The 71779-nt window shown below is 46.7% G+C and overlaps 2 protein-coding genes across 4 annotated transcripts; both read left to right on the top strand.

Moving 5' to 3' along the window:
• The first annotated feature begins 18873 nt into the window (after positions 1–18873).
• On the top strand, positions 18874–33316 carry LOC103651650 (E3 SUMO-protein ligase SIZ2). 3 transcript variants are annotated; one of them, XM_023302072.2, is made up of 17 exons: positions 18874–19211; positions 19637–19717; positions 19964–20012; positions 20100–20163; positions 20283–20436; positions 20780–20919; positions 21230–21298; positions 22037–22124; positions 22383–22458; positions 22982–23055; positions 23202–23309; positions 23904–24065; positions 31137–31241; positions 31353–31433; positions 31532–32624; positions 32713–32777; positions 32889–33316. In XM_023302072.2, exons 1-17 carry the CDS (start codon positions 19173–19175, stop codon positions 32955–32957), a joined length of 2517 nt encoding a protein of 838 aa, XP_023157840.1. In that variant the 5' UTR covers positions 18874–19172; the 3' UTR covers positions 32958–33316. The 3 variants fall into 3 exon arrangements, with proteins under 3 accessions (XP_023157840.1, XP_008675555.1, NP_001348379.1); XM_008677333.4 differs by having other exon boundaries at positions 32713–32796; NM_001361450.1 differs by lacking the exon at positions 32713–32777 and having other exon boundaries at positions 19083–19211; positions 32889–32986.
• A 3190-nt stretch (positions 33317–36506) lies between these two features.
• On the top strand, positions 36507–43336 carry LOC100381606 (mitochondrial substrate carrier family protein). Its single transcript, XM_008674847.4, has 7 exons — positions 36507–38252; positions 38851–39268; positions 39415–39559; positions 39852–39967; positions 40039–40117; positions 40294–40527; positions 42581–43336. Exons 1-7 carry the CDS (start codon positions 37412–37414, stop codon positions 42926–42928), a joined length of 2181 nt encoding a protein of 726 aa, XP_008673069.1. The 5' UTR covers positions 36507–37411; the 3' UTR covers positions 42929–43336.
• The last annotated feature ends 28443 nt before the right edge of the window (positions 43337–71779 follow it).

The following is a 71779-nucleotide window of genomic DNA, read 5'->3' as shown; positions in this document are numbered from 1 at the left end:
GAACTTCGTCGCAGTAGGCCTCCATCTTCCGGTCGCGGCAGTGGGATTTCTTCATGACTTGGTCATGACAAGCTGCGAGTCGCCACGAGCATCGAGGCGCCGAACCCCTAGCTCAATGGCGATGCGCAACCCATTAACCAGAGCCTCGTACTCGGCCACGTTGTTTGACACCAGGAAATGGAGGCGCAACACGTAGCGGAGATGTTTCCCGAGGGGTGAGATGAAGAGCAGGCCAGCACCTGCTCCTATTTTCATCAGCGACCCATCGAAGTACATGGTCTAGAGTTCCGGTTGGATCGAAGCTGTTGGCAATTGGGTGTCGACCCATTCAGCCACGAAGTCCGCCAAGACTTGGGACTTGATGGCCTTCCGAGGAGCGAACGAGATTGTCTCGCCCATGAGCTCCACTGCCCACTTTGCTATCCTACCCGAGGCCTCTCAGCACTAGATGATCTCCCCCAGGGGGAAGGATGACACCACAGTCACCAGATGAGACTCGAAGTAGTGTCGCAACTTTCACCGTGTCAGAATTACTGCATACAGTAGCTTCTGAATTTGCGGGTAGCGGATCTTGGTCTTGGATAGTACTTCACTAATGAAGTAGACCGGCCTCTGGACGAGCAGTGTATGCCCTTCTTCTTGTCTCTCGACTACGATCGCGGCGCTGACCCCCTGAGTGGTTGCGGCTACGTAGATCAAGAGGGCTTCTCCCGCAGCGGGGGGCACCAAGATGGGCGCATTTGTAAGGAGCGCCTTTAAGTTTCTGAGGGCTTCCTCGACCCCGGGGGTCCAAGTGCAGCGCTCGGTCTTCCTTAAGAGGCGGTACAAGGGTAGGCCTTTTTCGCCGAGGCGCGAGATGAAGCGGCTCAGAGCCGCAAGGCATCCCATGACCCTTTGTACTCCTTTCAAATCTTTGATAGGCCCCATGTTGGTGATGGCCGCGATTTTCTCCGGGTTGGCCTCGATGCCTCGCTCGGAGACGATGAACCCCAGGAGCATGCCTCGGGGGACTCCGAAGACACACTTCTCGGGATTGAGCTTCACGCCCTTCGCTCTCAGACACTTGAATGTCGTTTCAAGGTCAGAGAGGAGGTCAGAAGCTTTCCTCGTCTTGACAACGATGTCTTCAACGTAAGCCTTGACCGTTCGGCCGATGTGCTCTCCGAACACGTGGTTCATGCACCTTTGGTATGTTGCACCTGCATTCCTCAAGCCAAATGACATAGTAGTATAGCAGTACATGCCAAAAGGTGTGATGAAAGAAGTCGCGAGCTGGTCGGACTCTTTCATCTTGATTTGGTGATAACCTGAATAGGCGTCGAGAAATGACAGGGTTTCGCACCCCCGCAGTGGAGTTGATCGATGCGGGGCAGAGGGTAGGGAACCTTCAGACATGCTTTGTTTAGACCAGTGTACTCTACGCACATCCTCCACTTCCCACCTTTCTTTTTCACAAGCACAGGGTTAGCTAGCCATTCTGGATGGAATACCTCTTTGATGAACCCTGCGACCATCAGCTTGTGGATCTCCTCGCCTATGGCCCTGCGCTTTTCTTCGTCAAAGCGGCGCAGGTGCTGCTTCACGGGTCGGGCTCCAGCTCGGATATCCAGCGAGTGCTCGGTGACATCCCTCGGTATGCCCAGCATGTCCGAGGGACTCCACGCAAAAACTTCGGCGTTTGCACGGAGAAAGTCGACGAGCACTGCTTCCTATTTGGGGTCGAGCTCGGAGCCGATCCGGACTTGCTTGCAGGCGTCGTTGCTGGGGTCGATAGCGACGGACTTAACCGCCTCAGTTGGTTCGAAGTTGTCGGCGTGGCGCTTCGCATCAGGCACCTCCTTGGAGAGGCACTCCAGGTCGGCAATGAGTGCCTCGGACTCGGCGAGGGCCTCAGCGTACTCCACGCACTCCACGCCGCATTCGTACGCGTGTCGGTACGTGAATCCGACGGTGATGACCCCGTTGGGCCCGACATCTTGAGCTTGAGGTACGTATAGTTGGGGACGGCCATGAACTTGGCGTAGCACGGTCTCCCCAACACCGCGTGGTAGGTTCCTCGGAACCCAACCACCTCGAACGTGAGGGTTTCCTTTCGGAAGTTAGAGGGAGTTCCGAAGCAGACGGGCAAATCGAGTTGCCTAAGGGGTAGGACGCGCTTCCCGGGGATGATCCCGTGAAAGGGCACCGCACCAGCCCGGATCGTGGATAGATCGATTTTCAAGAGCCCGAGGGTCTCGGCGTAGATGATGTTGAGGCTGCTGCCCCCGTCCATGAGGACCTTGGTGAGCCTGGCGTTGCCGATGACGGGGTCGACAACGAGCGAGTACTTTCCTGGGCTCGGCACGCAGTCGGGGTGGTCGCCTTAGTCGAAGGTGATGGGCTTATCGAACCAGTCTAGGTAGACTGGTGCCGCCACCTTTACCGAGCATACCTCCCGGCGCTCCTACTTGCGGTGCCGAGCCAAGGCGTTCGCCACTTGCCCACCGTAGATCATGAAACAGCCGTGGACCTCGGGGAACTCCTCTTCCTTGTCGCCCTCCTTCTTGTCGTTGTCTCGGCCTTTGCCACCTTCCGCCGGGGGCCCAGCCTTATGGAAGTAGCGCCGAAGCATGACGCATTCCTCAAGGGTGTGCTTGATGGGACCCTGGTGATAGGGGCACGACTCCTTGAGCATCTTGTCGAACAGGTTGGCCCCTCCGAGAGGCTTCCGAGGGTTCATGTGCTCGGCGGCGGCGACAAGATCCGCGTCGGCGGCGTCGCGCTTCGCTTGCGACTTCTTTTTCGCCTTCTTCGCGCCACACTGGGCAGATGCCTCGGGGACGTCTTCCTGCTGGCGTCCCTGAGGCTGCTTGTCCTTTCGGAAGATGGCTTCGACCGCCTCCCGACCAGAGGCGAACTTGGTGGCGATGTCCATCACTTCGCTCGCCTTGGTGGGAGTCTTGCGACCCAGTTTGCTCACCAGGTCACGGCAAGTGGTGCCGGCAAGGAACACCCCAATGACATCCGAGTCGGTGATGTTGGGCAGCTCGGTGCGCTGCTTCGAAAACCGCCGAATGTACTCTCACAGGGATTCCCCTGGCTGCTGGCGGCAGCTTCAGAGATCCCAAGAGTTCCCAGGGCGCACGTACGTGCCCTAGAAGTTTCCAGTGAAAGCCTTGACCAGGTCGTCCCAGTTGGAGATCTGCGCAGGAGGCAGGTGCTCCAGCCAGGATCGGGCGGCGTCGGAGATGAACAGGGGGAGGTTGCGGATGATGAGGTTGTCGTCATCCGTTCCACCCAGCTGGCAGGCCAGCCGGTAGGGATGAAAACGGTCGGAAACAGTCGGTAAACACTAAAACCGTTTTCGTTTTCATATTTTTATCGAAAATGGAATCGGAAACGGTTAAACCGGAAATGGAAACGATATCGATATTTCGGAAACATCGGAAACGAAAGTTTAATACGAAAAATACATCGGTAATGGTCGGAATCTAAAATACGATCGGTAAACATATGAATATAACAAGTTCACAATACAACAAAGATCACAAGCCAACAATTCACAATATAACAAGTTCACAATATAAGAAGTTCATAAATATCACATGTTTATAGACTCAAAGTTCAACATGTTCTTACTCTAACTATGTATATATTTATTCATCCATATCACATAGTAGAGTACTCTCTCCGTCTACATGAATTTGTCTTTCTAGAATTATCTTAGGTCAAACTATTTAAACTTGGATATTCAATACAAATTATATATATATAGACGCACACAAGAGGACCAATATAAACATGGCCAGGAGCTCACCGCCCATTTGCCCACGACGCGGATTCATCAGACATGCAGCCCACCTGGAGCTCACCGCCCAGTCGCCCACGAAGCGGATTCATCAGACATGCAGCCCACCTACGGACCCACTTCTCCCAGCAGCTTTTAGCGAAGCCGGATAGATGCAGTGCACAACATTATTTAGTCCCACCTCGCCCACCTAAATGTCATCGAGGAAGAGTCTCATCTATATAACAGCCCGAGCCAGATGAAACGGTGGGCACTTGGGCGTGAGCGTCCATTATTGAGTGTGGGTCTTTAATTAGCCTACTTAATTTTTTGTTTTCGGAAAAATTCCGATACCTAAATTCGGTAAATTCCGATTGAAAACGGGAACCGATTAAAACGGTCAGAAAAATCTTATATTGTTTTCGATACCGATTTCGAAACAAAATGATGATAACCGATGTCGGTTCCGAAAAATACCGGTACCGTTGGTTTCGGTCGAAAAAAATCGAAAATAATTTTTGAAAAACCGAAAAAACCGAAATTGTTTTTATCCCTACCAGCCGGTAGTCCGCAAGCCATAACTCCAGCCTTGTTTCCCCCGAGTACTTGGTGATGGTAGTCGGGGCTCGGAACCGGGTTGGGAACGACGCCCGTCGTATGGCCCGGCTGAAGGCTTGCGGACCTGGTGGTTCGGGCGAGGGGCTCCGATCCTCCTCACTGTCATAGCGTCCCCCACGCCTGGGGTGGTAGCCTTGGCGCACCTTCTCGTCGAGGCGGGCTCGACGGTCACGGCGGTGGTGGTCGTTGCCGAGGTGACCCGGGGCTGCAGGCGTCGCGTCCCGCGTGCGCCCGGTGTGGACCGAGGCCTCCTGCACGAGTCGGGAAGTTGCTGCGCGATGCTCCGGGGGGTACCCTTGCCTTCGAGAGGCAGATCTTTTGGCCCATCGGACCGCGGCATCCTCCAGGAGATTCTTGAGTTCTCCCTGGATACGCCGCCCCTCGGTGGTGGATGGCTCCGGCATTGCTCGAAGCAGTATCGTCGCGGCAGCCAGATTCTGGCCGACCTCGCTGGAGGCCGGGGGCAGCCTTGCCCTGGCATCGTCAGCGATACGGTGCTGGACGTCCCGGGCCTGATGACGGGCTTCTCCGGCGAGTGCTCGGCCTGCCCACTCCTGCTCGATGTTTTGCCGGAGCTGCACAAGTTGCCCTGCTTCCTCGTCGAGCTTGGCCTGCATCTCGCGGATTTGCTCGAGCTGTGTGTCCTGACCCCCTGCAGGGACTAGGACCACATCTAGCTCCCGCAGGATGTCAACGCGAGGCGCATGCCCAGAGGGATCGCCATCCTCCGGCATACCAAAGTGGTTGCCTTCGTCGTGACCCCCTAGATCGACGTGGAAACATTCACGACTTGGGCCACAACCCTCGTCGTCAAGGCTGTGGCCATCATCGGAGCAATTGGAGAGGCAGTAGTCACATGCGGTCATGAAGTCTCGCATGGCACTGGGATTACCGAGCCCGGAGAAATCCCAACCAGAGTCGGGCTTGTCTTCTTCCTCGGAACCTGGGGGCCCGTAGGTTGAGACGACCGTCAGTCGGTCCCAGGTCGACCACATACGGTACCCCGGAAGGTTAGGATACACCTTTATGAAAGCGCTCACCTAAGCGGGGTCGCTTGGTGGATCGAAGCTGAATCTAAAAGGCACAGGGTGGAAAACGGACGGTACCTCTCGATCGATGGACGGTGACGAGGTCGCATCGGGGACGGACTGCACTGTTATCTCAGGTACGAGGCTAACGCCCAGCAAGTCCTCCGCGAGAGTGCTGGTGTCATCTGTCCGCTTGGGGTTGGCATGTTGCGGGGAAACGACACTCGTCGTTGTCTCAGGCACGAGGACAACGCCCGACATGTCCCCCGCTGGGGTGGCGGCGTCGTCGACTCGCTCGACAGCCGACGAGGTGCCGCCTCCTGCCTGGCCACGGTTGCCCCGCCTCCTCCTTCTGTGGCGAGGAAGGTGGCGAGACAAACCCAGATGCTGCTCTTCCGCCACGGGGGGAAGACGTTGTCAAGTTCGCCGCCGCCGGGCGAGCTGATGGCCGTCGTTGTCGCTATCGCGCTGCGGGGGGAGGAGTACTGAAGCGTCCCGATCCTTTGGGACTCAGATGTGATACAAATACTAGTCCCAGGAGGCTAGTAAACACATTTCTTACTTCAAATAGTATAGAGTTTATATAAAGGTTATTACAATACCGGGGTACAAGCTCGAGAGAGCCAAAATAAGAAGCGCAGTAGGAAAATATACTAGCCCAAGCCACAGGCAGAACTGGGTGCAGACGCAGCCCCCTCAATCAAGCATAGCAGAAAAGAAGTCTTCGGCTGCTGAAAAACATAAATAAATCTGGGTGAATACACTAGGTATTCCGCAAGCCCACCCCGCTCCCGTAGAGAGAAAGAGACCTATAATATACATGCTTTATTTGGTGGAGTTGAAGTCACTCATCATTTTCTCAGAGAAAGGCAATTACTAGAAGGTTTCTCCCAAAGACTTAAAAGCAGCAAAATACTCAACCACCACTGAGCTTCCCGCTCCCGTGGCCCTGTTCTCTTTTTCAGTACTCATTTACCCACACACATCCCTGTTCATGGAACTCAAGGAAAAATCTCTAATTGCCAAACCATACCAGACTCGTCCATACCAGTGGACACGGACTATTCGAATAGGTTTCAACTCTGCGCAGAGGGGTACACTTTACCCACTAGCCCGGTTTCTGCGATCTCACCGTCGCGAGACCCGAATGCCGGATCTCTTTCCTTACCCGTACGTCCTAACCTTAACGGTTATCCGGAAGGAGTCAGGCCACCACCATGTCCAAACCGGACAAAACTTTCCCCCTCCTTATCCTCCCGGTGCTCCTCAGCCTTCTTAACCCTGGGGTTGGACCGCACGAGTTCGGATTGAGTGACTGCCCACACAGTCTCGAGTGGTTGTACGATAAAGGAGTACAAGTAGTGAAAATGACAAGCCGGTCCTTATATGAGGGGACAATCCTTCTTCTCACACCTAAACTAGCTGAGCCAACACCTTAGGCCCTCCCCTAAGCCAGGGAATCCTTGATCATCCCACTCCCAAGGTGATGAGGGTGAGTACCCTTCATCGCATAACTTTTCAAAAAGAAGTTTTCTTTGGAGAAGCACATTGCCCTTCTTTCCAATTCACATTTCGTATCAGAATGTATATGTTAATGCGGGCCATCTCTCACTCACAATGCAATATTCCCCCATAATTCCCGACCTAGGCAATGGTAGAGAGAGTAGGTAATTTATGCATCAAGGGAAGGATGGACTTGCCTTCGTCGAAGCTTTCCTGGCACAGATGATCTACTTCCGGAAGTTTGGGCTCTGGTCCCTCTTCCGGGGCTACGGGTTCCGGATCAACGGTCCCCGCTTCTTCTAGTAAAACAGGCAATAAAACAATACATCAACAGGGATTCACAAATTATAGTGTGTCATTTTCTAACATCATTATTGCATGTGACCTTAGAAATTATTTTTGATAATTTTTGGTGCATAAAATATTGAGGAGACTAATTAAAGGAGGAAAATGCTGAAAAGGAAAAAGAAAAAAGGTTTCAGCTCTGGTGGGCCGGGGGAAAGGAATCTGGCCCAGCCAGGCGCAGCGCGCGCGCGCGAGGGCACCGGCCTAGCTGCGGCCCAGTGCGATTGATGGCGCGGGCGCGCGAGGGGACGACGCCGTTGCCGTGGGCCCACATGCCAGCGAGAGCGGAGGGGGGGGGGAACGGCGTCACGGTTGACGGTGGTGCGAACCGGTCGCCCGCGGGGAGGGAACCTGGCCGCCGGTGGCCCGGTTCTTGGACAATGCGTAGGTGCCTTAGCACGGGGAGGGGCTGGCGAGCCTAGAGGTGGGCTCGATTTGGCTAGAGGGGGTCGGGAGGGGGCTGTCCGCGGGGAGGCGGCGGAGCTTCGCGGCGGGGTTGCCGTCGGTGAGCTCTGGCGAGCAATCGGGGTGGGGGAGTGGTGTACTGCGTTCGTGGCAGTGTGGCGAAGCTAGGGGGCCAAGCAATCACTTGATGGACCAACAGAGGGGCAGGGAGAAGAGAGGGATGACTCACCGGGGAGGAAGACGATGGCGGCGGCCTTTCCACGAATTGAGCTCGGACGAGGGAGGAGAGGAATGGCCGAGGCCGGTGCGGGGAAGGAGGGGCTCGGTGCGTCCCTTTTATAGGCGCGCGAGGGAAGGGGAGCGGTGGAGCCTCACGGCGCCGGTGAGCTTGCACAGCGCCGCCGATGAGACGCCACGGCGGGGCGGTACCGGCGAGGACGCTGGTCAAGGGGGGGAGGACGGAGCGGTGCCAAACTTCCCTGTGCGGCGAGAAGACGGAGGAGGGGACGGAGGCGATGGCCAGAGGTGACCGCGATGAAGGGACGACGGGGAAGACGACGAAGCGACTGACAAGCGGGGCCATACTGCCAGTGGGAGTGATCGCGAGCGAGGCGAGGGATGGGGCGGCTAACGGGTGGGGACGGCTCGTCAGCGAGAGAGAGAGAGAGCGCAGGGCGGGCTGGCGCACGTGCGCGAAAGCGGGCCGGAAATGGGCCGGGGGAGGGAGTTGCGGGCGCGAGGGGGGGGAGAGCGGCCGCGGCATGGGCTGGATTCAGCCCAGCAGAGGGGGGGAGGGCTTTTCTCTTTTTTATTTTCTAATTCCTTTATCCATTTTTTTATATCTTTTTCCTTTGAACAATTAATAGATAATCTTAGGTGCTGAAAAATAAAATCTAAGTGAGGTGCTTGTGATCAAACAAGGTGTATGCATATGATGAAAGAAGATTTAAGGGAGTTCTTGGAATTTAGAGGATGAAAAAGGGAGAGGGGTAGCTTAGGGTTTCGAACCTAGGTTAGGATTTTTGGGATGTTACAAACCTACCCCACTTAAAGGAATCTCGCCCTCGAGATTAAAACGGGGCTCGAGAAAAGGTAAGGGTATTCCTTCCTCAGAGAGTCCTCACTTTCCCAGGTGGCTTCCTCTTCTCCATCTCTGCTCCACTGAACCTTACAGAGTTTTACTTCTGAGTTGCGGGTCCTTCTGACTGCTGAGTCGAGAATCTTCATTGGCTTTTCTCGGTACTGTAGATCCTTTTGAATCTGAATTGCATATGCCTCGATGTGGGTTTCTGGTACCTTTAGGCATTTGCGGAGTTGAGACACATGGAACGCATTGTGAATATCTGACATGGATTCTGGTAGCTCAAGACGGTATGCTGCGGGTCCTATTCGGGAAATGACGGGATAGGGACCGACGAAACGTGGTGCCAGTTTTCCTTTCATTTGGAACCATTTGACACCCCGCATCGGGGAGACCTTGAGATAAACGAAATCTCCTTCCTCAAATCTAAGTTCCCTTCGTCTATTGTCTGCGTAACTCTTCTGTCGACTCTGACCTTCAAGTAACCTCCTGCGGATCAAAGCGACTTTCTCTTCGGCTTCTTTAACAAAGTCGGGTCCTTCTAGTGTCCTTTCCCCTACATTGGACCACATTAGGGGAGTCTGGCATTTTCTTCCATACAGTGCTTCGAATGGTGACATTTTGATGCTGGCCTGATGGCTGTTGTTGTACGAGAATTCGGCGTACGGCAAACTGGACTCCCAATCCCTGTCGGATGTTAGCACACAGGCTCTTAGCAAATCTTCGAGGGTCTTGTTGACCCTTTCCGTTTGACCATCTGACTGGGGGTGGTAAGCGGTGCTGAAATCTAGCTTGGTGCCCATTGCTTGCTGGAGGCCTTTCCAAAATTTTGAAGTGAACTGCGTTCCTCTATCTGATACTATCTTCCGCGGAATGCCATGGAGCATGACTATCTCTTTTAGGTATACTCGGGCAAGGGCGGCTCCTCCAAAAGTGGTCTTTACTGGAACGAAGTGGGCCACCTTGGTGAGACGATCGATTATTACCCATATGGAATCATTTCCTTTCTGAGTTCGGGGCAGTCCGGTCACGAAATCCATGCCTATTTCTTCCCACTTCCATTCGGGTACTGGGAGGGGTTGAAGTAGGCCTGCAGGCTTCTGATGTTCGGCCTTTGTTCGCTGACAGGTGTCACACCGGGCCACATACTGTGCTATTTCCTTCTTCATCCCTTTCCACCAGTATCCGGCTTTGAGGTCTAGGTACATCTTGGTGGTTCCTGGGTGGATGGAGTAAGCTGAGTTGTGGGCTTCATTGAGCAGGGTTTCCCGTGCCTCTCCCACTGGTACACACAAACGGTTCTTGAACCAGAGGACTCCTTGCTCATCTGTCCTAAGGTCCGGAAGTTGCTCCTTGCGAGCTCTTTCCATAAGTCTAGCTGTCTCTGCGTCCAGACGTTGAGCCTTGCATATGAGATCTTCTAGATTTGGCTTGACTTCCAGGCTACCGTTGTCTCCCAGACATGCATTTAGCTGAGCTGATTCTTTCTTCCAATCTTCCAGAAAGTTGGTTTCTTTAATTCCGAAAGGTTTTCGGCTGAGGGCGTCTGCTACCACGTTGGCCTTCCCGGGGTGGTAGTGGATTTCGAGGTCATAATCTTTGATTAATTCAAGCCATCTTCTTTGATGGAGGTTGAGGTCCGGTTGCGTGAAGATGTACTTCAGACTCTTGTGATCAGTGAAGATGTGGCATTTGTTCCCGATCAGATAATGCCTCCATATTTTTAGGGCGGGCACTATGGCTGCCAATTCCAGATCGTGGGTAGGGTAGTTCTGCTCGTGTGGCTTGAGTAGGCGGGATGCATAAGCAATAACTTTCTCATTTTGCATCAAGACACACCCTAAGCCTTGTTTGGAAGCATCACAGAAGATGACAAAATCCTGGTGTATATCTGGCAGTGTCAAAACTGGTGCGGTTGTAAGCTTTTCCTTGATGATCTGGAAACTTTCCTCACATTTTGGGGTCCACACAAACTTATTGTCTTTTTTGAGAAGTTCGGTCATTGGTTTTGCTATGCTGGAGAATCCCTTGATGAAACGGCGGTAATACCCTGCCATTCCCAGAAAGCTTCGTACTTCACTGACGTTGGATGGTTGTCTCCAATTTGAAACGGCTTCTACCTTGGATGGGTCTACTTCTATCCCTTCTTCAGTCAAGATATGCCCCAGGAAAGCTATCTTCTCTAACCAGAACTCACACTTGCTGAGTTTAGCATAGAGTTGATGTGCTCTGAGTCTTCCGAGGACGATTCAGAGGTGACGCTCATGGTCCTTACGATTCTTGGAATAAATAAGGATGTCGTCTATGAAGACTACGACAAACTTGTCCAATTCTTCCATAAATACCTTATTCATGAGGTTCATGAAAAAGGCGGGTGCGTTTGTTAGCCCAAACGACATCACTATGAATTCATATTGCCCGTATCTGGTGACGAATGCAGTCTTCTGAATATCTGCTTCCTTGATTCTCAGTTGGTGATACCCTGATCTGAGGTCTATCTTGGAGAAGTATTTGGCTCCCTGCAGTTGGTCGAAGAGGTCATCGATTCGAGGGAGAGGGTACTTATTCTTGATCGTAACTTCATTTAAGGATCGATAATCAATACACATTCTCATACTTCCATCCTTTTTAGTAACGAAAAGAACGGGTGCTCCTCAGGGAGATGAACTGGGACGAATGTACCCTTTTTGTTGCAGCTCTGCAATTTGGAGTTTTAATTCTGCTAATTCTATGGGAGCCATGCGGTATGGTCTCTTTGCGATGGGCGCAGTGCCAGGAAGGAGATCTATATAGAACTCTACTCCTCTTTCTGGTGGCATCCCGGGCAACTCTTCTGGAAATACATCCTCAAACTCTTCGATTACAGACATGTTTTCTGTTGCCAGATTGAACATCATCGGATCGTTTACTGGCGGCTGGGCTTGACAGGAAACTGCCTTTCCTTGGTGATCTGTGAGAAGAACAGTTTTGTTTGCGCAGCTGATGATACCTTTGTGCTTAGCTAGCCAATCCATTCCTAGTATCACATCAATCCCTTAGGACGGCAAGATGGTTAAGTCTGCCAGGAACACTACCCCACTTAGAAGAATTCTGACTTGAGAGCACCTGAGTTTGCACAGGAGGTCTGATCCTGGGGTTCGGGTGACCAAGGGGACAGCTAGGGGTGTATAGGGAATGCCATGTTTTTCCACAAACTTAGCGGCTATAAAAGAATGGGATGCTCCCAAATCAAAAAGCACAGTAGCGGGAGTAAATTCAACAAGGAACTCGCCGAGCACTACTCCCGGGGCTTGCTGGGCTTCTTAAGCGTCAACGTGGTTGACTCGGGCCCTGCCCTGGTACTGAGTCCTGCTCTGCTGGCTGTTGGAAGGAGGTGCCTTGGAGGTAGGTGTCGAGGGAATCCTGGGGCCATTCACCGAGTTGGAGTAGGTCGGTCCGGGTGCCTTCAACTAAGGGCAGTTGTTCTTGAAGTGACTGGGGTCTCTGCAGTGCCAACAGGCGTTTGCTGGCGGTTGGTTGCTTGCAACAGAGGGTGCCTGAAGGGAGCTCTGACTCTGCTGACTGTAGCGCGATGGGGTGGGTCCAGATGGTTTATTGAAGCTTGGTCCCCTGGGTGGAAGCCCAAAGGGTCGAGCTCTCTGGTGACGTTCTTGCTGCTGAGCTCGGAGAACATGGAATTTCCTCTTGAGGTGCCCTTTTTCTTCCTCTTTTGCCCTTTCCACTTGGATAGCTTTGTTGGAGAGGTGCGAGAAGCTGTGGAAGTCTTGGCTGGCGAGGATGGTCTTAAGCTCGGGTCTTAATCCTCTCAGGAAACGGGCCATCTTTCTGGACTCGGTGCTGACATCCTCAGGCGCGTAGCGGGCCAGCTCTGTGAACTTGTGCACATACTCACTGACTGTTCTCCCGCCTTGAGTTAGCTCCCGGAATTCATCCTCCTTGAGTTGAACTATCCCCTGGGGTACGTGGTGCTCACGGAAGGCTGCTTCGAATTCTGCCCAGGTAGCATCTCTGACGGCTTCACTGAAAGTGTCCCACCATGCTAAAGCCATTCCTGAAAGCTGATGAGCTGCCAGTTGAACACGCTGATTTTCGGGGCATCCGATGGCTTCCAACTTTCTCTTGATCGTGCGAAGCCAGTCATCTGCATCGAGGGGATTGCTGGACCCCGCGAACGTGGGAGGCTTGAGTCTTAAAAATTCTCCCATCCTGTCCTGTGGCCTTCCACCACCTGGGCGCTGGTTTTCCAGACTTCGAGTGAGGACTTCAATGAGTCGGGTTTGATTGGCTAGAACTTGGGCTAAGTCTAGTGGTAGTTCCGGAGGTGCGGGGAGGTGGGTCTCACCCCTTCTCCGCCAGCCTCTCCTTCAGCTCCTAGAGGAAGTCTTGCTCCAATCCCGGAGGCGGTAGGCGTGGTTTTATCCGAAGCCATCTGCCATGGGAAAAGAGTCACTATCATGCACATGCCATTTTTTTAGTTACTTTATTCATTACATCCAGCCATTACAACACAGCACACTGCTACCATACGTTCATCACACACGAGTCCTATCTAGGGTACTCCTGAACTCCTTCTCTAAAGTGTCCCCAAATTCCTTGAGAAGGTCATCAAGGCTGGCCAGGGACATCTCCTCGGTGTCGGATGAGTCCCTTAACCCGACAGGGAGTAGGGTTGGAGGGTTTCCTTCCTTCTGCTCAGTCTGACATCCTTGGCTTTTGGTCTTCTTGCGGATTTTTCTTGCGGGGGCGAGCTTCTTCAGTTTCTTGTCATAGTCCATCTTTAGGGTGCGGTAAGCTTCACGGGTATTGGTCTCCTCGCCTTCAGCTATTGAGAGGCTCTCTTGAAGGGACGCCTTTTCCCCTGAAAGTTCCCTGACTTTTTCTTCCAGGCTTTCCACCCGGGAGGTTAGGGAGGTGCAGTGGAGGGCGAGGTCATCATATTGGTTATCAAGGGTGTGAAGGTATCCGGCCATGTAGACAATGGTGGGATCATTCTCAATAGGATCTCCTCCTGATAGGGCCTGAAGTCTTTTCCTTTAGGTGGGGGTATTCTTGTTGCTGGGTGGAAAGTAGCGAAGGGGGGTTTCAAAGATCACTTTGTTGTAGTTCTGGCACAGTTGTCGGAGGGCTGTTCGGGCAACATTCTGGCAAGTATCTGGGAAACGGTATCCGGTAAAAGTGACTTGGAAGGAAGAATGGTTTGGATAGTTTCGGCTTTCTCCCAGGTAGACTGCCATAGAGCATTTCTCCATTCCGCCCTCGATATACTCTGTCCAGATGTACTCCGGCTTCTTGCGGATTCCCATGCGAAGCGCACAACTTCGCAAGAGATGTGGGAACCCTTCCACCTCTGAGCAGTAGGATGTCCTAATGGCCAGAGAGTCTTCCACCTGGAATAGGAAAAGAAGGGTCTTGTTAAAATCGGGGGAGAGGAGAGAAAACTTTTCTTGGGGTAAGAGGTATTTTCTTTTTAGGGCAAGTTTTAAGGTCAGGGCTGCGTCCTACGACCAGTCCTATGGCTCTGATACCACCTGAAGCGTCCCGATCCTTTGGGACTCAAATGTGATACAAATACTAGTCCCAGAAGGCTAGTAAACACATTTCTTACTTCAAATAGTACATAATTTATATAAAGGTTATTACAATACCGGGGTACAAGCTCGAGAGAGCCAAAATAAGAAGCGCAGTAGGAAAATATACTAGCCCAAGCCACAGGCAGAACTGGGTGCAGACACAGCCCCCTCAATCAAGCATAGCAGAAAAGAAGTCTTCGGCTGCTGAAAACATAAATAAATCTGGGTGAATACACTAGGTATTCCGCAAGCCCACCCCGCTCCCGTAGAGAGAAAGAGACATATAATATACATGCTTTATTTGGTGGAGTTGAAGTCACTCATCATTTTCTTAGAGAAAGGCAATTACTGGAAGGTTTCTCCCAAAGACTTAAAAGCAGCAAAATACTCAACCACCACTGAGCTTCCCGCTCCCGTGGCCCTGTTCTCTTTTTCAGTACCCATTTACCCACACACATCCCTGTTCATGGAACTCAAGGAAAAATCTCTAATTGCCAAACCATACCAGACTCGTTCATACCAGTGGACACGGACTATTCGAATAGGTTTCAACTCTGCGCAGAGGGGTACACTTTACCCACTAGCCCGGTTTCTGCGATCTCACCGTCGCGAGACCCGAATGCTGGATCTCTTTCCTTACCCGTACGTCCTAACCTTAACGGTTATCCGGAAGGAGTCAGGCCACCACCATGTCCAAACCGGACAAAACTTTCCCCCTCCTTATCCTCCCGGTGCTCCCCAGCCTTCTTAACCCTGGGGTTGGACCGCACGAGTTCGGATTGAGTGACTGCCCACACAGTCTCGAGTGGTTGTACGATAAAGGAGTACAGGTAGTGAAAATTGCAAGCCGGTCCTTATATGAGGGGACAATCCTTCTTCTCACGCCTAAACCAGCTGAGCCAACACCTTATGCCCTCCCCTAAACCAGGGAGTCCTTGATCATCCCACTCCCAAGGTGATGAGGGTGAGTACCCTTCATCGCATAACTTTTCAAAAAGAGGTTTTCTTTGGAGAAGCACATTGCCCTTCTTTCCAATTCACATTTCGTATCAGAATGTATATGTTAATGCGGGCCATCTCTCACTCACAATGTAATATTCCCCCATAATTCCCGGCCTAGGCAATGGTAGAGAGAGTAGGTAATTTATGCATCAAGGGAAGGATGGACTTGCCTTCGTCGAAGCTTTCCTGGCACAGAAGATCTACTTCCGGAAGTTCGGGCTCTGGTCCCTCTTCCGGGGCTACGGGTTCCGGATCAATGGTCCCCGCTTCTTCTAGGAAAACAGGCAATAAAACAATACATCAACAGGGATTCACAAATTATAGTGTGTCATTTTCTAACATCATTATTGCATGTGACCTTAGAAATTATTTTTGATGATTTTTGGTGCATAAAATATTAAGGAGACTAATTAAAGGACGAAAATGCTAAAAAAGGAAAAAGAAAAAAGGTTTCAGCTCTGGTGGGCCGGGGGAAAGGAATCTGGCCCAGCCAGGCGCAGCGCGCGCGCGCGAGGGCTCCGGCCCAGCTGCGGCCTAGTGCGGGTGACGGCGCGGGCGCGCGAGGGGACGACGCCGTTGCCGTGGGCCCACATGCCAGCGAGAGCGGAGGGGGGGGGGGGGGAAACGACATCACAGTTGACGGTGGTGCGAACCGGTCGCCCGCGGGGAGGGAACCCGGCCGCCGGTGGCCCGGTTCTTGGACAATGCGTAGGTGCCTTAGCACGGGGAGGGGCTGGCGAGCCTAGAGGTGGGCTCGATTTGGCTAGAGGGGGCCGGGAGGGGGCTGTCCGCGGGGAGGCGGCGGAGCTTCGCGGCAGGGTTGCCGTCGGTGAGCTCTAGGCGAGCAATCGGGGTGGGGGAGTGGTGTACTGCGTTCGTGGCGGTGTGGCGAAGCTAGGGGGCCAAGCAATCGCTTGATGGACCAACAGAGGGGCAGGGAGAAGAGAGGGACGGCTCACCGAGGAGGAAGACGATGGCGGCGGCCTTTCCACGAATTGAGCTCGGACGAGGGAGGAGAGGAATGGCCGAGGTCGGTGTGGGGAAGGAGGGGCTCGGTGCGTCCCTTTTATAGGCGCGCGAGGGAAGGGGAGCGGTGGAGCCTCACGGCGCTGGTGAGCTTGCACAGCGCCGCCGATGAGACGCCACGGCGGGGCGGTACCGGCGAGGACGCTGGTCAAGGGGGGGGGAGGACGGAGCGGTGCCAAACTTCCCTGTGCGGCGAGAAGATGGAGGAGGGGACGAAGGCGATGGCCGGAGGTGACCATGATGAAGGGACGGCGGGGAAGACGATGAAGCGATTGACAAGCGGGGCCACACTGCCAGTGGGAGTGATCGCGAGCGAGGCGAGGGATGGGGCGGCTGACGGGTGGGGACGGCTCGTCAGCGAGAGAGAGAGAGCGCAGGGCGGGCTGGCGCGCGTGCGCGAGAGCGGGCCGGGGGAGGGAGTTGCGGGCGCGAGGGGGGGGGGGAGAGAGCGGCCGCGGCATGGGCTGGATTCAGCCCAGCAGAGGGGGAGGGCTTTTCTCTTTTTTATTTTCTAATTCCTTTATCCATTTTTTATATCTTTTTCCTTTGAACAATTAATAGATAATCTTAGGTGCTGAAAAATAAAATCTAAGTGAGGTGCTTGTGATCAAACAAGGTGTATGCATATGATGAAAGAAGATTTAAGGGAGTTCTTGGAATTTAGAGGATGAAAAGGGGAGAGGGGTAGCTTAGGGTTTCGAACCTAGGTTAGGATTTTTGGGATGTTACAAGTACCATGTCATAGCTGCCGTCGAGGGACATGAACTCAAGACTCCCGAAGCGGAGCAGCGTCTCGGGCTGAAGAGGTTGCTGGAGACTACCCATCTGGAACTCAACGAGAAGTTATTCGTTAACACGCAGCAGGCCCCTACCTGGCGCGCCAACTGTCGGCGTTTCGACCCGGGGGGTCCCTGGACCGATGAGTAAATTTGTCGCTGCGCGTCCCAGCCCAGATGGGTTGGCGCGAGATGGAACACAAGGAGGAAAAACACGGCTCGTGTTACCCCGCGCCAGGGGGTGTGTGCTTGCAGTAGGGGTTACAAGCGTTCGCGCGCGAGAGAGTGAGCCTGTTCGTCAGCTCGTTCTCCCGCGCGACCCTCTCGCATGAAGGCCCTGGACCTCCCTTTTATAGATGCAAGGAGAGGGTCCAGGTGTACAATGGGGGTGTAGCTATGCGCTAACGTGTCCGGTAGAGAGGTGCCTGAGCCCTGTGTGGCTGTGTACATGCCAACGTGGCTGTTGGAGAGGTGTTATAGCCCTGTGTACGCGGTATCGTGGCCGTCGGAGGAGCGCTTGAGCCCTGTAGAAGCACAACTGTCGGTGCTGCTGGGATCTTGCTGACGTCTCCTTGATTCCGTAGGGGGCCGAGAACCACCGTCGTCATGGACGCACACGGGGAGCCATCATTACTTGTTACCGGGGCGAGCCAGATGGGACGCCAGTCTTGTTCCCCCGTAACCTGAGCTAGCTAGGGGTAGGGTAATGATGTATCCCCGTGGCGCGGTCGGTCCGAGCCCAAGGTTGAGCGAGGCGGAGACTTCTCCTGAGGCCGAGGCCGGGGTCGGGCGAGGACGCGATTCCTCCCGAGGCCGAGGTTGAGGCCGAGCCCTGGGGTCGGGCGAGCGGAGATCTCCTTCCGAGGCTGAGGCCTAAGGTCGGGCGAGGCAGAGCTTCATGTTGCGCCTGAGGCTGAACTTGGCTGTTGTCAGCCTCACCCTGGCGGGTGGCACAACAGTCGGAGCGGGGCGAGCGACGGTGTTTTCCCGTCAGGTCGGTCAGTGAAAGGGCGAAGTGACTGCGGTCACTTCGACCTTGCCGACTGAGGCACGTGTGTCAGGATAAGGTGTCGGGCGATCTTCGCATTGAATGTGCCTGCGATACGGTCGGTTGGTGAGGCGATTTGGCCAAGGTTGCTTCACAACGAAGCCTGCCCGTGCTGGGCTTCGGGCGAGTCGAGGGTGCGCCCGTTGCTTGAGGAGGCCCTCAGGCGAGGCGTGAATTCGTCCAGGACTACTGTTCCCGCCCGAGGCCGGGCTTGGGCGAGGCGAGATCGCGTCTCTTGGTAGACGAGGCCTTGACCTGAACCGCGCCCATCAGTCTTTGCTGTTTGTGCTGATGGTGGTTATCAACCGTGTTTAGGAGTGTTAGGGGTACCCCTAATTACGGTACCCGATAGATTTGTTGGTTCGACAGTATATTGACAAAGACCACAAATCATAATGACAAAATTGCCAATGGCTCAATGGTATAAATATTTAAGTTTTAAAATTATATATATAATCTTAAAGATCATTTGTATTTTTTGAGAGCTTTTAAAACAAAATAGTGCATGTATAATATCAGCCCGGCACAATTAGACACTATAGTATAGTGCCGGGGCCGTTGGTTAAACACTAATACCCACGGTTACTAATAGCGCTAAATAGTACCGCGTCTAACAGTGCTAGTGCCGTGTCGGGCGGCCCGTTTGGCCATCTACAGGGCTATCACCAGCAGGCCCAAAGGCCGGCTAGGCGGTTGAGATAATTTGGGCCGCAGCTAGGCGGACCAAGAACGCGTACCGTTCCACCTGTTGGCTTGGCTAGCGCTTTCGTCTTCCTCCGCTCCACTCGATGCACGCACGTGGAGAAGAACACCGCCGCCGCCGCCAGCGCTACCGGGTTTTCGCAGCAAAAAAATAAAAAAAGGAAAAGGAGAGGGTGGGGTGTAGGCAGGGGGGGGGGGGGGGGGGGGGGGGGCGCCACTGCTTCTCTTCAAGACCCGATTCCACTCGCGTGTCTGCCCGCCGGCCAGACCTCGAGGAAACAAGGCCTTACTTCCTTGATTACATGGCGTCGCCGGACGACCCCGTGCTCTCCGCTTGCAAGGTACGGACTCCCTTCCATCTTCTTTCTCTCTTGTTAAGCTACCTAGAGCCCTCTGCCGACTCGATTCATTCCCTCCCATACCCTAGTGCCACTCGTATGCTTTTTCACGTACCACTCCCAAATTCAGTTGCCTCACTCTTTTGCCTATCATTCTTTTGCACATAATCTTGTAGTGTACTAGCTCTTAGTGTCCCCGCAAAGCCGTGCCTTCGTCCTCTCTCCTTCTGTCCTTTGCACCGACTTCATTTACAGCTGCCGTCTTACGTTTTTTTTTTGTTCTAAACAACTGCTGGGATTCTAGCTACCTCGAAATTGATTTCTGGTCGGATAGGATTTGGTTGATTCCAATACATCGCTCTTTCTTGACCCTGTGGTAACATGGTACATGGCCCACTAACATTTGCTCTACTAACGCTTCATTGTAGAAAAACTTGAGCCACTTCAGAATAAAAGAGCTCAAGGATGTTCTACACCAACTTGGACTTTCAAAGCAAGGAAAGAAGCAGGTTTGCGCACTGCAACCTCCTCTACCTACTCTATTCACAATGAACACCCATTGCCCAAGTGCTCTATGTTATTGTGTTAAAGACGTCGGGATAGCCTCGATCTTTAATAGCTTAAGCATATGCTAAAATTCACCCAACACAATCATCTATGTGCCTTTTAATATTCCTTCTTGGGGGATTTGGAAGTTATTACCCATTATGAATTTATAGCCAAGTTGGTCTTGGTGTTTTTGTTTTGGTTTGCAGGACCTAGTGGACAGAGTTATGGCAGTGTTGTTGAGCCAGCAAGATCAAGGTACATTCCATTCTTTATCTCCAAAATGTATTGTTTTGTGTTACTATTTTTCAAGCATGAGAAATAATTTCAGCTTTATTCTTGTAGCCTTTGAAACGAATGGCTTACCAAAGGCAAAATCAGCGGTGAAAATAGTGGAGGACACATTTAGGTGAGTCCATAATATTTTTTGTTCACAACTTCACATTGACTTGTCTGTACGGCTGTAAATTTCCTGATAGGCATTAATGAAATCTTGGCAAACTATCGCTTGTTGCTTCCTGTTTCAAGAAAAATGCAAGACCCTACAAATACTGTTGCAGTCTCAAGGAGCCACGAATTAGGAGACAGTGTTACGTGTAAAAAGAAACCGGATGATTCTGCTCAGGCAGTTAAGGTTCGTTGCCCTTGTGGTGACTCCAAGCCAAATGATTCCATGATTAAGGTAAAATTCTCATGATAAATATGCCTTTCTAACTCTCCGACAGTATTTTATGTCCTGCAGCCAAACCATAAAGGTTTCAGATATTTGTTCTTGGTCTAGGCCACTCGTATTCAGAATTACCAAGCATCTCACTCTTTATATCCTGAAACTTCAAAGCAGTTTGATGGTCTAGGTCACTCTTAGTCTTTCTGTTTTATACTGGAAGCCTGTAGCCTTTGTTATGAAATATACCATTACTTGCTTTGTTCGGAAACTTTTGTAATTTGTACCTTTATTCCTTTTTGTTCTTGATGAGACATGCTATGTATTTCTGTTTCATCGATCATTTGCTTGCTCCTTGTAGTGTATTGATCCACAATGCAACATATGGCAACATGTTGGCTGCGTCGTCATACCCGATACTGAGAAATCCGCGGACAATATTTCTCCTGAATTACCTTCCTGCTTTTATTGTGAAGTGTGCCGACTTAGCAGGGCTGATCCGTAAGTTGTTTTAAACTTCAAAATTGCCCTGAACCCAAAGAGACCAATTCACACACATATCATGTGATTAACTTCTTTTAGTTTACGACCTGATGCCATTTGCCTGTGCTGGTTGTTATGTGACATCAATCACTAACGAAAATCTCGCCTAGAATTTAAAATATGATCAATCTGTATCCTTTGTAATGTTCTTCTTCCACCTTTTTGTGTGCTCCCTTGTTCTACTTGTTTAGGTAACAAGCATTATTTTCTTAATCCTAATATTACATGGCCTATTATTTCTGACATAGTTTCCTACTGTAACCTGCAGTTTTTGGGTCACTGTGAACCATCTGTTACTCCCTATCTTAATAGGACCCTCTACTGTAGCAGCAGACGGGTGAGCTATCCATTCTTGCATCACAAAGCACACTTATTGCTGTTTTTGGATGGTACAAATGAGTTCTGTCTTGTGCCTTCTGAATTATCTGTTGAAACTTTTTTTATCGTTAACCTCTCTGCTAGATCACCATGCTGCCTAATTTTCTAATTAGTGAAATAGATTCATTTGATAAATTTACTTTGATACAGCATGAAAAAAAGATATTGCGTCATGATTGGCCATTTTTGCTATAATTGCAACTTAATTCTTCTAAGGATTTTAGAAATGGTATCCATATTCTAGTCAGGATGGCAATGCTAAGAAAATCATTGAATATTTTTAGAAAACATTTTTTATCGAGTCATCATCAGATCTTATTTGTTAATCATTTGTTTTATCTTTTTGTTTGTGTGATTACAATATTTTTTGCTCGGAGTACTCTTTCCCCAACAAGCCGGACCTAAATGCTTGAATACATGTGAATGATGTGAGCTTTACTTTTGTTTGCTGGATGACATAGAATGAACACCCTCCTCTATTGTGTGTTGCTGACTTGCTGCTGTAGCTTACATGATTTCTGCAGTCATCTTTACTCCTTATGTTATTTATAGGAAGAAACATGGGATAAGTGTACTTTGGGTAACAATGTTGATGTATGAGTCCTGAGCAACAAAATGGTTGAACAAATTGCTTCATTTTGCTATAAAATTTAAGTAGGAATATGCATAGCCTTTTGTGATTTTTGCTTATGTCCAGGTCATACACTGTACAGTATACCGCAAAAAGCTTTCAGCTTTCAAGAGCTAATAGAGAAATTCTGCAGCAAGCTGAATGCAATATTCAGGTTAATTCCTTTTTTTTTTCATTCTCCTTGAACCATTAGGTTTGTTTAGGATCATCATTGAACAATCAACACATTCTCCTTTTTATTTACTATTGTACTACCTGTGTGTATTGATTTCCTACCTTGGGTTTCATTTGCAGCCACTATGTTCAACGTGTATTGATTTCCTATCTTGGGTTTCATTTGCAGCCACTATGTTCAACCTATACATATCCGTTATTTACTTAGAGTTCGTGATCGTTTTTTTTCCTTATGCAGGTTTGGTGTATCCTTCTCAGTGACAAAGTACCTTTTAGGATGCACTGGCCTTTACACTCTGACATGCAAGTTAATGGTATATGCAGTGGCTTATTATGTATAGTGAGTCATATTTTCTGATAGGATTTTGGTACATGTTTATTGAGTTAAAAACTTGGATACTTGTATAACATCTGGTTGGTTTTATTATGTTGCCACTACTTGGATGCTTGAACCTGAACATACGATTCTGGCAGCTGTGTTGCTTTGTTGGATGCCAAGGGCTATTTTTTCTATAACAAAAGGAAAAGACAGAACTGAACACCCCGGTCTGAATCAGATTAAATCCAAATAACAGCAGATTCATCTTTTGTTGCACAGTCAGTGTCTCAATGATGCTTTTCTGCTTTTCTTTTGGGGAGGGGGGTTATTATGGGTTGATTTGTGTATGCACCTCAGTCTATGCTTTATGACTTGTGCTTGTACTTGTATTTATACCTGCAGTCTATCATTCTAGGCTTCTAGCTGTAGTTATGATATAGGCTCTGGCAGCTATTCTGGCAGCAAGTTTAATTGTACTATATCTGAACTATTCATGTTGGTAATTCTTACTTTTTCAGGTATTTATGTTAGGGTGGTTAACAGGCAACCCACACAAAAGTTAGGGGCCAATGGTAGAGACGATGGTCCACTAGTAAGTATTTTTTGTTTTGAAGCTTGCTATTCTGTTCATTTTTTTGCTAAGGCACTGGCCGTTTTTTTACATCATCTTCCTGCATTCTTCAGCTACAATTTTCAATTTTATATCTCCTTTGACCCTAAACATTTCTATGTTCCCAGTTAACAGATTACCTGAAGGAGGGACCTAACAAGATTTCTCTATCAAGAAATGACACTCGTACTTTCTGTTTGGGTATCAGAATTGCCAAGAGGAGATCTCTAGAACAGGTGAGATTTTAAGTATATAGTCCATTATTAAGCACTACACTCAAGATTCAAAACACACATATTTTACTGGGCAAGGATATGTGAATCAGGAATCAGCCATGCTTCATATGCACCTCTTAAGAATGTGGATAGGCATCGGCAAACACTTTAAGATGCTTTTCAATATATTATAAGTTTTCCCTCCTCTATCTACCACAAATATTGAGATGCTTTTCTTTCTGTTCTTTTTTTATTCTTACCATGTTTTGAGTCTTAGACTTTTGATTATCTTCCAAATTCCATTGTAAAGCCTTGCCACCTTGGGAGGATAGCTATTTTATATTCCCAGAAAGGTTCTATTTGGAACTTACACTTGGTGTTATAGAAAAATTCCAGTTCCATGTTAGTCTTTGCTAGGATCTGTGTTTACTGTTTGTAGTGAAAAAACTAATCATAGAATGATCACCCATCCACACACCAAAAAAGCAGGAAAGAAGTATAAACTGGCTGGTTGTATTACTACAAGCTGGTAGCTACAAAATGCCGAACACCTGAATCTTGAATTCTGTTTCATTTTTTTTTGTTTCTAGTTTTTGAAACTTTGGTAGTGGGCAGGTCCTAAATTTGGTGCCAAAGGAACAAGATGGTGAAAACTTCGATGACGCCCTTGCACGTGTGCGTCGCTGTGTTGGTGGTGGAGCTGAGGCAAATAATGCAGACAGTGATAGTGATATCGAAGTTGTGGCTGATTTTGTCTCTGTGAATCTTCGGTGCCCTGTAAGCAATCTGGTTATTACTGTGGATGCTTTAGATCCTCAATGAACTGCTTATAAAATGGGCAATTGCTCTGATATATGTCTATTAAACCCGACAAAAATGAATGCGAGATTGATGAATTAGTAGGTATAGGAGAACATGATACATGTTTTGGTTTTCAGATCGTCCGACTAATCGCGATTAGTCGGGCTGATCATTTCTCTGTGCTCGATTAGGGTGTTCGACTCGATTAGTGTTACTGATCGTCCATATCGTCCGATTAGTCTGCGATATGGAACGATTAATCGCCTAGGAGCCGATCCATCGCGATTAATAGAGGTAGTCCAACAGTCTAGACTGGCCCCAACCATGGTTTAAAAGGCGGCTAGGCGGAACTAGGCGCCCAGCCACCGCCTGACCGCCTAGGCGACTTAGGCGGGCGCCTAGGCGACGCCTTAGTAGCTGTTACAAACAGCTGTTACAAAATACCAAGCAACCAAACCAGGGAAAGCAGGGGAAGATGAACATCATTTTTGGGTGTTGACACCTGAGAGAAAGCAGGGGAGGACCTACCAGTGAGGGGCGCCAGGGAAGGGGAGCAGCCGGCCAGCCGCGCGCCCAGCGAGCAGCAGCCGCGAGCGGCGAGAAGCAGCCGCGAGCAGGCGAGGAGCAGCCGCGAGCAGGCGAGGAGCAGCCGCGAGCGGCGAGCAGCTTTGGCGTGCCGCGAGCAGCAGCCGCGTGCAGGGTGCGCGCAGGGAGGAAGAGTCGTGCGCACAGGAAGAAAGGGGAGAGAATAGCCGCGCGCACAGGAACAGCCGCTAGCCGCCAGCCGCGCGCAAAGGAGAACGCGCGCCAATTTACAGGCGGGCGCCAAAATCCAGCGCCAAAAAAAACCCTAGGTTAGGCGTCGCCCAGGGGGAGAAAGGCGTCGCCCAGACGCCTACCGCGCCTAGGCGGACGCCTACCGCGCCTAGGCGGACGCCATACTCGATCTTCCCTAGGCGGCGCGGACGCCTAGCAACAATTGACGCCTGGACGCCTAGGCGTCGCCTAGGCGACGCCTAGGCGACGCCTTTTAAACAATGGCCCCAACAGTCCAGTCTGTGCTCGGGTAGTCCAACAGTCTGTTTGACTGGACTGGCCCATGATTAATAGAGGTAGCCCCCCCCCCCCCCCCCCCCCCCCCCAGCTCTACCTGTCTTTTCAGCTTCCCTGACGGCCTGGAGAAAATCAGAGAACACCCTTCTCTCTAACCAGCTCCCTTCCCTCTCCCTTCTTCACCCTTCTCTCTCCCTCCAAGGCTCCAACACGGCAACACCTTTCTCTCTACATCGGCTGGGAGAAAAAAGAACACAGGGACTGGAGATGAGCTCCTTATCTGAAGCCTTCTTGGTCATGGTCTACTGGTCTAGTAAGTTGTAGACTTGCAGTTTCATATAAACTTGTTATTGCTGTGCTGTTATGAACTATTCAAGTACTGAATAAACTTGTTGCTGCTGTGCTGTTATGAACTATTCAAGTATTGAATATTGGACTATTTATACTGCTGCAAGTCTCTATAGTCTATACTATATAAGTACATATCTATATATAGTGTTATATATATATGTATATATGTATATATATGTCCTGGAATACATAGGACGACTGGGGGGACGATTAGGGGTGACTAATCGCCCAGTGGGATCGATCAGGTGATTAGGCGATCTGAAAACTATGCATGTTTATATAGGCAATGATAATAGGGTTGGCTTATATAGAATCTGAACCAATCACCAATATCATTGCCTATTTTGACTCAACCTATAGTTGCGCGCTGGACTCAGGGTCCAAGGCAACAAAAGCCCGTGTATACTAGGTTCTAGGCGACTAGGCCCATCTGCCTGTCTAACACATTGTAATACTGTTGAAGCCAAAAGTTTGTTCAATTATTAGTGTTTGCACCAGAAGTTATTCTCTATGCTGCAGATGTGAGCTGATGACTCTTTAGGCTTAGAGTTACTTGTCCTAAGATCATAGTTGTCAAGGTGTCGCCTTAGCGTCGCCTAAGCGCTGAGGCGAGGTCCAGGGCCAAGGCGTCGCGGTAGCCTTAATTTTTTTGACTAAGGCGTCGCCTTAGGGTGTTAGGGCGTCGCCCTAGCGCCTTATAGGAAGCTAAGGCGTCGCATTACAGGCGCCTTAGGGTTTACTGCTTTTCTTATCCCTGCTCTGTGCCATACAGTCGCCATACTAGAGAAGGGTTCGCGCGGCTTCAGCTCACTTCATCGGCCGCCGCTCTTAGCTCACTTCACCGGCGGCGGCGGCCCCCTTCCCCTGCCTCCTGGTGAGGCTCCGCCTCTCTCCCCCTCGGCGGCGAGCTCCCCCTCACCCCGTCGGCGGCGAGCTCGCCCTCCCCCCCTCGACGGCGATCTCCCCCTCCCCTTTTGCGGCCAGCTCCCCCTCCCCTCCCCCTCGGTTGATCTGCTGTCTGCTGTGAATCTGTGATCTGCTAGTCTGCCGTGAATCGTCAATTGTGATCTGCTCTGCCTCTGTACTCCCACGCTCTCTGCTGTGACATGCACTGTTTTACCTTTGTTGGTCACTGATGGAGAGCCAATAGCGGACCCAGCTGTTACGTTTATAGGATGTTTGGTTTGAGGAATGAGTTATTCCATCATCTTCTCACTCCTCACAGATTTTGTTTGGTTTGTGGAATAGAATGAGTTGATCCATCATCGCCTCATTCCTCATAGTTAGTTAGTTAGTACTAATATGAGGAATGAACTTATCCCACAAAATTTGAGGAATGAACCCATGATGCACCACCTCAATTTGGATGGAGTGATTCCTCAAACCAAACACCTTCTTAGAGTGTGCCAGGAAAAATATCAAAAAAAGAAACAAAAAACAGAGATCAACAAGACTCGAACCTTGACTGCCAAGTTCAAAAGATAGTACCTACACCACTATGCTAACTAACCTTATATGATTTTAGGGTGTGCCGTGGCCCATATGGAGCACCCACTGGGTCCGCCCCTGTGGAGAGCGCAGGCTCTCCCGGCCTTTGACCCTATGGTAGATCCAAAGCGCAGAGCAAAGTCTAATGATCCTGGATGGAACTATGGATTTTGGACAGAGATTGGGAATCGAGATAAGGTCACATGTAACCTTTGCAAGACCGTGACAATGGGAGGAATCAAGAGGTTAAAAGAACATCTTGCCGGTGGTTATTGAGACACATTAATGTGTTCTAAGACTACAACCGAGATTAGAAAAGAAATGAAGGCATATTTGGACAAGAACAAGAGGTCTAGGCCTATTTTCCTTGGTGATGATGATCATGATGGTTAGGGGCAGCAAGGCGAAGAGGATTCCGCCACATCTATGCAACAACCTAGCTCGGGGACAACTGCCAAAAGGAAGAGAGCTGCATTTCAGTTTAGAACAGCTGCATGGCCACATACATCAAACAAGGAAAAAGAAAAAGGGAAAACTGCAACCATGCCTCGAAGAACTCCTGAACAAGTTGTGGATGAGAGGCTCTCCTCAGGGTCACACCAACAAACCACCATGGAAGCATGCACTAAGTCTAAGGCTGACAGAGATTATGTCAACAAGCAATGGGCTATGTGGTTCTATGAGTGTGGTGTACCTTTTAACGCCATTAATTCTAGACAATTTCACATTGCTTGTGAGGCCACTGCTTAATATGGTACTGGATATGTTCCTCTTAGTATTCATGAGGTTAAAGAGCCTTTACTTGCTAAATGTGTCAAAGATGTGACTAACTTGAGAGCTCATCATGAGTTAGCTTGGAAGACTTATGGTTGCACACTTATGTCAGATGGATGGACTGGTAGGAGGGGACATCAGTTGATCAACTTTCTTGTGAACAGTCCTGAGGGGACTTCTTAGAGTCTATTGATGCTTCAAGTGAAGCACATAGTGCCACTATGCTTGCTGATTTGCTTGAGAAGAGGATTTTTTTCTTTTTCTTTTTCGAAAGCGCAGGAGAACTGCACATAATTTAATTAGAGAAGAAAAAGGTCCAAAATGGACCAAGGTACAAAGCCCTGAACAGGCCCAACAAAACACCCACTCACACACTACATCCTCCCCCAACAAATTAGGCCCTGTGAAGGTTATGCGTGATCTCAATGCTTGAGAAGAGGATTGATAATATTGGCAGAGACAAAATGGTTCAAGTAGTGACAGATAATGGCGCCAATTATAAGGCTGCAGGCAAGATTCTCATGGATCAAATTCCAACATTGTTTTGGAGTCCTGGTGCAGCTCATTGCTTGGATCTAATGCTAGAAGATATTGGAAAGTTGAACTATTTCAAGAAAACAATTGCTCAAGCCAAAAGAGTCACCACTTTTATTTATAGGCATGAAAGGATCCTTAGTGCAATGAGGGAGCAAAGAGGTGGCATGGACCTAGTTAGACCTGGAGCCACTAGGTTTGCCACTTGCTTCCTTACTTTGAAGAGCCTACACAAGCATAGATATCCTTTGAAGGGTCTATTTTTGAGTGATGCATGGAAGTCAAACAAGTTGTCAAAAACAGAGGCTGGGAAGGGAGTTTATGACATTGTTCTATCCTCAACGTTTTGGAGCACCGTTGAAGTTTGCCTTAGAGCTTCAGCACCACTTATTGCCCTTAGGGTGGCCGATGGTGATGAGAAGCCTGCCATGGCAGAAATTGCAGCACTAATGGATAGGGCCAAAGAGAGGATAAAGCTTAGCTTTACATCACAAAACAAGCAAGTTTTGCTAAAAGAGTCTTGGGTATTGTTGAGCGTCGATGGTGTCGCAAATGGACCATCCATTGTATGGTGCTGCATTGTATTTGAATCTGGGAAAATTATTTGCCATTAAGAACAAAGGAGATGATAGGTATGTTGCAGAGCTAAGAAACTGCTTTAATGAGGTGCTTGAAAGAATGGAATCGGATGATGCTATTCGGTCTAAGATTGATGAGTTTGCAATGCATTATGAGGAACAACGTGGCCCTATCTTCTCAAGCAAATTGGCACTTGCAAACATTGAAATAAAAAGCCCTCGTAAATCTGTGCTTTTGTTAATTTCAGCATGCTACATGCCTACATAATGTCCCTAATATGTATGTGCCATGTGACATGTTATAGTTGATTTTGGCATTCGTATGGTGGTCGTGCCTTCGAATTCCGATTGTGAGAGGAGTTGGAGTACCTTTGAATTTGTGAGTATAAGTTGGCTTGTTCATAAATTAATATTCATGTATGGTATATTGGTATGGCTATCATTTACTCTTTTCATTTTTTAGATGCACACAAAAAGGAGGAACCAATTGCTACACAAAAGGCTAAATGACTTAGTCTTTGTATCATACAACCGGAAGATGCAAAATAGGTTCCAAAAGAGGAGGGAGACAGGTGGCACAAGTTATGACCCATTAGTGTTTGACGATTTTGATTGGGACAATGAGTTGGTACACTCATCAGTTGTACACACTGGTAGGGATGATGATGAGCATAACTTGACATGGGAACAAGTTGATGAAGCCATTGGAGCATCTGAGTCCCTTCGAGGCCGCAACTTTCCAACACAAGCTCATTTGTATGCAAACACCTACCATAGACGTAGTACAATGAGGGCACAGGATGATGAACAAGGTGAGGATGATGATGATGGAAATGATTCAAGCAATGAAGTGGTGGATCCACATGATGACATTGGTATGAGTGATAGTGATGAGGTAAACGAGGCGGAAGATGATGGAGAAGACAATCCTACACCCCATGATGAGTTTGATGATGACCTTTGAGATTGGGCCATTGAGGCTTGAGAGTTGAGACTTGAGAGATGAGAGTGTTATCTACTCTACTAGACTACTACTACTATTATCTATTACTTATGTTGAACTTTATGTCTATGACTCTATGATGTTGCTATGTTGGTTTATGTTGAACTTGCACTCCTATTTGCTATCTATTTGATACTATATTCCTATATATTCTATTTTTATTGCCTATTTTTTATATATTAGTAAGGTGTTGCCTCGCCTTACGCCATATCGCTTAAAAGGTGAAAAGGGGGTCACTCGCCTTACCGCCTTAACAACTATGCCTAAGATCACCCATATATGTTATATTTTTGTTAGCACACTTTTTCCGTGACCACCATCTTTGGAACAATATGCTTGATGGTAGGCTCTGTGGCAACAACACTTCTCAGTGTTAGACTGTTAGGAGAATGAAAACCCTAACCCTAATGTTGGTTAGGAATATATTAATATAGCTGAGTATGTGGGCCAAGGCCCATTACAGCCGACACCCCCGCAGTCACAACTCTATCCTGTACAGATGTTGAGACTGGACCGAAACTATGTGAAAACTGTGGAAGGAAGCCCTTACGTGAAGATGTCAGTGAACTGCGAAGTAATCGAGATGCGGAGAACGCGAACATCGCCGACAACGACACTCTCGAACGAAGTGGAGATAGATCACCACGTGCTTTGCGCGCTAATGCTGCACAAGATTGGAGAGGTAGACCGTGCTGACATTATCGCAGTAGACGAGGGTGGCACACGCGAGGGGTCTGTGGAGCTCATGAAGAAGCTGATGGCGCCAGAAAGCTTCGGCCATGCCATTGGTCATAACGTGAGACTCGGCCTCAGCGATGGAGCTGGAGACGACGGGCTGCCGCTTCTAGGATCAGGAGACGAGGTTGGTGCCCAGGAACACAGCGTAGCCGGAGGTGGACCCACGCGTGTCATATTAGGACAGTGAAAACCCTAACCCTAATGTGGGTTGGGAATATATTAATATAGCTAAGTATGTTGGCCAAGGCCCATTACAGTAGAGGAATACACAATTACGCTAACACTCAGCTTAAGCCGTTTCTCTTCACAAATGCAAAACTTTTCAGGCCTTAAAGTTTTTCCCTAGCAATTGTTTCTCATAGCTTTTTCCATAAACCAACTTGTGCACAAGTTATATTTGTGCCAAACAAGGCCATAGTATTATTCTTTGCTATTTTTCACAGAAAGTTGATCATTTTGTTCTTTTATGTCATGTTATATAAAGCATGCATGCTTTGTATAAAATCTGTTTTTTTTATCTTGTGATAGATGACTGCTTCAAGGATACAGATCGCTGGTAGGTTCAAGTCCTGTGCTCACATGGGCTGCTTTGATTTAGAAGCTTTTATTGAAATAAACCAACGTTCCCGGAAGGTTCGACTATTTGGACTTATACAACTTTACCTCATCCTCTACAATATTGATTGAACCTTGTTTCATTTTCTCTATGACTATCTAAATCAACCTTTGTTTTCTTGCTTGCAGTGGCAATGCCCAATATGCCTGAAGAATTACTCTCTAGAGAACATAATAATTGATCCTTATTTCAATCGCATCACTTCTTTGGTGAGTTTATAGTGGTGATGGAATAATGTTTTCAACTTTTCATGCCTACATTTTCAGGTGTGCATCGTTGCTGATTTTGTTGCATATTGGTGATACAGATCAAAAGCTGCGGAGATGATACATCTGAAATTGATGTCAAACCTGATGGTTCCTGGAGAGTTAAGGGCAGACCTAAACTGAAGGACCTTACACAGTGGCATCTACCAGATGGTACTCTCTCTCTGTCCACAGATACAGCAGCCAAACCTGGAATGTGCATTGTAAAGCACGAGGTCAAAGAAGAGCCATTGTCTGAAGAGGTGGGATGTCATCTTAAGTTGGGACTTAGGAAAAAAAGCAATGGCCAGTGGGAAATTAGCAAGAGAGTGGATGCTGATCTGGTGCCGTCTTCTGGTAACGACCATGACCATTCAGGACACGATGAAAACAAAAACTGCATCACTCACTCAAGCAATATTGATGATACAAACATTGCAGATGAAGGTTATAATTTAGAGCCAGCAACAAATGGTTATCCCATGACCCATGTCCATGATCTTGACTCTTCATCCGCAGACGAAAATGGTCCTCCAGCATCGACAGGGCAGGATATAGTAGTTTTGAGTGACTCGGATGATGATGCTATCATGGTGTTGTCTCCCGGTGCTGTGAACTGTGGCTCGATGCATAACACTGGAAATCTGTTTCCACCCAACACACCTGAAAATTTAGGAGTGTGTAGTGGAGAAACTGGTGGATGCCCCAAGGAGACATCATTCCTTGCATTAAAAGAAGATTTTGGTGATCCGGGGTTGTCATTTTGGGAAAGTCATGGTAGTCCCCGAGATGCTTCTACTTCCCAGATCCCCGATGCCAGTACAAAGGCAGTAGATAATCCAGGTGAAGTGGACAACTACCCTGCCAATGATCAATCTAAGCAAGGGCAAGTTTCTGGGGCTGATTTTGGAGTAGCAGCAAATCCGGTGCCATTGGAAGATGGGCATGATAGCGCACTGCAACCTTGTTCAATGAGTGAAAGAGATAGTGCCATGGGTCTTGCTAGCCTGGGAGCGGATACTCAATCATGTGTTGATGTCCATTCTGACAATTGGACATCTGTCAGCATTAGTGGCCGTGATGAAGTTTTAACTGCTGCCAAAATTGCATCTAGGAAAAGGAGCAATCCTGGAGACAGAATAGAAGATTTAGATGGTATGGAAGAAGTCTTCACTCCTTTTTGTTGTGTGATTTTTTTTTGTTATTATCTGTTCATTACAATGTTTTTTTTTCTTGCGCTTAGATGATTTTGAATCTGCGCCCATTGTTCCTACAGTTTCATCACCATCACTTTGCCACTGCACAAACGTATCAGAATCTTTGGCAGGCTTGTGACACTTTGAGTCGCTAATTTATCTGGTTACCATGCCGCTGCTTTTGTCCCTAAAAAAGATGAACATTTGATTCCCTTGTGTGCAGCTTCACTTGTGGGAAGCCCAAACCAAGATGAGTGCAGCGGAGGGAGATGTTCAGTTCGACCGAGATTGATACTAGAGATTTCCTCAGATTCTGATTAGCACACATTTGTGTTGGCTGATGCCTGCATGACTTGGAGAAAAGGAAGGGGGTGGATGTGATGCTGTCTAACGCGGTCAGCGAACTGGCAAGCAGCTAGAGGCCTCTCCTCTATCCTGTAATTGGAGATCCCATCTCTGTTAGGTGGTAGAACGTGACACCAGGAGCAACATATAGAGTGGCATAATAGAGCTGAACCATATATACATGCAGTGTAGGCAATTTTGTACCATATATGTCATGAACCGAGGTGGCAGTTAGTTGATGTAAATATGCTCCCTCTCTGTTTTTCTATATTATTGGCTGAAAGGAGAGGGGAGGATGCATGCTTAGTCCGGCCTGGTTATTTATCATTTATTTATGATATATAATGAAAACGGAGTACCAGGTAGGTCGCAGCGGTAGAGAGGTGCAAATCTAATCTAATCTTGTGTCAGACAGGGTCTTCAAATCATATCTTTACTTATGTTTAAGATTTTTATTAATTTAGGGGTGTTTGAAATTGGTTTTGCTCCAAAACTCCGGGTAAAGGAGCTATGTTCCAAAATCTAGATTGCTTTCTCGTATCACTGTCCAGTGATAGTGGTGGTTAAATGCTTTCAAACTTCATATCTAGGTTATTTAAAAAAATTAAAGCAACAAAAAGAGTACTTTAAAAATTTAGAGTTTTACTCTAGAGTCATACCAAATACCCACTTAACTTCTAATTTAGTCGCATAAATCAGCTAATCTAACGCTCTAATCTAATGCATTTAGTGGATGTGTGCGTCTTAGGCTGGACATTGACGGTACCAGTCGCCGTGTTAGAGTCTAGGTTAGTAACGATCAGATTCGCTAGATACTGATCGCGTGCTTTTGATGTGGAGTTTGGCTAGTGTCATTTTAAAAATTGACGGTACTTTTGATGTGCGTGCCCATATGCTAATTAAGGGCTTGTTCGGTTATTTTCAATCCATATGGATTGGAGAGGATTGATACTGATCAGGAGATATTTTAACTTACTATGGATTAAAACCCCCTCGATCTCCCTCAATCCATATGAATTGAGGTAGAATCGAACAAGCTCTAAGGTTATACCAATCCATAAGGGGATTAGAGGAGATTTAATCCCCTTCTAGTCATTTTTGATTAGGAGGGGATTGAATCCCCTCTAATCTCTTTCTCGATTGGTATAACCGCACTAAGAGCTTGTTCGGTTATTTTCAATCCATATGGATTGAAGGGGATTGATATGGATTGGGAGGGATTTTGGCTTGCTAGGGATTGAAACCTCCACAATCCCCCTCAATCCATATGGATTGGGGTAGAACCGAACAAGCCCTAAAGTGGTGTGGAAAGTCTTAGCTTGGGAATACTTTGATGTATAGCCCTCATTGCTACTCTAAGAGCCTTTCACAACAACACTTGTGGGAGGAAAGGTGTTTCAATGATACGATGGTCTATCCGTTTTGGAACATGTACAAGGAAGAGACAAAATTTCAGCTGTATATTGGAACCTGTGTTGAAGGTCGCCTGCCCTCAAGAGCAAGAGAAGATATTATGTTAAGAAAGAGGACCATCGATAGAGTGCGCTCTTCAGCGAGTTTTGTTGTATATAAACATTTTTTCCATGTTAAGAGCATCTCCAAGTGTGCCCCAAATAGATGCCTTAAATTGAAATATACGGCTTAATCCAAAAATATATACTCCAATATTGCCCTATTATAAAATTTTTGTTAAAAAAATACAGGGCACGTGATAAGTGCCACAAATATATTGCACCTTTTTGGGCTGTCTCATCTTAATTGTAACGAACCTGAACAGTCACGCCGCTCTCCTCCGGGCTACCCACGATCACCCCTTCCCTCCTCCCTGCCCTTCCCTCCTCCGCCAAAGTCACATGTCATCGCCAGAACACACCCTGCCCTCCTCCGCCTCCCCTCATCGGCCATTGGCCGCCACCCCTCAAATCTTCACGCTCTTGCTGCGCCACTGCCTCAGGTCCCTGCAGGATTGCCAACGACCGAGGGGCATGCAAGAGTGCCAACGACCAGACATGAAGCTCTGCCGCGTGGGACCGATGTAGTCCACACCACCACCATTCACTACCCATTTGCCAATGTTCCTGTTTTTGGTTCGATGAATGCAAGGCAAGAGTCGAAATCCGAACGTTTCTGCGGTAGCTTGATTCTGAATATACAAGCCATGATTCTACAGTGTCATTTTAATGCAGTGTCATGATTCTGAATAAGTCACGGTTATTGATTTGATTATAGTTTCGATTAATTTATCTGAAACAAAAGAGAACACGTGTGCTGCCTTCTCATAGCAGAGCTTTCATTTTTGTACTCCTTCTGCCACCTACAACAGTTCTACTGGAGGATGAACACAGATTGTTAGGTTTGCTTGGGATTTCTGGTGATCCAGTTGCAACCACTAATTAGTAGTGTTTATTTTCAATTCCTGGAATTTGCCTTAGCCCATTAGATCTCTTAGGCCCCGTCTGTTTCCTTTCATTTTGAGGAATTGAAATCTTACTAATGGAATAGACTATTTTTTTAGAATATGACATTCCACCACTTTCCAAAGTTATCATGTAAGCCTATCTCAAATTCATAGGTGAGAGATGAAAATTGATTCTATAGATTTACATGTTATTTTCCCGATGTACAACTTATAGTGCCATCTTCTACTTGCGCCGCTATAATATAAATATAGTATATAACTATCTCTCTCATATAATTTAGGATGATATACAAATATATTACATATATAAATATATAAACTTAATTAGTTTTGTCTAAATTATAATTATTAAAATGGAATTCAATTCCAACGAAACAAACGGGGCCTTAGTATATTTGCCTTAGCTGAAATTTTCGTACAATCTCTCAATTCGCACACCTAGTATTTTTGTTGTGTATTCAGAAGTAAACAAGTTTCCTTCACCTTTTTAAGGGGGAAGGCATGGAGAATCTTCTCAGTTTATAATAATGAGAATGGATGCAAAATTATAGTGCAAAATTACAGGTTATGGCTACAAAACCTATGCGGCAGACCATTTGATATAATTCAGTTGTTACAGTTTCAAGAATGAATACACGAAGAAGGACTTCAGTCCAAAGACAGAATGGTGCTACATCAAGCTAAGCAATTCAGCCTTCTCTATTGAATTTGTCAAAACAAATATCGAACTAGTATGTACTGAATTGTGACAGAAAGGGTCGTGCGCGGGAAAAAAGTAGGCGCCCTCGATGATGGCCGGAGGAAGTTACCCGATTTCAGATATTTATCTCGTTTGAGGCTTGATTTCAGATATTTATCTCGTTTGAGGCTTTATTGTTGGAGATCGACTTTTTTATGGTGACCTAAATCGTTTAAAATATCATCATTTTAAATTTATAGTACATTTTTATAGGACACCTTGTTAGAGACGCTCTAAACAAAGGGCAAAGCTTCTGCTATTATATTTTAAAATAAAGAAATATAGGTTATGAAATTGCTGCTTCTAGAAATCTGGAGGTTATTTGCTTCTAGGTACCACCTAAATGAATAGTATAACTGTATAAGGTTTGGTTGAATTAGAAGTTCAAACTAAATTATTTATTTCATTTTCTGTAGAACTGAATTGGGACCGATAACATCTGCCTTATCACCATGCTTATCCATATCATTGATGTGGGTCCATTAACTGGTAGTAGTATTTAATGTAAAAATATTGTATATTAGTATGATTAAAGTTAGCACTTACTGATTCATACAGATCCAAATCATCTGCATGTTACGAGTTCTCTGTATTTAGCAATGCATCCATTTTACTTAGCATCAATAAACTTTGATGCATGCATCCTTACAACAGTAGCTATGTATATTTTCTTCGTTTCATAATGAAATCTATTGATGGTGCGTAATAAGCCTAATATTATCTCTGATGTAATATTGTTTTACCTTATGTTAAGATTTCTAAAAATTTTGTTAAAAAAACTCTACCTTGTAAAGAAAAATAAAAGCAGCACATTCTCCCCCGTTATTCTGAGCAGACACAAATGCAAACAAAAAAAAGCATATCCATCCAAATATCGTAATCCATTTCATTTCCCTAAGAAATTAATTTATTTCTGCAGTTTCCTCAAATTCTCATGGTCTCGGTTTGTCGCCTCGCCGCTTCTCCACCTCCCGTCTCGTCTGCAACTGCAACTCCACCTCGGCCGTCGGCCTTCTCATCCTCGTCACCACCGGCCACGGCCGGCCTCCACCACCGCCTGCCCACCGCTCGCTACTCTTGTCTCCCCTCCCCCCAAGTGGAAGAAGAATCGGGCTGTTGCTCACTCAGAGCTCTCTCAGTGAGGCGGGCCTCACTAGTCACTAGCCTTGCTGTTATGCCTTCCCCGCCGCTCGCCAGAGTCCACCGCCACCGGACAGGAAGCACCACCTAGTTCCTGACCCTGATGCCCATGGCACCGGACCACCCCTTCGATGCCTTCGTCGCCGCAGCCCGTGGCGCCGTAGCCCACCTTCACCTCCCCGTCATCCACATCCCTGGATCCAATTCCAGTCCCCATCCCAACTCCAAGCAGCACAAGGGACTCGAGGTCGACTGCCTGCTCCACCTCCACGTCCTCGTCACCAACTTCCTCCACAAGCCCCTCAAGTCATTCGCCAGGTGCTTCAGGCCCAAGCGACGGGCAGACACACACTCCCCGCCGCTCCACCAGGAGCCCAGCAATGGCACCACCCCGCAAAAGCAACTGGAGTTCCTGCTCTGCATTGCGTTCGACGCCTTCGCCCACAACCTCCACGCGCTGGATGACGCCTGCAAGCACAAAGGCGAGGAATTTGCTGCCGCTACCCGACAGTTGGAGCAATTTGTGGTTCTCAGGAAGGTAATCGATGGGAAGAGGGCCGATTTCGATGGGTTCCTTTCCAATCTGGGCTTTGCAAAGGTTGGGGCACCGCCACCGCCAGCAAGCATCGTGGGTGGTGCGTCCCCTGTCCCAGCATCAGCACCAGTCAGCAATCAGGAGGATGGTGCCGTGATTGGAAACGGCGAGGGGGTGGACAGTGCTAGTGGTACACAACAGCAGGCACAGAAATTGCCTGCCCGGTTGCTTAACATTCCTTTGTCGAATGTGGAGCGTCTGCGGTCTACGCTTTCTGCAGTTTCACTGACGGAGCTCATTGAATTAGTCCCGCTGCTGGTGAGCAGATCATCGACATCGGCAGATGCACATCCTGACAAGAAGAAGCTTTTCTCAGTGCAAGATTTCTTCAGATATGCAGAAATTGAAGGTAACATCATTTTTTCATTTTCCAACAGAGAAGTGTCTTCATTTCTACTTCTTCAGTATGTAGACTCATGGTCTGCAATTGCCAATCATGTATTCATTTTACCATATGGCACCAGTAGGGAAATCATCAAATTAGATCAGTCATTATTAGTCCTCCACAGAAGGCTCAAATGCCAGTTTTACAGTCGAAGTAATTATATTATGTACAATTTAATCTCTAGAGTTCTTCAAATATTCAGATTCAGGATATGCCATTCATATCTACAATTTACAGCATAAAATCTGGTATGATGTTATCCATTATTTTACCACCATATCTAGAAAATTTTGGTGAGCTACTATCAAAGATATGCCTACCAGACATTTTAATTTACCATGCAACAACAGGGGGTACCATCCTGTTATTTTTCCTGCTAGTACATTTTTTAGTCAAGCTACGCTCTATCCATCATACGATCTTCAAACTACAGTTCTAATTGGTACCTCAGCAATTCAGATTCTGCATAACATAATGCAATGATACTTTTGAAAAGGTTGCTATTTTTATGTATTAGTTGGATCATAAGGTGATATTTGTAACTGATGTTCTGCTGCTGTAGGAAAGCGATTCTTTGAAGAGTTGGACAGAGATGGTGATGGCCAAGTCACTCTAGAAGATCTCGAAATTGCAACGAGGAAGAGGCGGTTACCAAGGAGGTATGCTCGAGAATTGTTCCGCCGTACAAGAAGCAACTTCTTTTCGAAATCAATTGGGTGGAAGCAATTTTTATCCTTGATGGAACAGAAGGAAGCAACCATTCTCCGAGCGTATACCACGTTGTGTTTGAGCAAGTCTGGAACACTTCACAAAAGTCAAATTTTGACTTCTTTGAAAGGTGCTGGACTTCCAGCCAATGAAGATAATGCCGCTGCCATGCTACGTTATCTAAATGCTGATTCAGAAGGATCAATCTCATATGGCCATTTCCGCAACTTCATGCTTCTACTTCCTTCGGAACGTCTTGAGGATGATCCTCGGTATGTCTGATGTATCCTGTTAGAAGAAACCTGCAGTTGAATTGGCTTTAGGGAATAGTGATTCTGCAATTATCACCAATTCTGACTATCTTTCATGATTATATGGTGCTTTCCTAATTATCTTCTCTTACTTCAAATGCATTCAGGAACATTTGGTTTGAAGCAGCCACCGTTGTTGCTGTCCCCCCACCTATAGAAATATCTGCAGGAAGTGTTTTGAAGTCTGCTTTAGCTGGAGGTCTTGCAAGTGCGCTTTCTACCTCTCTGCTGCATCCTATTGATTCAATGAAGGTACAGTAGCATGCTTTTTTATACCGTTTTAGTTAGCATGATTCTTTATACCGTTTAGTTCAAACAAACGATTCAATAAAGCACATGATATTGGACTAGGCACTTTATATGTATAGCAATCCATTTTGAGATCTTACTTTATTATGTCTCCAATTTCCCATCAAAAATCAATATGAATGTTGTATGCCAAAGCATTATATGTGGCCTCACGAATTAGTATGGGATAAAAAAAGTTTCGCCTGCTGACCAAAGTACTCAAAATCCAATTGCTTTATTTTTTTTGCTGTATCAGACACGTGTCCAAGCATCTACACTCTCATTTCCTGAGCTCATTTCAAAGCTTCCACAAATTGGGCTTCGAGGATTGTATCGAGGTTCTATCCCAGCAATTCTCGGCCAGTTTTCAAGGTATGTGGTATTTCATAGGTTTATATGCAATTTTTTTGTAGGCTATAAATTTCAAATCTTGTCATTTGCAGCCATGGTTTGAGGACAGGAATCTTTGAAGCAAGCAAGCTTGTATTAATTAATGTAGCTCCAACACTTCCAGAGATTCAGGTATGATTTACTACTACAGTACTTCTTGTGCAACTGCAAGCTCTTATGGAGCCCACTTTAAAAATCTTATGATCGAACTTTTTAGAACTTAGTAGTGGTAATAGGAACTTTCTGGTTTTTGGTAATAGTTATCGTGCTTTATGGAATTGCTTGATGATATGCTTTTTGTTCCGTAGGTGCAATCAATTGCATCCTTCTGCAGCACAGTCCTAGGGACTGCAGTCCGGATCCCTTGTGAGGTTCTTAAGCAACGTTTGCAGGCTGGAATATTCAACAATGTAGGGGAGGCGATTGTTGGCACCATGCGACAAGATGGCCCAAAGGGTTTTTTTCGCGGCACTGGGGCCACACTGTGTCGCGAGGTTCCTTTCTATGTTGCTGGAATGTGCCTCTATGCAGAAGCTAAGAAGGTATCCTCAATTTGTATTGATTCTGTGGTTTCACCAACCTTCAAAGTGGCATTCACAAATCCCTATGTTGTTAACAAGTCAGCTACTTTTCTTAACTACCTTTGGCTGATTTTGAGCTATCAGTTCTATTGATTTGGGAAAAATATGTCATTCCTCTAACTCCAAAAAGGCAGCCTAATGACTTTGTTTTGACACATGAAAGTTGGTACCAAATGGAGCTGTTTTAGGGGTATTTTTACTCATTTAGTCAGTTACTACTTACTACTAATGGTACTAGTGACTACTTTTGTTTCTCATAATTTGTAAAAGATAGCTTGGTACCAGAACCAATTTCTGTTCTTCCCTGGCCGCTGGGTCTCCTCCCCCAGGCCGGGCGCGCGGACCTTCTTGTCGGGTCGGCTCCTACCAGGTCGTCACTGCCGTCTACATCCATCAGGATCCGCGCGCCATCCACCGGCCACCGCCAGTCGCCCGCTCGTGCGCCTCCGGCCAGGCCCGCGCGCCCGCAGCCTGCACCCGCCGTCGGGATCTACGCGCCATCCGCCGGCCGTCGCCAGATGCCCTCGCGCGCGATCGGGCTATTCTTGCTCTGCACACGCGCGCGGCGCACCTGCCCCTGCACCCCGTCCCCCGCCCGTGTGCCTGCGGCTCGCCGGTGCTACGACTTCCTCCCCGGCGGCGGGCGCTCCCTCCCCTGGTCGCTGGAGCTTACGCCCCCCGCCCCTTCTGGCCGCCTCTTACGAGTAGCGACGACGGTGCCCTCGCTGCACCTCCGCCTTCCGTGGCGGTGCCCCGTGCTCGTCGGCATCCACTGACCAGCAAGCCCTAGCCCCAAGCGGTCGCAGTGCCCGTGCTAATTCCCAGACTGCCGTCCTTCCTTCACTCTATTCCCGGTGCCGCTGCCCCCCTCCGCGGTGTCTCCCCTGTGCCCTGTGCAGCCCCCCCCCCGACATCTTCCCTACCACCTGCACTACTTCCTCTATGGCAGCCCCCATTACCTCACCTGCCGCTTCTGTGGCTCCCGGTCTCCTCGGTGCCGCCCCATGTCGGTTCTCTATCCTAGCCCACACGCGGCTTGGACTTTTCCTCCCGCCGCCAGGGACTTGCCTCCCCTGCATTTGCTATACCTCCCCTCGCCGGTTCCATGGTTTCACCCTCGACATACATGAGCTTTGCCTCGCCTGCTCCTCCCGTGGCTCCTGGCTTCCCCGACCCCCTACTGGCTTCACCCATTTCCACCGAGATCGCTGTGTGTGTCCTCCACGATGGCCAACTTGTCCAGGGCACCTTTGTGGCCTTCGATCGCGCCATGAGCCCTATCCTTCGCGACTGTGTCGAGCTTCACCCACATGCGGGCCACCGTGTGCCCGGACCGCTTGTCTTCCCCAGAGCTGTGATTGCCTCCCTGGGGATCGAGACCTTGTTGTCTCCCTCTCCTACTCGTGACTTTGTCAGAGGTCCTCCCTTGGCTCTTTCTGCGCACCCCATGGCTTCACCACCCTCTCTCTCTCCCACCGATTGGGTGGTCGACTCCGGAGCCTCCTTCCACGCCACTCCCACCACTAGCTCATTATTCCACTCCCATCCACCACACCCCTCACATCCTCCCTCTATCATTGTGGGCAACAGTTACACCCTCCTGGTCACCTCAGTAGGTGCATCGGTTCTTCCGGGACCATTCTACTTTCACGACGTCCTTGTTGCTCCTGATCTGACGCGTCCCCTTCTCTCGGTTCATCGCTTCACTAGTGACAACCACTGTTCTATGGAGTTTGATCCCTAGGGGCTCACCATACGCCACCTCCCCACGCGTGCCGTGCTCACTCGCTGTGACAGCTCCCACCCTCTTTACTCTCTTCACTTACTCTCTGATACCAAGTTGGAGTAGGAAACTCTAACCCTAATCAGGGTTGGGAGTGTATATGTACAGTTGAGTGTTGTGGGCCAAGACCCATTACAATGGAGATATACACAGTAACGTAAATGACACTCATTATGTATCACTATGCCTTGCATATTGGTGCATCTAATGATGATGGTTTTTGTTTTGCAGGCAGCACAGCATGTTTTGAGGAGAGACTTGGAAGCATGGGAAATAGTGGCAGTTGGAGCATTGTCTGGAGGACTTGCGGCAATAGTAACCACTCCCTTTGACGTGATGAAGACTAGGATGATGACTGCCCCTCCAGGCACACCAGTGTCTATGCAGATGATAATCTTCTCCATCCTTCGAAATGAGGGTCCACTTGGACTCTTTAAGGGCGCGATCCCCCGCTTCTTCTGGATCGCTCCTCTTGGAGCAATGAATTTTGCAGGCTATGAGCTTGCCAAGAAGGCGATGATCAAAGATGAGAACAGTTCCAGTGAGTCAACAAAAGAGAACTTGCCAAGAAATCAGTGATCAAGGATGAGTGTGAATCTAGGGCGTCAATACAGGACAAGAAAACCATGATGGATACCACAGGATAATCTAACGTTTACCTGGTTAACATCTATGGTGCAAAGAAATTGAAACCATGGAACAGTTTTTTTTTGTGTGTGTGTTCATGTAGCAGAGAAGCAACAGAACATCTGCCTTTTTTGATACTTGAATCTAATTTTGGGTTGCCGCGTCTTTTTGCCCCTCTAGGAATTCCATTCCCATAGGCCTTGAGATGGTTGTATAGTATACAGTACATGAGAGAGACAGATGCACATGCTGGAGCTGTTGCTCTTTTGTTTGTTATTTGACGATGATCCATAGCCTTCCTGGTTAAACATGATGTAAATTTGCTCTTGTACTTACCCTGATGAGGACAGTTGGCTTTGACCCAATTGTTCTGGTGTTTGAAATGGACTGAAAGGCGACGAGGAAAATAAAGAAGAAAGAATATTGTCAACTTGTAACGTTGAACTAAAGAATTCCGACAGTTGGGGATCTCACCTAGAGGTCTTAGGATTTGCATGATACTGCTTACACCCTTAGCTAGGGGTGATAATAAACTCTAAATTTTACACTATAAAATTTATGGATCATATTTGTATCGTGCTATTTCTATTCATTTTTGAAATGAATTAATTAAGGACTCAAATGGACCATGAATAAATATTTAGATCATGATCTATTACCGTCTCTACCTTTAATCTGGTCTTCGGTGGGCCCTATAAAATAGGGGGACATGTAAGTTTAAAATAGAGAATGAGATAAGAGATTTGCTGGAGATAGGAGTAGGCTTAGTACGAGGAATTCGAGGAGCCTTTGTGACCCCGTTCGATTCCTACTACCACGGAGGACAAGCGTTCCCACCAAATAGGTCTAGGATCTTTGTTAAGCATCATTTTCGGGCACCAAAGATAAAGTTCCACACTACGACGTAGAGTGTCAGTCATGACTCTTCATGGCTATGTCTTTGACAGACGCTACATCTAGGGGCTCTACTCCTCACTCTTCGGGCTTGTTTGGGAGCAACGATACCGAAGGGGATTGGAGGGATTAAAATCCTCTTCCTATTCAAAATTGAATAGCAAGGGGTTTTAGCCCCTCAAATCTCCTCCGGATTCATTGCTCCCAAACAAGCTATTCATGATGGCTGGCGCCCTGACCCAATATGTCGAGGTAGTACATCTCAGTGACATGGGCCATGATGCTGAGGTTTACGACTGGGATTGGTGTGGCGGTATGTGCGGTGTTGACGTGGTGGCCTGCTCGACGCCAAGCTCGACATCAAGGTGTGTTAGGCCTTTGTCATATCGAGTTGATTCAGTATGCATATCGGAACTAGTCGATATGGACCCCAGTGCCCAATTAAGTTATAATTTTCGAGATTTTGCTTTAGGATTTTTTCGGGAGGGCTCTATGTGTGGTTTGATAACAATTTGTTAGGTAATCTACTTAAGAGAAAGGCGGTACTAACATCCGACTAGATGGGTATCAGAGCACATGATGAGTGATAAAGGATAGTAACAACTTGTAAATACAAGCGAGGAAAACACTAGGAAACTAATTTGACTCACTAAGCAAACAAATTATTTTCGAATGAAATTAGTTTGAGTGCTAAGGATGTATAGATAGAATTTGGAGCAAGCGTGGAGTCATGGCCATAGTTCCAACATGAACAATATATGACTAGGGACGCAAGAAATTTTCACATTCGCCCACCACATCAATCATGGATTGCACTGATACATGGTGCAAACGGAGTGAATTTTTGGCATATAAGCAAGTCACTGTGGACATGATATGGTAATTTGGTGAACTCTTTGGTAAACATGGTTTTTGAAATTATAGAACTAGCAATGATGACGAAAAATGAAATATTCCCTAGGACATATTAAGAAGAAATATCTATCTGTTTCGCCAAGACCAATGGGATGGTTTGATCGTCTAACTCGACTTCATGCATGGCAAGGTGACTAATATACCTTTTCACTTAGGAAACTTGTTGTCGACATCCCTTAAGATATCTATGAATTATTTTAGGACCACATTAGTTTGTGAAATCTTGAATTTGAATCTAGTGGTATGTAAAGAGCTTTTAAATAAACAATTATGTTTAAATTTGGACTAACCACAACCACAAATACATAAACCACTTTATTTTTTGCTTTAGACTAGATATGTAACCTAGGTCTCATGTAGAGCTACGCCAAACAAGTCCATAGTTGACAATGCAACCTTAGATTTATTTGCATTTGTGTGTGTCACTTTTGCATCAGATTGTAGGTGTTGTATGAAAAGATATGTACCTTTATTTCTTTTTCCATACTATATGCAAGGATGGAATCATGAATGCAAGGCCTTATAGGAGTTGAAATCTAACGAAGCACCTCATGTCCATGACACCTGGTAGTGCGTTATACTTTCTTAGGAAGGCAATACATACGTATCGAGGATTTGTCGATAGTTAATTTGTATGTAGGTGTTTTGTGTGACCGAAAACAGGAAGTAAAGGCATAAAGACACATGGATTTATACTGGTTCGAGCTCTCGTGTGATATAATACCCTACGTCTAGTTTGCCGGTGCCTATTCCTTCTGATGTATTCTTCTACTCTCTTGGGGCATCTTTTATAGTTTAAGAAGGGAAGAAATTATAGAAATGATATTTGGTAATGCATCGCATATGGAATAAGATCCATGCTAAACAGTTTGTCCTACCATCTAGGATATCTTTATTTAAATTTACATTTGGGTTCCCTTAAGACGTGAGAATACCGTAACTAGAAACCGTCTTTTTACAAAAAAACATTGTCTTTTCTTATCTGTTTATGCATGCCGATCTGGTTTAGACTTGTGGTTCCGTCCAATTTCAGTCTAAGTCTACCAGCTGAGTCCGAGTTGTCCATTCCAAGTCCGAATTCCCTGACTTGACCTGAGTCATTTGCTCTCCTTTGTCAGCGCCTTGACTATTGATGTATCTCAGGTATTCCTAGTATATATTCTTTATAGGAGCCCTCGAGTCTAACATGGAAGGGTTATCTGTCCATTACCATACCCAGTCGGGTCGCACACAACATCAAGCCCCCGAGTCAAAGGAATCAGTAATATATTATCTGACTATCGTTAGGATGCTTCAAAATAGATCTGCATCAGGGATTCCAGAACGAAATTACATAAATCAAGAGATTTAATAGTATGTCGCTCCTATTTAGAAAACCGAGTCCTGAGACCCAGTGATTTCATCGCTTCGAAAGGGATTAAAATAGGCCCTCAGAAGGGTCTCATTTAAAAGGCTAAATCCTAGGACTCAACAACTATTATACTCCCGGAGTAGTCCTTGTGTTGGTGATTGAGTCAGGAGACCCTATAGGTTTGTACCTTTGGGAAGAAATCTTGTTGTTCACCTGTGGAGAAGTCCTTCTTCTTACCCTTGGAATGGTCTTTCTGTTACCCTATCAGTGAACCAAACCGAGAGGGGCTTTTGCTATCCCATGAATAGGTCATAGGCGGCAAGAAGAGCCGTGTAGACGATACTTGTCGGATTCCCCAAAGGGAGCCCTACTCCATCCAAATTGATGTCTAGGTAACGTTGTAGCGAGGGTGATCGAATCCCTCAATACCCTTAGAACGACTATCAAAGTATGATGAGAGTAATGGGGAGGTTCTTTCGAGGCTTAGCATCGGGCGGTAGCAGAGCTTGTAGGTGGTACTACCGCCCTTCCCCTAAGGGACCACAATTCTACCTGAGCCAAATCATCTAGGTATTTCTAGCAGCGGGGCCAGCGCCTAATACCCTTAATGTGATGATCGGATCTAATAGAATTGAGGGGCCTAGCCATTTTTTATCCTTTACAAAAAAATTTCAAGAACTAAGTAGTAATTGATACAAAATTTATGAAAATTCTATAAAACATGGTGAAATGAAATAACAGAAAAAGAAGCATCTTTGGTCATGATACGAACACTGAGATTTATAAAGAATTAACTTGTTGCAAAAAGGAAGGTTACACATAAAAACAACTTAATTGCTCGATATTCTAGGGGTTAATAATGATAGTACCATCTTCCCGATGGAGTCGATAAGTGCATAACCGGAGTACTTCTGAGATGATATAAGGGCTTTCCTAGAGGGGCGATGACTTGTGTTTGTCCATCATGCTTTGAATCTTTCACAACACCAAATCCCCTACAACAAAGCTTTGATCCTGAACATTCCTAGAATGATATTTTCCATGTGTTGTTGGTATTTGGCTGACTATACAACAATCGAGCCTCCTACTTCTTCAAGCTTATCAATATTAGTAATTCGACCTTCTTGGGATCGATCTTCTGTGAAGTTTAGAACTTGGAAGGAGTGGCGCTTTATTTCAGATGGAAGTATGGCCTCATTCCTGTATACTAGAAAAATGGGGTCTGTCTCCATAGCAGAACTCGATGACATCCGAATCCCCTAGAGTAATGCTAGTAGTTCTTTGACCCATCTCCCCTTGTAAGGATGTAGACGATCAAAAAGCCTAGACTTCAAAACTTTATAAGGTCATTAGCCCTCTCCACTATGCCATTGCTCTAGGGATGAGCAATTGAAACAAAGTTTACTATAACCCTACTTTCTAAGCAGAATTCTATAATGTGACGGTTTACCTCTATGTGTGCCTGAGAGGTAAACTGACTCGTGTTTTCGTTTATAATGTGACAGTACCCTAAATATGGGGTACCCACTCCTGCTGGGTCAAGATGAGACCCTATGGCTGCCCATAGCCATGAGATTACCAAGTCGATAGCCCAGCTCTGGGTTAAGGTTCACCATATGAAGCCACGAGCCAGCTAGGCTTGTTTCCCTAGGCTGGACCACCATCACCACGAGTCCCATAAAGTGACTAACCAACAACTTCAATTGTAGGTCTGGGGTCCCCACAGACAGAACTTGGACCTACACATGGACCCTTCGAATCCCTGGAGAGGGGGTCTGGATGGTCCCCACAACCATGGAGAAAGGGCACTCTCTGGTAGAGAGATTGGTTTTGGACCCCTAGAGTTGTCCTGGACCCCATGTGTGCCATCCGAACTCAAACCAGGCTAGGTCTGGTACCACCACGTGTCTGGGCCAAAACGGCTAGGGGCCAGACCCCCTCAAACATGATTTGGATCCCCAGTCAGGGAGAGCTTGGAGGTGCCACATCGCCACACGTCCCCGGGCCTACTCCCTGCCAAGGCAGATGTCTCGTGCCGACACGTGGCCAGGCACACCTAACATAAGCTGTCGGGTGATACCTAATTTAAGCCTCTAGCATGGGGCCCACCAGCGTTATGCACAGCGGGATGTGCACTTGCCCATGTCAAAAAGAGGGTGATGTACCCCCACATTAACTACACGCGGCGCGCCTAGTCTACAACGTATGTGATACACTGTTACCCGCACGTTTTTAAGGCAAGGGCATTGACTCAATATATTGCTTGGGTGCCCTTCATTATGATCTCTACTGTTCCTCGTGCGTTAGTGAGGTATGAAGAGACAGGAAGATACCGTCTATGCACCCCTACGCACGACAGCGTATCAGACTATGCCACAATCTACACCGAGGCCTACGCCTGTGTTTCGATTAGATGTGGCAAGAGGATAGGACACCAAGGGCTAGCATAGCAACCAAGAGGAGATACACGCCCAAAAGATCTAGCACCGCTAGCTCTACCCGACGCTTCACGCTTCATATTATAGTAACTCCTAGGGCCAACTCCCTTGTAACGTGCCCCTTGGACTATAAAAGGGAAGGCACATGTGATGCAGGGGAGTTGGAGGATCCACATTCAGACTCATGACTCTCAAGCTCTCAAGCAATACAACTCATAGTGGATGTAGGGTATTATGCTTCGGCAGCCTGAACCACTCTAAACCCTTGTGTTCTTGTGTGCCATCCATTAGGTTAGGCAAAACCTCTTAGCTCCTCCTAGGGGGCCTAGTGCGGGTGCACTCCTCCACCCGACCAGAGGATTTTCTGCCTCCGACATAATGGATCTTGGGACACCGAATCGGTTGAGGATCTCCTGCATGAATTCTACGACCTTGTCTGTCGTGATTTTTGTCATGGGTTTTGCATTGGTTGCTGCGGTCGGCCCAAAGAAACCTTGCTAGTAGGCTTTTCCATCCAACATATTGGCTCCTACATGTTTTCCACACACACACCAGAGTGGATGTCACTGAGCAATGCTCTTCTAGGGACACAACTCATCATGATTTCTAAAGCATTTCTTCAGTATAACTCGTCGTTGGTTAACACATAAGCCTTAGATTTCCATTGTACCTATGTTGCTTCTATTTTGTCTTCATGAAGAACTCTATATAGCATACATCTAATGAATAGTGCATGCCAATCCGACTCTATAACCATTACCTTGGCCTCTGCCTCGTTAAGAACCACAAAGCCTGGCTCTTTAACCAACTCGGTCGAGGGGGACTATTCCCTCTTATGAATGGTTGGGAAGATAACTTTTTCCAAGAAGACTCTAGAAGGCATTGGGGATCTTGCTGCATCTTCATTCGTTGCTCGTAGAATGTGTGTGAACTCAATTCCATCGAACCTCTCTTTGAGTTTTTGAATTTCTTGGTAGTAACTCATCGTTTTTCATCGTTGCAGGTCCATTCCTTATTGACTTGGTTTATAACAAGTAGCAACTCACCTGAGATTCGGACCTGATGGATTTCCATTGAAACAACAATTATTAGGCTCAGCAACATAGCCTCATATTCAAAAACATTGTCTAGGCCTCCCTGTGATGACGTGATGAGATGCGTTATTGTCAGCTACCTCAAAGTGTAAGGACTGAGTGCATAAATTGGGTTCGATACAAAAGGTAACAAGCAGAACTATCTGTCCCAACGACATGGTAGACTGGTCAGGGATGATACCATAGAAGGAGATTGGACTCGGCCTCAAAGCCTTCTCGAATAATCCCATCTTCCTGAGGGTTTTAGTGAAGATGATATTAAGACTCCTTCCTTCGTCTATGAGGACCATGTGTAGCCTCTTGTCTCATTCAGGATAGGCAACTTATTATGTTGGCGCAGCCGAGTCCCACGTTTGACCGCTTTGATCCAACGATTGTAGCGACATTTCTGGCCCTTGTCTTGCTCAGGCTTCTGCTCGACTTTTCCCTTGTCCTTTGCTAAAGTCATGTGGAGTGTTACCTCTTTGTTCATGGCATACTTGTTAGCTACTTGAAAGAGAGTCGGCAGAGTTGTCACAAACTCATTGTCTTCATCTTTGAATATCTTCCATCCTCCAATGGAGGGAGGTCATATCGTTCTCCATCAATCACGGACGCGAGCCAAGATCCTAGGAAGTTAGGGCCCAAGTCTGAGTCTGCACAGTCGTCGGGGTCGGACAGATATTCGAGACTCATCAGGTACGTGATGTCCATTATGTCATTTCATAGATCAGATCTATTGGATCCATGGTCTTTGGTTTTGGTGTCGTGAGATGCTAGGCTATAGCCTAAGCTATCCTAATGCATCGTTGACGAAGCATAGTGAGTTGAACGAGATGAGGTCAATTGCCGACACATTCAGCACACGCCTGAGAGACTCGCTAATGCACTGCAGATGAACTTGAAACTACCGAATGATCTCTTGTACTTGCACGAAGTTGGTTACCATCAGATCTAATATGATCAACGGGCTCTCCTACATGGCGTGCCAACTGTCGATGATTTATCAATAATTATTTTTTATGTAGGTGTTTCGCATGATCGAGAACAGATAATACCCTAGCTACTCCCAGTTTGTCGGTGGCTATTCCTTCTGATGTATTATTTTGCCCTCTTGGGGCATCTTGTACCTCCTTTTAAAGTTCAAGGAGGGAGACATTTACAATAATTTTATTTGGTAATGCATCAGATTTGCACTAAGATCCTTGCTAAATAGTTTGTCCTACCATCTAGGATATCTATATCTATATTTACATGTGGGTTCCTCTTGTCACTTGTTCTCAATTGTTGTGAGTCAAGAACAATACAACACAATTGTTAATCATTAAGGACCTTCGTCATTCGAAACATTACTTCTTGGCGGATATAATGCTTCTCATACAAAGGTCAAGAAGGGCGTACCTTCATCATATCAATATAAGGATAGGAATGCAATAGAATAAGTATGATAATTATATCTTAGTAATTCATTTATTCTTGTATTCCATAAAACATATATGAATAACAACAATGTTAATATTACATTAATACCTTCGGCTTGCTCGAAGGTGAGGATGCGAGAGAGTCAATATAATCCAGCGTGAACAGTATGGGGTATTGTTCATCTATTTATAGACACGGGACGCAACCCGGGTAAAATTACATTCATGCCCTTGAATATTTGTTTACAAACAACTCGAACTAATAAGGTCTATCTAGTCCTTTTTCCTTCTTTACTTGGTCTGGGCTGAAGCTATTGAGCTTCGACATTCTGCATTGTTGCTTCTACGCAGAGTCTTCTTCTTGAGGGGCTAGACCGAGCCTCTGTATTATCTTGCAGAAGGTGTTTCTGCCTTAAGGACCTTCGGCAGAGAAGAAGTCCCCCAACAGTTCCCTTAAGACGTGAGAATACAATAACTAGAAATCATCTTGTTAGGAAAATTGAAACCTCTCTTGTGGGTTTTGGTGGGTTGGAGGACAACCCAATTAAAGAACTGACAAGTGTGTTAAGTGTTGAACAAGTGCTTATTGTAAAGCTTGTAAAGTTTAACACAAGTGTTCAAGAGTGATGGTCCAAAGGCTGAGTTGATTATGGTTGTGGACATCACAAGCGAAGAAGAAGTGCTTAAGTGAGACTTGTGTGCATAACTCGGAGACAACTGATCAAGCCAAGGATGGAGGCAAGAAGAGCTTTGAGGTACAGAGTGCACGGGAAAAGGTCATGGAGGCCGAGGAACCCAAAGCTAGGGGTGAAGAAGAAGACTTGCAAAGTCAAGGCTGGTCGAGTTGAGAAGAGATATGGTGCATCGAGGATCATACTTAAGAACATGACTTATATCCAATGAGGTAATACTATGGTTATGTGGTGTGAGTCACAAGGCTCAAGATGAAGATCAAGAAGTGAATAAGGTCACTAGCACTACACCAAAATAAGCAACTTCCGAGAGGCTAATAACTTCCTACGGTTTTTTTTCAAAACCGTAGGACATTAATAATTTCCGAGAGGCGACTAGTGCCTCTCGAAAGTTAAGTTAACTTCCGACGGTCGGCCAAGAGCCTCTCGGAAGTTAAGTTAACTTTTGATGGCCTCTCGGAAGTTAAGTTAACTTCCGACGGATGACCCGGGGCCTCTCGGAAGTTACATATTCAGGCGTTGACCGGTCGGGGTAGGCCTTAACTTCCGACGGTTTTGCACAGGGCCTCTCGGAAGTTATCATTTTTAGGCTAACGGCGCGCGCCCGTCTGAGAGCACCTAGAGGGGGGGGGTGAATAGGTGATCCTGTGAAACTTGAAAACTTAAGCCACAAAACTTGGTTAATCGTTAGCACAATAATTGCCAAGTGGCTAGAGAGGAGTCAAAACACAATAACCACAAGAAATCAATCACAGAGATGGCACGGTGGTTATCCCGTGGTTCGGCCAAGACCAACGCTTGCCTACTCCACGTTGTGGCGTCCCAACGGACGAGGGTTGCAATCAACCCCTCTCAAGCGGTCCAAAGACCCACTTGAATACCACGGTGTTTTGCTTGCTTTTTCTCAATCCCGTTTGCGAGGAATCTCCACAACTTGGAGCCTCTCGCCCTTACACTTGAAATTCACAAAGAAGCACGGAGCAAGGGAGGGATTAGCAACGCACACAAGACACAAGAATCAGAGTGTCAACACGCACACAAGTCGCAACAAGAGCTCGCAACACAACTCAATGAGTTCACAACTCCACTAGAGCTCTATATGCTATCACAATGAAACGAATGCGCGAAATCAATGTCTTGGTGCTTATGATTGTTGTAGGAATGCTTGGTGTTCTCCTCCATGCGCCTAGGGGTCCCTTTTATAGCCCCAAGGCATCTAGGAGCCGTTGAGAGCATTCTAGGAAGGCTGATCTTGCCTTCTGTCGACTGGCGCACCGGACAGTCCGGTGTACACCGGACACTGTCCGGTGTCAGATTTCTTTCCTTAACTGGCGCAGCCGACCGTTGGCAGCCAGAGAGCCGTTGGCGCACCGGACATGTCCGGTGCACACCGGACAGTCCGGTGCCCCCTTCTAGCCGTTGGCTTGACCACGTGTCCCGCGCAGATCGCGCGGCCGACCGTTGGCTCACCGGACAGTCCGGTGCACACCGGACAGTCCGGTGAATTATAGCCGTACGTCGCCGGTGAATTCCCGAGAGCGGCCACTTCGCTCGATCCAGTCTGGCGCACCGGACAGTCCGGTGCTCCCAGACTGAGCAGATTCTTGGCTGCTCGAGCCAAGACATTTCCAATTGGATTTTTCCTGTTTCCAGCACTTAGACACAATACATTAGTCCACAAAACAATGTACTAAGTCAGAAAAACATACCTTTATCCTTGGTTTGTACTTTGTTCACCATTTTACATTTAAGCACTTGTTTTGACACTAAATCACCAAAATACTTAGAAATGGCCCAAGGGCACATTTCCCTTTCAATCTCCCCCTTTTTGGTGATTTATGCCAACTCAATATAAAGCAAGTAGAACAAATACAAACTTACTTCAAATAAGAACTCAAATTGTTTTGATTCAAATTTGACATATATGGATCACTCTTTGCCACCACTTGGTTTGTTTTTGCAAGTCAAACTCAAATTTCTATCTCTAAGTCAAACACACGTGTTAAGACGTAAAGAGAGTCATTTAAAGAGAAATTGATTCAAGATTTCAAAAACTCCCCTTTTTCCCATAATCAACACTTCTCCCCACAAGAAGCCAACTTTTGACATGAGAGACAATAAAAGAGTTTTGACAAACCAAAAACTCTATTCTACTATTTTCAAAATCTCTCAAGTGGTAGCTGATCCATTTATCACTTCAAGTGGTAGCTGATCCATTTATCACTTTGGCCTTTATTTTCTCCCCCTTTGGCATCAAGCACCAAAACGGGATTAATCTTGGCCCTAGAACCCCATTGCCTCACCAAAATCTTCAATAAGAATACAAAGGCAATAAGATTACATGAGATGAACTTGGAATAAGTTACCCTCTCATCGGAGTGCAGTGGAAGTCTTTCATGGTCCAAGTCCACCTTTTCCCTTTCAAACCTCCTTCGAGACTAAATCATCAAACTCAAGCACATGGTTAGTCTCAAAGGGTCAAGTTGTAACACATCTCCCCCTAAAAATGTGCATCACTTTGCAACGGACTTGTGAGGTCCAGGGAGTGTTTGTACAACTTGAGCACCATAACTAAGCAACAAAATGCATAAGGAACACGATCAAGGGCATAAACACATGTATGCTATAAATCAATCCAAGTTCCGCGAATCTAAGACATTTAGCTCACTACGCAGCCTGCAAAAGGTCTTCTCATCTAGAGGCTTGGTAAAGATATTGGCTAGCTGGTTCTCGGTGCTAACATGGAACACTTCGATATCCCCCTTTTGCTGGTGGTCTCTCAAAAAGTGATGCCGGATGTCAATGTGCTTTGTGCGGCTGTGCTCAACAGGATTTTCCGCCATACAGATAGCACTCTCATTATCACATAGGAGTGGGACTTTGCTCAGATTGTAGCCAAAGTCCTTGAGGGTTTGCCTCATCCAAAGTAGTTGCGCGCAACACTGTCCTGCGGCAACATACTCGGCCTCAGCGGTGGATAGGGCAACAGAAGTTTGTTTCTTGGAGTTCCATGACACCAGGGACCTTCCTAAGAATTGGCACGTCCCCGATGTACTCTTCCTATCGACCTTACATCCAGCATAGTCGGAATCTGAATATCCGATTAGGTCAAAGGTAGACCCCTTTGGATACCAGATCCCGAAGCAAGGCGTAGCAACTAAATATCTAAGAATTCGCTTCACCGCCACTAAGTGACATTCCTTAGGATCGGATTGAAATCTAGCACACATGCATACGCTAAGCATAATATCCGGTCTACTAGCACATAAGTAAAGTAACGATCCTATCATTGACCGGTATGCTTTTTGATCAACGGACTTACCTCATTTGTTGAGGTCGGTGTGTCCGTCGGTTCCCATCGGAGTCTTTGCGGGCTTGGCGTCCTTCATCCCAAACCGCTTTAGCAAGTCTTGCGTGTACTTCGTTTGGGAGATGAAGGTGCCGTCTTTGAGTTGCTTCACTTGGAACCCAAGGAAGTAGTTCAACTCGCCCATCATCGACATCTCGAATTTCTGCGTCATCACCCTGCTAAACTCTTCACAAGACTTTTTATTAGTAGAACCAAATATTATGTCATCGACATAAATTTGGCACACAAATAGATCACCGTCACAAGTCTTAGTGAAAAGAGTTGGATCGGCTTTTCCAACCTTGAAAGCATTAGCAATTAAGAAATCTCTAAGGCATTCATACCATGCTCTTGGGGCTTGCTTAAGTCCATAGAGCGCCTTAGAGAGCTTACACACGTGGTCGGGGTACCGTTCATCCTCGAAGCCAGGGGGGTTGCTCCACGTACACCTCCTCCTTGATAGGCCCGTTGAGGAAAGCACTCTTCACATCCATTTGGAACAACCTGAAAGAATGGTGAGCGGCATATGCTAGCAAAATACGAATGGACTCTAGCCTAGCCACAGGAGCAAAAGTCTCCTCAAAGTCCAAACCTGCGACTTGGACATAACCTTTTGCCACAAGTCGAGCCTTGTTCCTCGTCACCACCCCGTGCTCGTCCTGTTTGTTGCGGAACACCCACTTGGTTCCCACAACGTTTTGCTTGGGACGAGGCACCAGTGTCCAAACTTCATTGCGCTTGAAGTTGTTGAGCTCCTCTTGCATGGCCAACACCCAGTCCGGATCTAGCAAGGCCTCTTCTACCCTGAAAGGCTCAATAGAAGAGACAAAGGAGTAATGCTCACAAAAATTAACTAATCGAGACCGAGTAGTTACTCCCTTGCTTATGTCACCCAAAATCTGATCGACGGGATGACCCCTTTGAATCATCGCTCGGACTTGAGTTGGAGGTGCCGGTTGTGCTTCTTCCTCCATTACTTGATCATCTTGTGCTCCCCCTTGATCACACGCCTCCTGTTGATGAACCTGTTCATCGTCTTGAGTTGGGGGATGCACCATAGTTGAGGAAGAAGGTTGATCTTGCTCATCTTGTTCCTGTGGTCGCACATCTCCAATCGCCATGGTGCGTATTGCGGCCGTCGGAATATCTTCTTCATCTACATCATCAAGATCAACAACTTGCTCTCTTGGAGAGCCATTAGTCTCATCAAATACAACGTCACTAGAGACTTCAACCAAACCCGATGATTTGTTGAAGACTCTATACGCCTTTGTATTTGAATCATAACCTAACAAAAACCCTTCTACAGCTTTGGGAGCAAACTTAGAATTTCTACCCTTCTTCACTAGAATGTAGCATTTACTCCCAAATACATGAAAGTAAGATACATTGGGTTTGTTACCGGTTAGCAGCTCATACGACGTCTTTTTGAGGAGGCGATGAAGGTAGACCCTGTTGATGGCGTGGCAAGCCGTGTTCACGGCTTCCGACCAAAAACACTCGGGGGTCTTGAACTCTCCAAGCATCGTCCTTGCCATATCGATGAGCGTCCTGTTCTTCCTCTCTACCATGCCATTTTGTTGTGGTGTGTAGGGAGCGGAGAACTCGTGCTTGATCCCTTCCTCGTCAAGGAACTCCTCCACTTGAAGGTTCTTGAACTCGGACCCGTTGTCGCTCCTTATCTTTTTCACCTTGAGCTCAAACTCATTTTGAGCTCTCCTTAGGAAGTGCTTGAGGGTCCCTTGGGTTTCAGACTTATCCTGCAAAAAGAATACCCAAGTGAAGCGGGAAAAGTCATCAACAATAACAAGACCGTACTTACTTCCTCCTATGCTTAGATAGGCGACGGGTCCGAAGAGGTCCATATGTAGCAGCTCCAGGGGTCTTGATGTGGTCATCACATTCTTGCTGTGATGCGCTCCTCCCACTTGTTTACCTGCCTGACAAGCTGCACAAGGTCTATCTTTTTCGAATTGCACGTTAGTCAAACCTATCACGTGTTCTCCCTTTAGAAGCTTGTGAAGGTTCTTCATCCCCACATGTGCTAAGCGACGATGCCACAGCCAGCCCATGCTAGTCTTAGCTATTAAGCATGCATCTAGACCGACCTCCTCTTTTGCAAAATCAACTAAATAAAGTTTGCCGTCTAGTACACCCTTAAAAGCTAGTGAACCATCACATCTTCTAAAGACAGACACACCTACATTTGTAAATAAACAATTATATCCCATATTACATAATTGACTAACAGATAGTAAATTATATCCAAGACTCTCCACTAAAAACACATTAGAGATAGAATGCTCATTTGATATTGCAATCTTGCCTAAACCTTTCACCTTGCCTTGATTCCCATCACCGAATATGATTGAATCTTGGGAATCCTTATTCTTGACGTAGGAGGTGAACATCTTCTTCTCCCCCGTCATATGGTTTGTGCATCCGCTGTCGATAATCCAGCTTGAGCCTCCGGATGCATAAACCTGCAAGGCAAATTTAGGCTTGGGTCTTAGGTACCCAACTCTTGTTGGGTCCTACAAGGTTAGTCACAATTTCCTTAGGGACCCAAATGCAAGTTTTATCACCCTTGCATTTTGCCCCTAATTTCCTAGCAACTATCTTCCTATCCTTTCTACAAATAGCAAAGGAAGCATTTAAAGCATGATAAATTGTAGAGGGACCATTCATAACTTTTCTAGGAACATGAACAATATTCTTCCTAGGCACATGATGAATATAACTCCTAGACATATCTCTATCATGCATATAAGAAGAACTAGAAGCAAACATAGCATAAGAATCAAAGGCATGTGCATCAAAAGTATTATAAGCATTACAACTCCTATGAGACTGTCTTCTATCATTGTACATAAAAGCATGGTTCTTTTTAGTACTACTTGCCATAGGAGCCTTCCCTTTCTCCTTGGCGGAGATGGGAGCCTTATGGTTTGTTAAGTTCTTGGCTTCCCTCTTGAAGCCAAGTCCATCCTTAATTGAGGGGTGTCTACCAACCGTGTAGGCATCCCTAGCAAATTTTAGTTTATCAAAATCACTTTTGCTAGTCTTAAGTTGGGCATTAAGACTAGCTATTTCATCATTTAATTTTGCAATAGAAGCTATGTGTTCACTACAAGCATCACTATCAAAATCTTTACATCTATTGCAAACAACAACATTTTCTACACAAGTTGTTGATTTACTAGCTATTTCTAATTTAGCATTCAAATCATCATTAATGCTCCTTAAGTTAGAAATTGTCTCATGGCAAGAAGATAATTCACAAGAAAGCATTTCATTTCTCTTAACTTCTAAGGCATGAGATTTTTGTGCTTCTACAAATTTGTCATGTTCTTCATACAACAAGTCCTCTTGTTTTTCTAAAAGCATATTCTTATCATTCAAGGCATCAATCAATTCATTAATTTTATCTACCTTGGTTCTATCTAGGCCTTTAAATAAACATGAATAATCTATTTCATCCTCATCACTAGATTCTTCCTCACTTGAAGAAGCATAAGTAGAGTTTTGCGTACATACCTTCTTCTCCCTTGCCATAAGGCATGTGTGACGCTCGTTGGGGAAGAGGGATGACTTGTTGAAGGCGGTGGCGGCGAGTCCTTCATTGTCGGAGTCGGACGAGCACTACAGGAATTCACTTAATTCCCGTCGGCCTGAAACCGATGGGAATAAGCCCTAAACCGACGGGAATTACTTATTCCCGTCGGTTTAGGGCTTATTCCCGTCGGTTTCAGGCCGACAGGCGTCCCTTGTCGGGGATAAGGTTATCCCCGTCGGCGGCTGACGGGAATAATTAATTTCCGTCGGCTATATAGTGGCCGACGGGAATTAAGGCTAATTCCCGTCGGTTTTGCTGGCCGACGGGCGTCACATATTAATTCCCGTCGGTTCCCCAGGCCGACGGGAGTTATTAATTAATTCCCGTCGGCCCTGCGTGGCTGACGGGAATTAACTGGGCCGACGGGAGTTAGTAATTAATTCCCGTCGGTTCGACCATAGCCGACGGGAATTAACTGGGCCGACGGGAATTACTCTATACTGCTACAAAAACAGCACTAAATTATGTCACTATTTCTGCACACATAACATATATCAAACATAATATAAATCACATATAACAGCCACATTACAAACACATATAGAGATACGACATCCACAAACACATGCATTTAGACATAAACACTTGCATTTATAATTAAAACATCCACCAACGTGTACGACATAGTATTCAAACATAGCATCCACCAACATCAAACAACGAGTACGACATAGTATTGAAACATAACATCCACCAACGAGTACGACATTTCAAACATAAGTTTAAGTGTTTAGAGATAACCACCACTTGGGTGGTTAGAGCTTTGACCGCTGCCGCCTTCACCACCAGGAGGAGGGAACGCGAAGAGCGAGTCAACAAATCCAGTCCCTACTGCTGGATCAGACCCACTGCCACCCGCTTCAGGCGTAACCTATGCAAGTTAGCAAATATCAACACGTTAAATGCAAATATCAAAAAGTATACAAGTGTATAAATTAATGGAGAGTTATCAAACGTACCCTACCTCCAGGTGCAGGTATATGTGTCGGAGGGGTGGTGAACTGTGGTGGTGGAACTGGTGTGTTTGCAAATTGGCTCCATTGTGGTGGCGGTGGAAAATTTGATGTCATGCCCTGTTGCTGCATTAACTGTTAAACACATATATGTTACTACTGAAGATGTTGTATTGAAATATAATAATTTAGAGTTCGGATTATGTGTACTCACTTGATACATCGCTTGATTATGAGCATTGCAAGCCTCCATAAATTCGCGTTGTTGTCTCATCTCTTCACGCATCCTCATAATCTCCAACTCCTGCTCGTTCGGTCGACGAGAGCATGAGCTACGGGAAGATGAACCCGTCCTCTGAGATCTCACCGACGACGAGTCAATGAATCCGTCGAAGAGTGCGTATCTATAAGTGATTCAAAAAATGTTATTACTGCATAATCAATTTAGTGTCAACCATATAATTTCATAAGTTAGAGCTTACCGTCCATGCGCTTTGCCACCACCACTTGTGTACACCACCGAGGGATCCACCGGTTCATGGCGCCAGTCGTAGTCAGGGCCATGGCGACGAACCATCTCCTCCCCATATGCCGCCTATACATCATTCACAACCTTACAAATGCAGGAATTTATATACTTTGAACGTTTGAACTTTGGAGCCAAAACTCACCAAGCGATCCGTGGCTGTCTAGCTGCAGAGCTGGTCAGGGTTGTTCGGGTCTGGTCCTTTGTGGCCCTCCTGGTACACCTCAATGTCACTAGGCTTTTGGCCACTCGTAGCTTCCTGTATAAACAAAAAACATTCATAAGCAATCGTATTATTTGTTGATCGACATAGAAAGATCAAACTTACCATTCTTTTAGCTTTTCGTATCATGTCGTCACCGCCAAACTTGTGGTTAGGATTGGTTCCTCGACATTGTCTGTGATGCGCTGACGCTTTCTGGAAGCCTTCGGAAGCCCAATATCGACACCAAGCATAGTACGCATCAGGCACGGGCGCCATCCATGGAACCATCACCTGCACACACACAATGTTACATATTATATCAATCACAACAATGAATATAAAGGGTAAAACAAATTGAATACTAACCTCACGATATTGATCCTCAGTCAAATATATCTTTGAGGACCCTTCCTTTTTATTCAAGGGGCCCGCTTCTTCCGGATGCTTTTGAAAATACAGGTTTATAGCCTGAATTCTCGCATAGTATATGGCATCCTTCACCAGCTTCTTTGCATTGTTTTGCAAGACACGTTCAGCGTGCCCCATGTAATCCTCTCCGTCAGGCAACCGATATCGAAGCTACAACATAAAGAATACAAATACAATGATATAAGTCATAGATTTACAATATTAAGAAACATAACAAAAATAATAAAGAATTCATACCCAAAAGTCATTACACACAAGTCCCTGTCTGTCGGTGTGGTTTCGTTCCTTTTTAAACTTGTACTCATCCCAGGTACTGACGAGCACCTCATCCTCGGTGTCACCGTTTGACACCTTCACTATACCAGGGTAGTGAAGGCGGCAAAGAGAACCCAACGTAAGGTTAACCTGAGTGTGGTGTCCCTTGCCGTCAAAGGACAGGTCCTCCCAATTCCTGCATTACACAAAAACATTAACAATACACATAATAGTTATATTAGATAAGTTAATATATTACACTCACCGATCTCCATGTGGCATGATTAAAGTCCTATCAGCCTCTCGCTCTATCGCGTGATGAGGCTTTACTGAGTGGCTTTTTCTTGAGCGACGTGTGCGTGTCGCTGAAGAGCCTCCCGAGCCATCATCCATCGGGTTGTCAGCCGGTTCGCCCTATTGGCCCCACTGGTCCCACGCTTGTTGCTGCTCTCTCTGGTGGTCCCACTGGTCCCATGGCTGGTGATGCTGTGCGGCCTGGTCCCATGTCACGTGGTCCACCTCCTCAATGTGCTCCACCTCCTCATTGTGCTGCTCAGCCTCATTGTGCTCCTCCTCCTCAATGTGCTGCTCCTCAGTGTGTTGCTCATCCTGGTACATACAACTCAAGATTTATTTATAAATATGTAAACAAATTTATTTGTACAAGATATGTTACCTCATCTCCATGTACCGCGCTCAACAGCTCTCGACGTCTGCTGCTGCTCGAAGAACTGCCCTGAAAAAGGCCCAGGCCCTTGAACAACCCCTTCACTGACTTCTTTGATTTTGGCGGCATCCTGCATAAAAAATAAGAAATTATTCATTAGTGCATCAAAAATGACATAATACTTAAAATATAAACAAATGAAATAACAAAACAACTTTACTTGTTAAATATCATCAAAATCAGGATCTATTTGTTCTCTTCTATGCAGAGGTCGCCATGTAACTTTTCTCCTAACAGGTTGTCTTCTCCGTCTCTGGGGAAAAGTTAAGTCGTTAACGTCTGCAACTAGTGAATCTAATGCCGGTGCAGGATCAATATGAAAACTAGTTGGCAACTCTTCTTCTTGAAACACCTCATCAACCTGCTCAAGGTGACCAATTTGATATTCGTCCTCACCAGGAGTGTATAGGCGTTCGCGGGGATTTACATTGTACACAACCCTCCATTTAGACAACTTTTTGCATGGATATGTCGAGAAATAAACTTGGTCTGCTTGATGGGCAAGGATATACGTGTCGTGTCCTTGAAGCAATTTCTCAGGTTGGATCTGTGTCATCCCAAATTCGGTCCTATAATACTTCGGGTCATACCATTTACACTCAAAGAAAACTAGCGCTAAAGGCTTATTTCCAGCAAATGTAATCTCGATTATATTTTTGATTTTCCCGTAATAGCAGGCTTCGTGTCCTTCCATGTTGGTTGCCCTAGTAACGACTCCACTATTTTGAGTGGCGGCCATAGGATGACTTGATTCGAAAATGCTTGAACGAAAGCGATATCCATTGACGTCGTAACGTCCATAGCTTTTGGCAGTTACGCTTCCAATAGATAACTGACGTAAGTCATCATTCAAATTCATTTCCTCCCCAAACTGTCAATCATGCCACAAAGCATTAGCAAATTCTGTAATATTAGTTAAATTAAATTAGCTCTCGGAGCCACATAATTAAGACTTACACGGTCCCGAAGCCACATAATGAAATTAGGTCGCCCATGCATACCATCGCGTCGCAATTTGTCTATGTCTCTCGCTGTTGGCCTACCGAGACACCTCATGTTTTGTTCATCAAACTCGCTGTCAAATATTATTGTATGACATGAGATATTTGATAACATAAACTAATTCACATATGAACAGTTTAAGAAAACAAGTCTTACACAAAGTATTTCTCCACCTCAGGCATATTCGTGAACATGTACAGTAAAGCAGACTTCCGTTCTTCCATACTGAGGTGATATGCCTTGGGTGGACCAACGGCTTTGCCGTTTGTCTGAAAAATCGAAAGATCACTACACGGAGGCATCTCTCGTTCATCATCATGGTACCTTTTCTTTCGAGCAAATACATTATGTTCTTCTGCAAAGTAACAACTTGTGAAGTGTGCTACCTCCTTTAGTTTAAATTGTTCCGCAATACATCCTTCAACTCTTGCCTTATTGCCCACCATTGCTCTAAGCTTCTTTAATGCTCTTTCTATATGAAACATCCACCTATACTGAACAGGACCACCGACCTTAGCCTCATATGGAAGATGTATAAAGAGATGCTGCATAGGATTGAAGAAACCCGGTGGAAATATTTTTTCCAATTTGCACAAAAGCACCGGTGCCTCTTTCTCCAGCTGTTCCATCACATCTCTTCTGATTTCTTTAGCACACAACTGTATGTAGAAATAGCTAACTTCAGCTAACGTTTTCCACATAGCTTCGGAAATGTACCCACGAAACATTACAGGCATGAGCCTCTCCATAATTATGTGGAAGTCATGGCTCTTCAGTCCATTCATCTTCATTGTCTTCAAGTTCACAGATCTTCTAAAACCAGCGGCATAACCATCGGGGAATTTAATATCCTTCATCCACTTCATCACTTCTTTCCGTTGCTTAGATTTCAGACAATAGTCAGCTTTTGGTTTGCCTCCGTTTTCTCTAAGCACTAGGGTTGGACGATCACATATCACTGCTAAGTCCATGCGTGCCTTGTCATTGTCTTTCGTTTTATCAGGGAAATCCATGCATGTATTTATGAGGGCTTGGCAAAAGTTACTCTCTTGATGCATGACGTCGATGTTGTGCATCAAAATCAATGAGTTAGCATAAGGAAGCTCCCACAAGCCACATATGTGAGTCCAGTTATGCTCCTCACCAAAACCTTGATACCTTTTCCCACTCTCGTCTAGGACAAGTTTCATATGCTCTTCTGTAATTTCTATCCCACTACGTCGCTTGGGCGGTCCCTTCGTGACGATGGTGCCCTTCCTAAATTCCTTTCTCTGCCTTCTGAAGGGGTGATTGAAGGGTAGAAAACATCTATGGCAATCAAAGTAACATATCTTGCCACCAGCACTAAGACGAAAACAATCTGTATCTTTAGCACAATAAGGACACGCCAATCTACCATGCACGCTCCATCCAGAGAAAATACCATACGCCATAAAATCATGAACCAAGAACAGATATGCAACACGAAGATTGAATTTCTGCTTCTTGAAGCAATCATAGGCTTCCACACCTTGCCATAGCTTCTTTAACTCTTCAATCAGTGGTTGAAGCATCACATTGAGGCGTACGCCAGGATGCTCAGGACCAGGTATAACAAGACATAGGAACATAAACTCATATTTCATGCAAAGAGCAGGTGGAAGGTTGTACGGTATGGCAATGACAGGCCAACATGAATACGACGCAGCGGTCATATTGAACGGCGTGAAACCATCAGTTGCCAAGCCGATACGAACGTTTCTTGAATCGCTGGCAAAATCTGGATCAAATTTGTCAAGAGCCTTCCATGCATCACCATCTGACGGGTGCACCATTAACCCATCTTGTCTGTCCGTACAATCTTTATGCCACCTCATGTGCATAGCGGTCTTCCTCGAGAGAAACAAACGTTTCACTCTAGGAGTGAGAGGCATGTACCGAAGCTGTTTATGTGCAACCTTTGTCACCACCTTCTCCCCATCTTCATTTACAAGCTCCACGTACCTCGACTTCCCACATTTTAAGCATTTCTGTTCTCTGCCATGTTCCTTCCAAAAAAGCATACAGTTGTCTTGGCAAACATCAATCTTCTCATACTCCATACCAAGACCTTCAAGCAATTTCTTGGACTGGTACATGTCTTTGGGCATCTTGTGACCCATAGGAAGAACCTCGCTAATCAAATCCACAAGCTCCTTGTAACAATTAATTGAGAATGCAAACTTGGACTTGATTGACATCAGCCGGGTCACGAATTCCAGTACGGTCACGTCAGTGTGCCCGTGAAGAGGCTCTTCTGACGCTTTGAGTAGGTCGAAGAACTTCTGAACCTCCGGTGTAGGTGAATCATGATGATCTGGTGCCAGTTCAGGTTGCAGATCCTCAAGCATCTGGTCCATCCTATCAACATCATCTTCACCATCATCAACTTCTACTTCTGTTGCTCGTTCAACATCTTCACCGTGGAGATACCAGACCTTATAGCCTGGCACGAAACCATGTGAGCACATGTGTAGTGTGACCTGCCTCTTGGTGTGGCTCGTCATATTTCTACATTTATTGCATGGACACCTAATATTATCTATTTGTGACAAAGCAGCTGCATGGTCCAGAAATATCTGCGTCTTGGCAAACCATTCACTTGTGTGACACCCACCCTTCTTGAAACCTTCATACATCCAATCACGTCTATCACCCATTATTGCGGCTGTGTGTACGAGTAAAGAGTGTGTGTGAGACAATCACGTTTCTACACGTCACACATACATCTATAGGTAAGTAGTAAAACTATATATATACATAAATAACTATATATACATAAATATCGAAACCTTCATACAACCTAATATTATAAGTTAAATCTAATTATTAAATAACATCAAATTCAACAATTCAATAGCATAAGTTAAATCTATTATAATAATAGAATTAATACTTACCTAACATCAAGCCACACATGTGATATTAAACTAACTCTAATCACACTCTAATCACATGTGATATTAAACTAACTCTAATCATATGAAAGTTAACTCCCGTCGGTCATAAAAAACCGACGAAAATAAGCATGTATACACAAATTTAACAATCGCACTCGCATTTACATTAACAATCGCACTCGCATTTACATTCAATAATGCATAAAGTCATATAAAAACTAAAAACACTATAAATTAACAATTTTAAACTAACTCTAATCACATTAAAGTTAACTCCCGTCGGCCACAAAAAACCGACGAAAATAATCAATACTTATTTACATATATATAAAATTATACCTCAGTTACTGATTCCCGTCGGGGCACGAGCGGACGGTGGACGACGACGGGCTGGGGACGACGACGCTCAGGGTACGAGGAGCTCGGGAGCTTGTGGTGGCACTCGGGCGGCGGCGGCGGCGCTCCGGGGCGGGCCGACGGCGGCGGCGACGCTCGGGCGGGGCGGCGGCGGCGCTGGGGCGGGGCGGCCTCGGGCAAGGTGGCCTCGGGGGCAGGGCGACCTCGGGCTGGGCGGCGGCGCTCAAGCGGCGGCGGTGCTCGGCCACGACGCCGGTCGGGCAGGGCGGCGGCACTCAGGCGGGGCGGCTCAGGCGGGGGCGGCCGGCGGGCTCGGGCGGGGCGGCTCGGGCGGGGGCGGCCTCGCCGGCGGCGCTCGGGCAGGGGCAGGCTCGGGCGGCGGTTGAGCAGGGTGGTGGTCGGGCAGCGATGCGAAGAGAAGAAATGAGACCGTGCGGCTGCGGCCTGGCTCTAAAAAGGTTAATCCCCGTCGGCTAATATACGGGGATTAGTTAATCCCCGTGGGCTTGAGACGGGGCTGACGGGAATTAAAAAAATGGTCATCGGCTATTTTTTGGCCGACGGGAATTAGTCTATTCCCGTCGGCTTTCGCTCTGGACGACGGGAATTACCCTGGCCGACGGGAATCAGTAGAATTCCTGTAGTGGAGGAGCAATCCGAATCCCACTCCTTTCCAAGATGTGCCTCGCCCTTCGCCTTCTTGTAGTTCTTCTTCTTCTCCCTCTTGTTCCCTTGATCCTGATCACTATCATTGTCGGGACAGTTAGCAATAAAATGACCAAGCTTACCACATTTGAAGCATGAGCGCTTCCCCCTTTGTCTTGGTCTTGCTTGGCTGCCCCTTGCGACCTTTTAGTGCCGTCTTGAATCTCTTGATGATAAGAGCCATCTCTTCATCATTAAGTCTGGCAGCCTCAATTTGTGCCACCTTGCTAGGTAGCGTCTCCTTGCTTCTTGTTGCCTTGAGAGCAAGAGGTTGAGGCTCATTGATTGGACCATTCAATGCGTCGTCCACGTATCTTGCTTCCTTGATCATCATTCGCCCGCTCACGAACTTTCCAAGTATCTCCTCGGGCGTCATCTTGGTGTACCTAGGATTCTCACGAATATTGTTCACAAGATGAGGATCAAGGACAGTAAAAGACCTTAGCATTAGGCGGACGACGTCGTGGTCCGTCCATCGCGTGCTTCCATAGCTCCTTATCTTGTTGACAAGGGTCTTGAGCTGGTTGTACGTTTGAGTTGGCTCTTCTCCCCTTATCATAGTGAATCTCCCGAGTTCGCCTTCCACCAACTCCATCTTGGTGAGCATTGTGACATCATTCCCCTCATGAGAGATCTTGAGGGTGTCCCAAATTTGCTTGGCGTTATCCAAGCCACTCACTTTGTGGTATTCATCCCTGCACAAGGAAGCTAGAAGAACAGTAGTAGCTTGTGCATTTTTATGAATTTGCTCATTGATAAACATGGGACTGTCACTACTATCAAAATGCATTCCATTCTCAACTATCTCCCATATGCTTGGATGAAGAGAGAACAAATGACTACGCATTTTGTGACTCCAAAATCCGTAGTCTTCTCCATCAAAGTGAGGAGGTTTACCAAGTGGAATGGATAATAAATGAGCATTTGTACTATGCGGGATACGAGAGTAGTCAAAAGAAAAGTTTGAATTGACCGTTTTCTTTTTCTCGTAGTCGTCGTCATCCTTTTGGGAAGAAGAAGATTCGTCGCTGTCGTAGTAGACGATCTCCTTGATGCGTCTTGTCTTCTTCTTCTTCCCGTCTTTGCGCTTGTGGCTTGAGCCCGAGTCGGTAGGCTTGTCATCCTTCGGCTCGTTGAAGATAGACTCCTTCTCGTTGTTGTTGACCACCATCCCCTTTCCCTTAGGATCCATCTCTTCGGGCGATTAGTCCCTTCTTGAAGAGAACGGCTCTGATACCAATTGAGAGCACCTAGAGGGGGGGTGAATAGGTGATCCTGTGAAACTTGAAAACTTAAGCCACAAAACTTGGTTAATCGTTAGCACAATAATTGCCAAGTGGCTAGAGAGGAGTCAAAACACAATAACCACAAGAAATCAATCACAGAGATGGCACGGTGGTTATCCCGTGGTTCGGCCAAGACCAACGCTTGCCTACTCCACGTTGTGGCGTCCCAACGGACGAGGGTTGCAATCAACCCCTCTCAAGCGGTCCAAAGACCCACTTGAATACCACGGTGTTTTGCTTGCTTTTTCTCAATCCCGTTTGCGAGGAATCTCCACAACTTGGAGCCTCTCGCCCTTACACTTGAAATTCACAAAGAAGCACGGAGCAAGGGAGGGATTAGCAACGCACACAAGACACAAGAATCAGAGTGTCAACACGCACACAAGTTGCAACAAGAGCTCGCAACACAACTCAATGAGTTCACAACTCCACTAGAGCTCTATATGCTATCACAATGAAACGAATGCGCGAAATCAATGTCTTGGTGCTTATGATTGTTGTAGGAATGCTTGGTGTTCTCCTCCATGCGCCTAGGGGTCCCTTTTATAGCCCCAAGGCAGCTAGGAGCCGTTGAGAGCATTCTAGGAAGGCTGATCTTGCCTTCTGTCGACTGGCGCACCGGACAGTCCGGTGTACACCAGACACTGTCCGGTGCCAGATTTCTTTCCTTAACTCGCGCAGCCGACCGTTGGCAGCCAGAGAGCCGTTGGCGCACCGGACATGTCCGGTGCACACCGGACAGTCCGGTGCCCCCTTCTAGCCGTTGGCTTGACCACGTGTCCCGCGCAGATCGCGCGGCCGACCATTGGCCCGGCCGACTGTTGGCTCACCGGACAGTCCGGTGCACACCGGACAGTCCAGTGAATTATAGTCGTACGTCGCCGGTGAATTCCCGAGAGCGGCCACTTCGCTCGATCCAGTCTGGCGCACTGGACACTGTCCGGTGCACCACCGGACAGTCCGGTACTCCCAGACTGAGCAGATTCTTGGCTGCTCGAGCCAAGACATTTCCAATTGGATTTTTCCTGTTTCCAGCACTTAGACACAATACATTAGTCCACAAAACAATGTACTAAGTCAGAAAAACATACCTTTATCCTTGGTTTATACTTTGTTCACCATTTTACATTTAAGCACTTGTTTTGACACTAAATCACCAAAATACTTAGAAATGGCCCAAGGGCACATTTCCCTTTCACCGTCTATGTCCGTCTCCCATTTTCCAGCGTCCGCTACGCCGTCATCCGCGCTCCATCGCCGCTCCACCGCCGCCTACTCGCCGGAACGCGCAGCCGCGCTCCACCGCCGCCTGCTGCGCTCGCCCCGCGCGCCCGCCTGCTCGGCCTGCTCCACCGCCGCCTGCTCGGCCGCGCGCCCGCCTGCGCAGCCTGCTCCACCGCCGCCTGCTCGGCCACCGGCGTGCCCGTCTGCTCGGCCGCCCCACACCCCGTCGTCTCCTCCTCGCCCGCCCGGCTCCGCCAGCCGCCGCGGCACGCGTGGCAGCCGTTGTCGTTCCGCCCCGCCCGCTACTCGCCTGGCCCGGCTCCGCTAGTCACCGTCGTCGCTTCAGGTAACTACTTCCGAGTGTTTATATTATATTTTTTATATTAAATATGCTAACTTCCGAGAGTTAACTGTTTTAAACCGTAGAAAGTTATGTTAATAGGGTTAATTAACTTAATAAGCTAGGTGGTGCATGTAATTGAATTATGTTAGTCTCTTGTTTGTTGCGTGTTAGTAATATTTTTGCAAAATTGTCGTAGTATTGTGAAACCTGTGTCGCCCATTCCGGATAGGCACGAGTCACATGATACACATATGACTCGTATTGGTCCGAAATTGTCCCTTTTTTGGACAGCCTGTTAGTGGATGATAGAGCTACGAATTTATGACGATGACGGGTCCGAACGAGATTTCGGTGACATAACCCTGTTGTTCTCTATTGCACATTTTATGGGCATGCAAATGGAGAACAACAGAGTTATGCTGCTGAAATTTCGTTCAGACTCGTTGCTCGTCATAAATCGTTGCTCTATCGGTCACTCATGGGTGGGTTTAGGAACTATCTTTTCCTATAGATGTAGTGACACGATCGATATGCGTTTAGTACCGGAAACAATTTATGAATCATGTGTTCTACTATTTTAGAATCAAATATGGTGGGTGAGGACCATCGATGGATATATGAAGGTTGGCGTATGAATGATCCCTTAGTAGATTGGATAAGAAAGACAAAGGATTTTATTGATCGTGCTTTTGCTATATCAAGAACCGGCACGGATGTGCGTTGTCCATGTAGTATGTATCGGATTTGTAGATGTCAAGACAAGAGAACTCTGTCGGGGCACCTTTGCAAATATGGCTACATGCCTGACTATGAAGTCTGGGTGTATCACGGCGAGGACTTTCCCCGTGAAAATTCGCCGGAAGCCAACAACACTGACGACGTGGAGTACGATAGAATGGATGAGATGCTTGAAGATTTAAGGGAGGATCCTGATTTGGTGTTTCCACCAAATCATGAGGAGCCGCCTCCTCCAGAGGTTAAAAAGTTCTTCGACCTCCTTAAGGCTGTAGAAGAGCCTTTGCACGAACACACAACAGTTTCAGTCCTCGCTTTCGTGACTTGACTTATGGCTATCAAGTCCAAGTTCGTGTTCTCGAACAATTGTTACAACGAGCTCTTGAACTTAATCAGCGAAGTGTTTCCACCAAATCACAAGATGCCGAAAGACGTGTATCAGTGCAGGAAACTGCTCTCTAGTCTAGGTATGGACTATCCGAAAATCGATGTCTGTCCAAATAATTGTATGCTGTTCTGGAAGGATCATGAGAATGATAGTAAGTGTCTAAAGTGTGGCAAGTCGAGATATGTAGAGGTTAAAAACGATGATGGTGAAATGGTCACATCAACTGTAGCCCAAAAGCAACTTCGTTATATGCCTCTTGCGCCTCGTGTTAAGCGTTTGTTTCTTTCGAGGAACACAGCTAGGCACATGAGATGGCATAAATAACGTGAACGAGGGTACACTCATGTGATGACGCACCCGTCTGACAGTGATGCGTGGAAGGCTCTAGATGACTTTGATCCAGAATTTGCTAGTGAAGCGAGAAATATTCGAATTGGGTTGGCAACAGATGGTTTCACACCTTTCAATACGAACGCAACATCATATTCTTGTTGGACTGTATTTGTTATTCCATACAACCTTCCACCTCATCTGTGCATGAAATATGATTACATGTTTCTTTCCCTAATTATTCCTGGTCCAGACCATCCTGGGAAAGGGCTGAATGTGATGATGCAACCTTGATCGATGATCGATCTCAAAAAGTTATGGAAAGGAGTCGAAGCATATGATTGCTACAAAAATGAGATATTCACACTTCGAGTTGCATATTTGTGGTCCATTCATGATTTCATGGCATACAGTTTATTTGCTAGATGGAGCTGCCATGGAACTCTGACATGTCCAATATGTGGCAAGGATACAGATTGTTTTCGCCTTGAGTTTGGAGGGAAGATCTGTTACTTTGACTGCCACAGATGCTTCTTGCCCCAAAAACACCCGTATAGGTTCGAGGTTAACACCTTTAAGAAGGGCACTATCGTGACAAAGGGACCGCCCAGGCGTCTTAGCGGAATAGAGATTGAGGCTATGCTTAATAATTTGAAAGAGAATGAAAGTGG

Source organism: Zea mays, chromosome 3, assembly GCF_902167145.1.
Source record: "Zea mays cultivar B73 chromosome 3, Zm-B73-REFERENCE-NAM-5.0, whole genome shotgun sequence".
Lineage (NCBI taxonomy): Eukaryota > Viridiplantae > Streptophyta > Magnoliopsida > Poales > Poaceae > Zea > Zea mays.
Note: the sequence above shows the minus strand (reverse complement) of the source record. Positions and strands in the feature narration are given on the sequence as shown.

Coding starts and splice junctions, on each gene's coding strand:
- LOC100381606 (XM_008674847.4), top strand. CDS start 37,412: ATGCCCATGGCACCGGACCACCCCTTCGATGCCTTCGTCGCCGCAGCC. Junction 38,253..38,850: donor CAGATATGCAGAAATTGAAG/GTAACATCATTT, acceptor CTGCTGCTGTAG/GAAAGCGATTCTTTGAAGAG. Junction 40,528..42,580: donor TCTATGCAGAAGCTAAGAAG/GTATCCTCAATT, acceptor TTTGTTTTGCAG/GCAGCACAGCATGTTTTGAG.
- LOC103651650 (XM_008677333.4), top strand. CDS start 19,173: ATGGCGTCGCCGGACGACCCCGTGCTCTCCGCTTGCAAG. Junction 20,013..20,099: donor GTTGAGCCAGCAAGATCAAG/GTACATTCCATT, acceptor TTATTCTTGTAG/CCTTTGAAACGAATGGCTTA. Junction 23,056..23,201: donor GTAGAGACGATGGTCCACTA/GTAAGTATTTTT, acceptor CTATGTTCCCAG/TTAACAGATTACCTGAAGGA.